General features: G+C 40.1%; 2 protein-coding genes and 1 long non-coding RNA gene across 6 annotated transcripts; 1 reads left to right on the top strand and 2 right to left on the bottom strand.

Moving 5' to 3' along the window:
• Window positions 1-3,555: 3,555 nt before the first annotated feature.
• LOC131221636 (trans-ocimene synthase, chloroplastic-like) lies at window positions 3,556-10,140 on the bottom strand. The gene is made up of 7 exons (XM_058216927.1): window positions 9,881-10,140; window positions 9,560-9,809; window positions 8,214-8,580; window positions 7,758-7,976; window positions 6,111-6,249; window positions 4,839-5,087; window positions 3,556-4,044 (listed from the first exon to the last, which is right to left on the bottom strand). Exons 1-7 carry the CDS (start codon window positions 10,103-10,105, stop codon window positions 3,754-3,756), a joined length of 1,740 nt encoding a protein of 579 aa, XP_058072910.1. The 5' UTR covers window positions 10,106-10,140; the 3' UTR covers window positions 3,556-3,753.
• An 18,716-nt stretch (window positions 10,141-28,856) lies between these two features.
• Window positions 28,857-54,269, bottom strand: LOC131221632 (4-hydroxy-tetrahydrodipicolinate reductase 2, chloroplastic-like). Of its 4 annotated transcripts, none has more exons than XM_058216922.1 (9): window positions 53,793-54,267; window positions 51,246-51,449; window positions 38,863-39,100; window positions 36,157-36,290; window positions 35,594-35,668; window positions 32,158-32,259; window positions 29,574-29,683; window positions 29,374-29,461; window positions 28,857-29,239 (listed from the first exon to the last, which is right to left on the bottom strand). In XM_058216922.1, the coding sequence occupies exons 2-9, from the start codon at window positions 51,444-51,446 to the stop codon at window positions 29,171-29,173; spliced, it is 1,017 nt and encodes a 338-aa protein (XP_058072905.1). In that variant the 5' UTR covers window positions 51,447-51,449; window positions 53,793-54,267; the 3' UTR covers window positions 28,857-29,170. The 4 variants fall into 4 exon arrangements, with proteins under 4 accessions (XP_058072905.1, XP_058072906.1, XP_058072907.1 ...); XM_058216923.1 differs by having other exon boundaries at window positions 53,859-54,267; XM_058216924.1 differs by having other exon boundaries at window positions 53,928-54,267.
• Window positions 31,769-36,448, top strand: LOC131221634 (uncharacterized). The gene is made up of 2 exons (XR_009159507.1): window positions 31,769-32,052; window positions 36,114-36,448. It is a non-coding gene; the product is annotated as an uncharacterized LOC131221634 (long non-coding RNA).
• Window positions 54,270-72,089: the final 17,820 nt, after the last annotated feature.

Genomic DNA, 72,089 nt, shown 5'->3' with positions numbered 1-72,089 from the left:
TCAACACACCACCAACGTTGGCACACCATGCAATCCACTTCCATTTGTGTCTTACCGTTGATCTGATGTTTGGTTGAATCTGTCGACAATAGCAATTTAATTCCCTTCTGATCGGGGCAGTGCAGAAAATTAGGAATAGGCTTAGGGAGTGGCCTCATCAGTGCTGAGCTCCCTAACGCTCCGTGTTGGAAAATGTCTGTGAGCTCCACCATGATGTATGTTTCTTATCCACAGCATCCATTAATTTCTTGAGCTAATTTTATGGAATGAACCCAAATATGAGAAATATCCGATTCTCAATGAAAATGCTTGGCACATCACTATAGCAGACGTGTCGTGGAGCTCCATCAGACCCTGAAGGACTCCAGATGTTCGGATGGGTCAGTAGTTACTGAGAAGAGAGTGATTTGTAGCATACGGAACCTATCGGGCAGTTGCACCTGCATAATGTTGGCAGTGAACGGAGGCTCGGTTTCCTCTACTATTGTTTCCATTGGGATCGGAGCATTTGTACAGTAGGCTTGTCGCATGTCCTCAATCTAACCTCACAAGTCCTTAAGCTCAGCTTCCCACGATTTGCCGCTCTCGGTCATAGTTTCGACCGGAGCTTTGCCGCGCTTCTTTCTGTCCAGCTCATGGCGTAGGTCGAAAGCGGGTAAAGCTGCAGTCCTAGAAACGTAAAAAGGGGCCAGCCTTATCGATCTGGGCTGTCGGCTCCTCTGAGAGGCGGAAGGCGTGTTAAAAGGCTAAGGAGGAATGTGGACCACTTGCTCAGCTTCCTGGGTGGTCCTCTGTACTTGTTAGGGCTGTAATTGTACCAACTACTATCTCATAGAGTTCATGTTATTATTCAGCATTTCAACCTTTTGCTCAAGGGAATTCAGCCACCCTCCTCTATTGTGAGATTGTTGAGCTTACCTTGTGGGACCGGAGTCAGCTTGCTATTGGGAGGTGGAATCTCGATGACTGTCGAGCTGCTCCAGTGGCGTAAGATCAGGCGCAATAAGGGAGGCTCGGACTTTCTTTTTCCCTTTAGCCATCACAGTTATTTAGTAAATCAGTAAACGACTTTAATGTCTTTCCCACAGACGGCGGTAAACTGTTGATGTGATTTTCGGGTAGACCCTTCTTTGACCCTCGGGTGCCTACACATAAAACAAACAAAGAAGACCCTGACCAATGCAGGAGACCCTCTGACGCCAAAGTCAGGGATCTAGGCCTTTATAGAAACGGTCTAAGAGGAAAGGGGTTATCAGTGTGTAAAAGTTGTGTGTACCTTTCACCATCGGAGGCCCTCTCTATTCATAATAGAGGGAATATCAGGTACTCGAATTACAACTCCTATCATATTAGAGATATTCCCAAGATCCTTGATCCCGAAGATCTATGGAATTCTACTTCAGGTAGTTTCCTTGGATAAGATTGAAGGTCAATTGGAATTCGATAAACCTGTCCGACCCGTAAATAAGGTCGGTTGATAGAGGTAGCGGCGCCTAAGAGGTGATCAAGGTCAAGCTATGGGGAGGTTGGTGTCGTTCCGATGATAATACCGACCAAGCAAGCTTGTGATGTCCTTGTGATCATTAACTTCAGTAACCCTTAGCTTCATCGCCAAGTTTGACGACCCTATTAAGCTGTTCTTCTGGAAAGCTCAATGAAGGTCATGCCGACCTATAGTCGTGTCAACCTGTGGTTATCCCAGCTCTGACCTTGATTATATTCTGAGTAGTTTGGCCCATTGGTTCGTACTAGTTGCTGGTCTGACCTTCTCTCATGGATCAACCCATTCTTCCCATAACACTTGTGATTATACTAGGAATCCTCTAATAAGATTTATTTGAACTTTCTAGCTATTTCTTGCAATTTAAGCTTTAGGAGAATTTTGTTAAAATTATGATATTAAGCTTTAAAAGAATTTTTATATTTTGAGTAATTTTAACTAAGGACTTTTCATTTTCTTTACTGGTAGTGTAATCAAGAAATCATACATACATTGTTCAATAAAATACTCAAATGTTCTCTTATTTTCTTATGGACACAAAAGTTCTCCTTTTGATTTCAAGGTTTTAATAACTTGACAAAGATATTGATATTTCTCTTATTATTTCAGTCTTCCCTGCGTCATACTTAAAATCTAAGTACCTGTAGTAGAATTAAACCTAACAGTGCATTGGGTTTGGTCTTATTTGCGTTCGCCCAAACCTAACCCATTTAATAGATGGGCTAAGAAATCTGGCCCTAACCTAACCAATTAAACCTTATGTCCTAATCCAATCCACTTAAAAGCTCTTGAGACTGACCATAAATTTGATTTGTGTTTTAGATCGGGTCTCGGTTTCGGTATCGTACAATTCGAATTAAAGGCAAATCCCTTTGCATGCCTGGAGAGGTTTTATCTATAACTTTCCTTGCACCATTCTGTAATATATATATATATATATATATATATATATATATATATGGGAAAAGATTCTATGCGGTCGAGCTCATGGGAACTTCCCATGAGGTTGAGCTGTGTGGGCTCCACCATAATGCATGTCTAACATCTACCCCATCAGTCAGATGCACCATTCCATTTTGGGCCTAGGGCTTAAAAATCAAGTCAATCTGTGACTTGTGTGGGCCACACCACATACAGAAGCTGAGAGGGGCTACCCTCCATTAAAACATTCATAATCATTTGTTAGGCCCACCGATATATGGTTCACAAATCTAGACCATCCATTATGTGTGTCCCACTTGTATGAGCGGTCAAACCAAGTTTCAGATGAATCCTAATTTTAAGTGGGCCCCACCAAGTGCTTTTATATGTTTTATGCATGTCTTCACATGATTTTAGATGGTATGGCCCACCTGAGTTCAGCTGATTTTTGGGATATCCCATAATTTAAAGGAGACCCATCAAATGCACGATGTTGATGTTCGACACACATCACGGTGGAGCCCACAGAGCTCAACCTCATGGGGAGTTCCCACGAGCTCGACAGCATAGAATCTTTTCCATGTGTGTGTGTGTGTGTGTGTGTGTGTGTGTGTGTGTGTGTGTGTGTGTGTGTGTGTGTATAACGGGATTAAAAATCAAGTCAATATTTGATTTGGGTGGGCCACACCACATACAACAGTTGAGAAGGATCGCCCTCCCATTAAAATATTCATAATCATTTATTGGGCCCACTGAGATGTGGTTCACAAATCTAGCCCATCTATTGTGTGTGTCTCACTTGGATGAAGGGTCAGACCAAGTTTCAGCCTCATCCAAAACTCATGTGGGCCCAACCAAGTGCTTTTATATGTTTTAGGCATGTCTTCACATGGTTTTAGATGGTATGGCCCACTTGAGTTCCGTATATGGCTAATTTTTGGGATATCCCAAAAAGTTAAGGGAACCCATGAAATGCACGGTGTTGATGTTCGACACACATAATGGTGGGGCCCACACGGCTTCACCTCATGGGAAGTTCCCATGAGGTGGACCTCATGGTGCCATTTCCCATATACACACAACAAGGATCTATATTATATAGGGAAATAGAAATTAGCTGAAAACAACATTGGCCCACGAACAGATAAATGGGTCTGGTCTGGATCATCTTAGCTCACACTCAATCAGACCTAACCCAAGCTTATCTGAATTGGGCCTGCACCTGACCCATTTTCCAACAACGTGACTGTTATGATCATCTGATCAAAAGGCCTTGGTGACCCAAAACAGCCCACCTCTATTCCACGTGCTTGCCAAACCAATGAAGATAATCAAATTGAAATTGGTTCCTTGAATAATGTGATGATCCGGTCCCTGGTCACACCCTTTGCAGTTCCTATGCCATCTCCATGCTGGAAGATGCATTGAGCCGTACGTGCCATGTTCAAGACCATCTCTACGAATGTTTTGGGAAGAGAGCTTCTCAAACACTCCTTATTCAATCTCTTCCATGCATCACTCATCAAGCCCTTGATGTGTCCTCGCGCACTCTTTTGGGGTCCACCAGTTTCATTCATGCGGCATTGGATCGCCTTTGGTACATCCCCTCTCTTCATCTCAGCCTTCAATTTCAAAAAACATGACTAATGAACCCAGTCTATCAGACCACCTCCTGGATGGGCCACAACTTAAAAAGTGCACCATCGAAATGATCTATGAGCATCTGAGCCGTAGCCTGGTTTTGGATAGTAATCAAAAGTTACAGGCAACCATAGAAAGATGGTCCATTGGTTGGATGGTAAAGATCATTCAATAAATGCTGTTTTTGAGTTGTGATCCATCTAATTCCACACACGTGTAGATCCCTACAAATTCACACGTGGGGTCAATTGCAAATATGAAACACGTGAATGAGATCTGAGCTTTCCATAGGTTGGAAATGATGCTTACATCTTCGGACTAGAAAATACTACGATTTCAATCTTTAGGTGGGTCACAGCACAGAAAATAAATTTACGGTTATAAATTTTTCCCCCAGCCATTCATTTGTTTTGGTATGCTGTGGCCCACCTAAGCTGTGATGGCCTTATAGTTCTACTAGAAGATTTAATCAGTGGATCTCACATGATATAAAGATCAGATATCACACACGTACGTGCTACCTCGTCACACATGTATTAGATCTGGACCATTTATAATTGGATGGTTGGAGAAAAGGTTCAATCAACCAAGGACAACATCTAACGGGTAGATGCCTCCAGACAGAGCGTAGTATATCATCCACCCATTGTATTTCTGGTACATGGGCTTAAACAGATAAAAGTCAGATCTTACACATCTGTGCCATATTCCTTCCCACGTGCACATATACATATATGTATGTATCCAAGCCGCTGTGTAAATACAAGCCACGTACCTCAGAAGTTCCCAGGTCATCGCTAAGCCGAGTTATTACTGATGACCAATAAATTAGATCTGAGCCGTCCATAAACTGATCAATCAACTCTTTGGTGATTGGGCATCCTTGAAGAAAATAGGCATGAACCATGGCCACTGGGCCACCCACAGATATCCAACCGTTCATCAAGTATTCATCAAGGGTTGGCGTGTACCCATTACTAAACCACTTTGCTTCCACTAAGTATGCTTTACATAAATTTTGCCACTGGATTAAACAAGATTAGAAGATGATTAGTTAGATAAATAAAATTAACAAGAAAATGTTTGAAAATTGAGAAACGTAACATGCTCTCATAGCACTGTGTAAGTGCGAATTGGTGGAGTTGGCCAGGCAGTTAATGAGTCCAGACCCAAAATTAGACCCATGGGTGGGTCTGGATCCGAAAGTCCGGACCCAAAATTAGACCCAAGTTGTGTTCTCCCCAATCCAACTTGGCCCACCTGGATCCAGTTTTTAAATGGAGGCTGATTGCATGTGCCTCGGGTACCCGAAGTTCCTGTACTTGGAAGCTGTGTGTGGCCCACAGAGATGCCCGTGACAAATCTACTCCGTTCATCAGTTTTTCAATTACAATAGGACAAGGTTCTCAAAATCAGGCAGATCCAAAACTTATAAGTACCACGCCACACCAAAAGGTTAGAAAAGAAACATCCACCGTTAAAACCTTACTTGAGCTGAACGTGATGTTTATTTGCTATCCAAACTGTTCATGGCATTATTACCACTCAGATAAACTTTAGGCATAAATATCATCCATAAACAAACTTTTGCAGCCTCTATAGTTTTCAATGGTGAGCATTTAATCCATAAACAAACCTTAGGCACAAATATAGTGTGGCTAACAAGAATTTTGGACCACCTGATTTTCATATCATATTGTATCATTGTCTTCCAAAACTGATGGACGGAGTGGATTTGTCATTAGCATCTTTATAGCACCATACACCTTCCAATCACATAAACTTCTGGTGCGCTTAATCCTTTTTAAATGAGTCGGATTTGAATCATATTCAAATCAAGCTTGCTGGTAATGAGATATATTCGTTGACTTTATAAACAAAACCCAGGAAAAAAACATTTAAGTATTTGTATTTTATTTTTTTGCCTCTTGAGCTACACTGCACTAATGGACTGTCCGGAAAAATGGTTTAGATGGTCCAAGTATCCTTATGCAACTAGAGTATTATATAAAAAATGAAAGAAAGGTGAAATGATACATCTGACTACCTCTTTCTTGATGAAAGGTAAGACGTTGCATCCATAATCTTTTAAGGTGTCATAGGTAATTTCGTTTGCAAAGTTGTATAACGCTAGGTAACATATCTTCATATAGTCTGGAAGGACATCCACATCCTTAATGTCCCACCTGAAAAAAAATAATAATAATAAATAAATAAATAATTTGAAAACCATCAGTCGGTTAGGATCATTTAATGAGCTTGATTCTTGGGCAGTGGACCATCTGCTTTAGGGGCCCCAGTTTCCACGGTTAGGATTGAGTATATGGATGAATGAATGTTTAAGTGTGTGATTAACAGTGAAGTGTGAACTGACAGTGGGTGTACTAACAAGCTAACTGAATTTTTATTTTTATTTTTTTTAAAAAAGTGTGTGATTAAAATCAAGTAACGATAGATTCAGATTTTCAATTTGTGGTGATGCTTTCAGGGGCAAGTAGAATTCCATGTGGAAGTGGAGGTATTGGTTTGACGCAGGGATGAACGTGATGAAGATAACTACTCCGAATCCACGGAGCTTCTCTGGACTCCTCACAGAGACTTCTCGAATCCACGAGGAAAGAAAGCAGAAAATAGAAATAAATTCTAATAAATTCGAAATTGATTAATTGATGAATAAAAACGAGTTCACAACCCTTTAAATAGGGGTACCAAGCAATGGGAAAGAAATCAGAATCAAACTACAACTCAAACTCTTAGAATCCGCGACTTACTATAAATAGTAAACTTACTATTTATAGACGGTCGTGATGTCTACTAGTGCGCAAGGTTTTCGGCCAAAAATAGTAAGTGTCCTATTTGGCTTCACCAAACCGTTCTCCTAATTATTCTAAGCTCTTTTCACGTTGGGCGCAACTCCTAAAGCCCGACGGATGAAGAGTTATAATCAAACTAAAACTTACTATTTATAGTAAAAGTGAAATTAAAACGGGGAAACGACCATCGATCCAGGGGTTTTTCGCAATTACGGGCTGCGCAACTCGGTTGGCTAAAGTAGCTCGTTCTACCCCAAAATCATATATTTTACGTCAGATAACTCATTCCGGATTGCAAGATACGCCCGATTTAAAGTTCGATGGTCCGGATCACTTCTGTCGTCGACCGGGCCTTTTCTGATCCATCTTGGCCATGTAACTGTCCGCGACCTGCTCTACATCATGGTTGACTGGGATTGAGGGCCTAAATAGGAGGGGAATCTTTTCATATCTCTGGTACCAAGAGAAGGGAACGGGCCGGCAGATGGCTGGATAGAGTTGGTATGGCTAGTTGGGACAGTTTTATTCAGACATGTAATTAGGAATTTGTATCTGTTAGATAAGGGTGTGAGAGCGATTAGAGAGTCTTGAGCTGACCTCTTGTCGCCGGTTCGAGGGTGGGGCTTATATATGGATATGATGGGCGGCCGGGTGGAAGGAATGTATACCGGAACACAACTAGTGGGACCCAAATTTAAGTGATCAAAACCGTTTCATTTGGTAGGCCCTATTAAAGTGGTGCCCGAAATTATCCTTTTGACCAATCTCAAGTGCATCAACGGACGGTATAGATGCTCGAAACATTGAGTTTCAGTCTATACTCAATGTACGGGGCCTTTCCTACTTAAAAATAAAATAAAATAAAATAAGGATGGTATTACCTCTCAACTGCCTCCGTAAAGAGTTCAAGTTCATCTAGTGATCCATACACATCGTACATATCATCTATCACCGTTAAAATCGAAACGAGTTTGGTGATAGCTATCCTGCACTTTGAAAACTGGGGCTCTGAAGCAATCCCCATCGCCCACACGTAATTCTCCACCAATCGATCCCTTGAAAATGGAAGCTTCTCGGCCAAACCCAACTCTCTCCACCACCTGATGAATCATAAAAATCATACTCTGCAATGTACTGAACCTTTTCTTTTCTTTTTTTCTTTTTTTCTTTTTTTTTTTGTTTAAGCTACTAGAAATGATCCAGTGTAAGCAGGTGCACAAATTGCCAGCGTATACTATTACTAAAGACACTCTATCTAACCGTCCAAATGACTGGATGTAACTAGGATCACTGGATCATGTCCCAATCACTGAAGAGATTTGGGGTGAGAGGGTTACCTTGATAACTCCTTGAGATCATGCTGGTGTTTGGATTGGACAAGGTTGAAATCCAACTTGGCTAGTTCAAGCAAAACCAAACTCTTTCCATTCTCTCTCTCATACACATCTATGTAGTGTTTTGCTTCTAGCCTTGGCATCCTCCAATGCATGGGAATCTCAAATGCATGTTGCACTTGCACCGTTAGATCACTGTCCATGCTTCCCATCAAGCCCTTGAGATGACTTCTACTAAATTCCATGGCTTCATCTAACACTACTTCTCCATGCATTCCAAGGTATGAAGCTTCATATAAACTCAGTAGCCCTTGTGCATCTCGCCTTATGCATGCTTTGAACTTCCCCTCCTTGTATTCGTTAAAAATGTCTGTTTTTTTTTTAAAAAAAAAAACAAACACAAACACAAATCAAAGTTACATGAGAAAAATTTTGATACTTTAGTGTTGTGTGATGGATGATACACAGGCACTTAGAAATTACTCAGAAATTGGACACGTGGATCCAAGTAATTAAAATTTAACAGTCCAAATTATAAGTGCCAGTTTAGATGTAACACCAAAAAAAGAAAACTATGCTTCTATTTTCTTAGTGCCATTTTAGATGTATCACCATCACCAAGTGTTGCAGGAAGATAATTAGCACCATGTAACCGTTCAACATGGTAGTGATGGTGCTTGTAGATGGAGGCCATGGATTACAATCAGGTCCATGTCTGAAAAGAGGAAGGAAAACAATACAGATCGAGTCCAGTACCATGGCTTAGTGGAAGACAGACTCGACTCTGTTTCAACAGTGAGATCATGGAATCAAGTGCACATGTGGTGTAGGTGTGGGTATATGTATAGTGGAGAGAAAGAGGGAGAGAGAGGGAGGGCAAGCTCACCTATGCACATACACACCTTTACACATGTGTCATGTGCCCAAAATCTAAAGGCCCACTTGAAGAGTTCTCAAAAAGTTTAGTGAGGACTAGTGAACAGGTGAGCATTCTTACATGAGCTCACCTCACCTGCGCACTTTTTTACATGAGCACCCGTCTACACCTTTGCACAGGTGTCATGGGCATGAAATCTGAACAGTCCACGTGATGTGGCACCCCTTAAAACTCTATGGCCCCGATTTTCAGCCTATCCAAAACTAGCCTATCCAAAACTCTAATGGCCATAGCAAAGAGAAATGCAAATCAACCTGGATGGTCCTGATTGGCATACGTAAGTGGCACGTGTATATGGCTGCTTTTTTTTCACACACGCACTCACACCCCTACACACACGTGTATATGGCTGCCCGATTTTAATTGATCACGGTAGGATTTTTCCCTGTAAGCAACCAAGCAAAAACCATACCTGAGGTGACTTCATAAGCATGCTGTCGTAGAAGTCTAAATCGTAGGGCAGCCGAGCAAAGATCATAATCGAAGTGGGCCGCATAAACATCATCTAGCCCTTCCTTGATCTCCTTCTCAAAGTGGTATCCAATTCCAAGTCGTTGGATCAAGTCAATGAGCTTTAGTCGATCGGACGGCTCTACAGTCTCTTTAATCAACCGTTTGATTTCAATCTTCAATTCTTCAAGGCGGGCCACAAAGCGTCGGTCCTACAAAAATGCACCATGTTAGTAATGACCCAGCTCAGACCTAGTGAACAAACAAGCTTAACCCAACTTACTGTGTAGGGGCTTGTTAAAGACTCGATTAGCTTGGGACACCAAATCGTAGGGTGATAATTCGCCGATCGGCGCAAGATCTCTTGCGACATGCATGGTTTAGATCCAACCATTGATCGTGCTAGCAGTGTCCATTTGGGTCTCCATCTGATTTGGATCCGTTGGAGCTGGAGAGGCTTGGGGACAACGATGGAAGAGAACGGTGGGGATTGAACAAGAAAATCCATCTGTGAGGAGACAATGGTAAGAAAGGAAGAGTGCCAATTCTTATATAGAAACAGATTGGCTACTGACCCTGCCACTAGCCAATGGATTGGCTAGTGGCGGTCGATGCTCCGTGGGCCCCACCATGATGTATGTGTTTCATCCATACCGTTCATCCATTCCTAGAGATTATTTTATGTTATGATATCAAAAATGAGGTTGATCCAAATCTCAAGTGGACCACACAGTGTTGATTGAACGCCCACCATTAAAAACTTCTTGGGGTCTACCAAAGCTTGTAGATCAAGGTGCTATATTTTTTCCCTTCATCCAAGTCTTTATGACCTAATCAGCAAGTTAGATGTCAAATAATCATTATAGTGGGCCTCAAGAGGTTTTTAATGGTAGACCTGCAATCACTACTTTTTTAGTGGTCCACCTGAGATTTATATATACCTCAGTTTTGGAATCAAACTCTAAAATTATCTTCCAAAATGTATGGACCGCGTGGAGAAAACATTATACATCATGTTAGGGTCCACATGGCACCAACCACTAGTCACCTGAGATTTATATATACCTCAGTTTCTAAAATTATCTTTCAAAATGTATGGACCGCGTGGAGAAAACATTATACATCATGGTGGGTTCCACATAGCACTGATCACTGGCCACCTGGCCGGTGGTCACTACTTTTTCAGTGGTCCACCTAAGATTTATATATAGCTCAGCGTCACTAACCAAACAGCATCCGCTTGTATAGTGTGCATGATTTCGTTAGTACGCATCCTCCTTGTCCTCACATTTATTATTTTACTTTGCTACTCGGGACTTTGTACGCCCATACGCGTATACAAGGCACCTCATCTACACGTCACCAGATGTACTAGATTAACGTATAAACACCATATCCAAGCCCTCCATCAGATGTAAGATGGAAGATTTGGGTAAGCTTTTTAAGCTGTCCTTCTATTTCTAACATAGAGGAGCATCTGACGGCAGAACGGACCTGATTTCTATAACAGGAGATATTCATGGTGAGGCCCAAGTGATGGACGGCTTGGATCTCATGCCTCTGTACTACAATGGCACTTGTGGCGGTCTGGACGTTAACTCTCTTGTACGCGAAAGGCCTTTGCAAACCTTTTGCTACTCTCACACCAAACGATTCACGTGTTTCCCGCGTTTCGAAATTGCAGGGTTTTTGTTTTACACTCATGTGTTGTTACTATCATGCAGACCACACGGAATCATCTCTCAGGACGCGGATTGCGTCCTACCCCCACACGAACGGTAATCCGTCCGGGCAGGGCTCTGCGGGGCCCACAGTGATGTAAGTGTTTTATCTACGCCATTAATCGCTTTTATCAGACCATTTTCTAATATCGTCCTAAAAATGAGGGAGGTCCACAGCTCTAGTGGACCACACCAAAGGAAGTTACAGTGATAATGACAACCACCGTTGAAACCTTTCTAATGGCCACTGTAGACGTGGATGAAGCGAAAACGCAAATATAAGCTTGATCCGAAACTTCTCCAGCTCCCAAGAACTTTTTACAGTGCAACGTTACTTATCTTATTTTTGTATTTTAGCTTATGAGTAATATAGTTCAACGTGTTTACGTTGCTACATTGGATCGACTGACTTTATCATAGGAGTTGTGTAATCCCATCCATCTTTGGGGATATTTTGGATCGACCTAGCTTAGGAGTAGTTTAATTTCTTTCCATCTGTGACGGGCACTGAATTGCAACGATTTTTTTTTGCCCTTTTAGTAGTCAGAATCCCTTCGATCTATGCCAAGGCCATAAGGCTAAGGAAGACTACTTAGCTATGTGACCTCATCATCTATGCCATTGAAGCTAGATCACGGAGGATTATCTTTATAAGTTTCATTTATTTTTCATTTCATTAATACAATTTAGTTCATCCTACTCTGGCATTACACAAATTGAATTATCTCTGCTATTATAGTTAGAAAAACTCATTTCAATTGAAGGGCAAACTCTTTCCTTCGCAAATTACATGATTTCATTTGCAAGTGGCTGAATAAATAGCCGACCTACTTCCGTTGTTGGTCATAGATGACTACTCACAATCTCTTTGCCTATCTTGATAATTTGGGTTATAGGTGTTCGGTTCAGATTGAGTTGTACTAAGCCCTGACACACACAACACAATACAATGTACCAATTATTGAATTTCAATCTAAATGGTACCAAAAACGATATATATATATATATATATATATATATATAGAATGTTGAGACTAAAGCCTTCACATTTTTCATATGACAACAAGAATGATGACTAGGATGGCCCACCTAATGGGCCTTGCCATTGATTGCTCATTTTTCAAGAACCATATTGATTGGACCAAACAAACGTGAACCACTAACTTTTCATCGTCTGTTGAAAGGTTTTCAATGGGATGTCTATGGTCATGTAATCCATGTGATTTTTTAATCATTAGTCATCCATTGCATAAATCATTTAGTGGATGGTCTTAATGGATTGTTCTATGTTTATATCTTATATCTAGATGCGGGCCATCTTATACATTTTGAAATAAGGTATTGTTCATCTTGTGAAGATTTGAGATGATGTCACTACATTTTTCAAGCCCTTGTAGAATAAATTATTCTATAAGTCTACATGTGGGACCTATCTTGGCATTTGTATGACATCCAACATGTCCTATAGAGTCACTAAACCATGAAAGTTGGATGTTGTGAAGGCCCGCCCACATGCGTTTACACATGGCGGAATGAAGCCCTCACTTTCTTGGTGTTTTTCATCTATTGATTTTGGTTTTGATTTAATATAAATATAAGCTTGACAAAAATATATAAAAGTATGTTTGACTCGGAGTTGCCATTAATAAAAAAAAAGCTTAGAATCTACGAATGGCTAGAAACCGTATGATTACTTAAGGGTCAAGGAATCATAAGCTGATTACTCAACTCAAGTGACTCCTACAATTGATCCGCAACCGTAGATTCTAAGTAAGGACCCTAATTACAAGAAAGGAAAGGCTAGTTAGGCACTTTCTTCTGCCCACACCAAGTGTGGTCTCTACTGTAAGAGATGTACGACTATTAAGAGACTGTGGTTCCTACAAATATGCTAATCATGTAGCCATGCTTTGTGTAATCCCACGAGAGGGTCGAGGACGCAAAAAGAATAATACAAAGATCCTAACATTGCTTTGCAAAGTTGAAAAGACAATGGGCAGGCAAATAGAATAAAATAAAGATAATAGAATATACATAAATGCAAAAAGGAGCAATAAATAAAGTTAGATGTGATGAAATGTGTGGAATAGAATGAGATGTGAGAAAGTAAAAAGGAGGTCAAACACTCTTTTTTAAGTCAAAAGGGATAGTCCAACATCCTAAATCCTAACTCTACACTTGAGTTGAATGGTTTGCTTTATTGGACAGAATTTCCAATAATGGGTAGAATCTAGACTTTTGAGGGTAGCAAGGCTCTCTCTTAAGAATAAACTAGACGTGTCGGAGTCCTATGCCACCCCTTAATTAAACTCTCTACTCTTGGCCTTCTATCTTTGTTCATTCCGAGACAAAAGTCTGAGGCTGAACTTACAGGCAAAAACTGTTGGCCAGTGCTTCGCCAACGGTGGACACTTATCAAGAATAAGACATGCAAGATGCCAAGTTGCCGTCGGCTCTGCTTAGGTGGGGTGTTCACAGATGTCCTAAAATTCAGGAGGATCCAACCCACCATGTGGGCCACATGTTTACACCTGACTTAATACCATCAAGTCCAATGGTTAGAAAGTAGCCACGTGGCTGCACCACCATATTAAGATAACCAAAATATGATTGAAGAGAAGAGAAGAGAAATCTCTCTCAAGAAAACAAGTGTTATACGTTCAAAAAGCAAAAGCACACCATTGTCACCATAGACATGTAGCAGTGTCATATTGGCCATAACTTGTGTAAAGGCCTAAAGAAGCGCACACAATACTAGGCAGTAATTTTCTCTTAAACTTACGGCAAATCATAATTGGTAATATGAAGATTAGCAACCAGAAGATTATACAAGAATCTACAAATGACCCAAAGATTTAAAACAAAAAAACAAAACAAAACCCCTGATCGGCTATGCTTTTTTAGCAATTGGCTGATTTAGTAAGGAATAGGAAAATCCTTTCTAAGGAACATGGATGATCAAGGGTCCTGATCAGATAATAAAACCCTTGATCATCCATGTTCCGCTGACTTTCACACAAGATTGTTGAAGATTCATCTACACATGACTGTCTCGCTTAACGAGACTCAAACGGCTGGATGAACATTCAATCGTTTTGCAATGATCGTCTCGTCCATGAATCTGGCAGAGAGATGAATCAGACGACCCTGCTCATTGATTGTTTTAATTCTAGATGAGTTTTCGAGCCGAGTCTTTCAGAAACTCTATGACGAGCTTGACTCTACCATAACTCGACAAAAAGAATTTTTAAAAAAAAAAAAAAAAACCGAGTTAAATTGATACTGCTCATCCTTATTTTAGAATCATCATATTTTTATGGTGGAAGAACTTTACTGGACAGACTAGATGTCAAACAATCTTGTCACAAAGTTTTGTGGGTCCCACCAGCCATTTCATGGGGCATGTTTTTTTTTTTTTTTTTTTTTTTTTCTATCACTGAATTTACATGTTTCATTAATGGGCACAACCTTGTCACAAAGTGGATTGGATGGTGTGGATACCCGTCGTGGGAAGTATCTAATCCGCACCAGCCTGTCTTCGTACAACGTGTATCTACACCAGCCAATCTGCTTCCGTGGATTTAACTCATTCGGACCCTGCGAAAGCCTTTAGCAGGAAGTTTTTGCCCAAGGATGATAGGTGGGGCCCACCGACATGTTTTTGATAAATCCAATCCGTCCATCCGTTTTTCGAGATCATTTGAGGACTTGAGATCAAAAATTAGGTGTATATAGAACTACAGTGGGACACACGAGAGGAAACAGTGATCATTCAGTGAGCACCGTTGAAGCATTCTTATGCTCAAAAAATTATTGTATCAGTCTATATTTTTTGTTTTTGTCACTTCATCCCATTGACAATGACCTTATAAACGGTTTAGATAACATATAAACATCAAGGTGGAGACTGGGAAGATTTCAACGGTGGAAATTTCTTTCCCTAATTTTCCCTCTCGTGTGACCCACTTGAGTTTTTTATCCGCCTCATTTTTTATCTTACGCTCTAAAATGAGATCTCAAAACAAATGGACGGAATGGATTTCTCACATACATTGTAGTGGGCCCCACCCAAATCCTTGCGCGCAGGAACTCCCAGCGAAAGGCTTTCGCAGGAAATCCGCGTCCGAATATTGTCCTACAATTATCTATCCAAATGTATGAAAGGCGTTGATACATACATTTATGGTGGGGCCCATGGAACTGGTGACGTCACTTCATTACATGGGACGTCACTTCATTAGACCTTATCTGATCCGCAACCCGGTCTTCGCACGACGCGTATCTCCACCAGCCAATCCGCTTCCGTATTTAGCAATTGGAGATAAATCCGGAGATGCAGATTAGATTCTGACAGGTCGCGGATTAGATACTTACAGGTTTGAACAGCGATCCGCTATTAAAGCGGCGTCACTAGGTTCTCAGGCCCTACTATGGTGTATTTGTTGTATCCACACTGCCGGAACATTTTGAGATATTATTTTAGGACATGAGCCAAAGAATGAGACAGATAAAAATCGGTAGTGAACCCCACTATAAAAAACCACGGGAAGAGTAATTCCCACCATTGAAACTATCCTAAGGCCCACCATAATGTTTTAGAGGACCCGCCAACTATTTCATCCGTCTTATTTTTATCAATGAATTTGCATATTTTATTGATGAGCACGACCTGGTCACAAAGTTTCGTAGGTCCCACTAGTCGATTCATATAACATGTGTCCTTTTTTTACCAATGAATTAATTTAGGTGTTTTATTAATGGAAATTGTTTGATACGGTGAGTAAGAGGATTTTTGTTTGCCATTTAAAAATTCTTATTTAGATAATCCATATCATCCATATGCATAATGTTTTTATCTAAGATTTGAATGTTTTGATGTCTCGGGAATGAAGGCATATAATGTGTGCTGAAAGGAAATTGGATTACGCTTTTATCATACTGAGTAAACTTAGTTAGGCTCACTTTGAATTTTTGTGGTTTTTCCAGGCCGTTCATCTATTGTTACAGCTCATTTTACTGGTTGAGAAAAACATTTAAGCATATGCAAAGCTCTAAGTGGACCACACCACAAGAAACAGTGGGAATATGACTTCCACAGTTGAAATCTTGCTAGGGCCGGCAGTAATGTTTATTTACCATCTAACATGATCATGAGATTACACATACATTGATGAAGGGAAAACACAAATAACAGCTTGATCCAAAACTTTTGTGGCTCTCAAAGTTTTTCAACAGTAGAGTTTAATTAACATTATTTCTCATGATGAGGTCTACTTGAGCTTTGGATATACTTTATTTTTGGGCTCAAGCACTAAATTTATCCATTAAAATGTATCGAGGGAGTGGATAGAATATATAAATCATGGTGGAACCCACAGAGTTTACTCCACTAGCTATATAGCTAATGTATTGACGTCATGAGCAAGTTCTATGGGTCCCATCATGAGGTATGCATTATATCCAAACCGTCCATCCATTTGGCGAGGTCATCGTAAGCTTGAGCCAAAAAGTAAGATAGATCTAAAGATAAAGTGGACCACAATGCAAATAGCAGTGGGGGATTGAACTTCTACCAGTGAATTTGGATCAGTATGTAACTTGCTTTTCCACTTCATACAGGTATTTTTGACCTTATGAATAGATTAGATGGAAAATAAACGTTATGGTGGGCCCTGCGGAATTTTCAAAGGTGAAAATCATTATCCCCGCTGTTATTTTTGGTGCAGTCAATTCGAGTTTTGGATCCGATTCATTTTAATTCTCTAAAATGATCTCTAAAGTTTGGTGAACGGTGTGGATATAGTAAATATATCATCGTGGGGCCAATGTAACTTTGATCTCCTTCGAGCTGTTTGTACAACTCGAGCTCGAGGAGCGTCTGGCTCTCGTCCTTGCACGACACTTACGATTCCAGTGCCATGCATTAGCATTATTATTGGCCCACGTCACAGGAGCATACGTTAGCTGACGTCAGTTGTAAAAAATTTAAAAATTAAAAGAAAATACATACGTACAAAAATATACATCTTCCCTCGTGGTGTAGTGTACACCGAATTTCTCTACGCCGAATCGTCTCACACAAGCAGCAAATCTTGTGAGGCTTGGATATTTTGTCCACCCCACCACGATGTATGTCAGATCCACACCGTCCACCGGTTTTTCCAGATCGGTCCAGGGCATGAGCCCAAAAACCAGGCAGATCCCGAGCCAGTGGACCACACTACATAAAGCAGTGGGGATTGAACGCCTACTGTTGAATACGTCCTAGACCCCACGGCAGTTTTTTGCCATCCAACATATTCATATGATCACAGAGACCTGGATGAAGGGAAAACATAAATATAAGGTTACACGTACAATTACCACTTTTTCCTCTTATCTTTGATCTGTCTCATTTTTAGGATCATAAAATAAAATGATTTTGAAACATAGATGGACGGTGTAGATCTAACACATACATTGTGATAGGCCACAGGTCTACGAAAGCCTTTCCAAAGAAATTCCATCAACATGAAGTTAGGTGGGGTCTACTGTAAAAACCTGTTGATTAGGTCATATGTACCTGGATGAAGGGAAAACACAAATATCAGCTTCATCTGCTTCGGCTCACCATGCATGGCACGCTATCAAACGCTTCCAACCACCCACGCAATTCTCTCCACTCGTACCTCTCACAGCCATTGGCGCTTGAATGGCTCGCTGTTGTGGGCCTTAGATAGGCCTTCAATTGGCCAATGATAAATCGATTCTAGACCCATAGGTATGATTTTTAGCACCATAGGCTCTCTTTACTATCAACTGACCAGTCTAAGGCCGGTTGTAGAATTGGCTTTTTTCATGTACATCAGCTAACATGGTCCTAAGGCTTACAAGAGGTGTCAGCTCAACTTTCGGGGTTTTCTGGTATCATTGGAGTCTAAAAAATGTATCTCGTTTGATCCATAACTCTTGGACACATTGGATGATTGACCCATGTCTAATATAAATGGGTTGCGAGCCTACGAACCCGATATGTTGATCATCTTGGGGCCTTTCCTAGGATCTTCATTACCCGGCCAATCCGAGATTTCATGGCCTTTCGGGCTAGCCAGAGGTGGATTCATCATGATGGAGTGTGTTTTGTGTTCTTGAAAGACCCCGGCGATTTGGTCTGAATCGGATTAGTCGGCCCTTCAATTGATCAATCTGACCCATCAGTTATACCCAAGGCCTGCCCACCCTAGCTGTATGGATGCTTTCGATTGAAGTTTAACTGAAGTCAAAGAATAATTTTAATCTCATCTCTAATTGAAGTGTCTATAGTATATATTTTTTTTTCTATAATTTGGCTACCTAATGATTGGATTTACATAATCTTTTGGTGTATAATAATCATGTGGCGTCCACATAATCAAGGTGCAAGGGACATGGTGTATGATTTAGGTTGACCCAAACCCATGGTGCGGCCTTATTGGCATGTTTGGGTTAGAGGAATCTGGTGTAATGGTTATTTGCCATGGTACAATGAAAATATGGATTCCATTTTAGGAGACTTATTGAGATTGCAAGTAAAAATCTTTCCATGCTACTTCTAATATATAGTTATCTCATATCTTCTACTTCAAGATCCATATTACAAAAATAACAATTAATTGTTTGGTTGGAATTTACTATTTTTTCTGTTATCCAAACAACACAAAAGGTCACATCGGCTAAAGAAATTTCTATTTCCAAAAAATTCCTTTATTTTTCATGCATTCAGGCATCTTCTTCTCTTCTTTTATTAGACCTTGCGTATCCTTTTCTGACCAGGAAAATTACGAAATATATCAAAAACCCAAGTCAGCATGGAAATTCATGGAAGAAAATAACCTAAACCTCATCAGTGTTGTTCCTGTTCTCATCACTGGGCCCCATGGAGCATGTGCTTGGTTCTATCATCTTGAGTAGGTGAGATTGAGAACACCATATGTGCATTATGTCACGTGCTATTTGTCCATTCATGCCATCAAATGGGAATCGAATTCCCCATACACATCAAGGGTGGCCCCACAAAGCTTAGAAAGTATGATATTTGGATTCGGTAGTGACCCCTCCAGTACCGAGGTTGGTGATGGAAAGCTCTATAAGCCTCACCATGATGTTATCCATGCGGTCCATCCATTTTACCCGCTCATTTTAGCATGAGTATATATATATATATATATATATATATATATATATATATATATATATATATATATATATATATATATATAAAATAAATCTCAAGTGGACCACACTATAGAAAACAGTGGTGATTAAATGCCCACCATTAAAAATACCCTTCGGGCTGCAAAAATTTTGGACCAAGCTGATATTTGTGTTTTCCCGTCGTCCTAGTATGTTTGACCTAATCAACAGTTTGGATAGCAAATAAACATTAGTGTCCTTGGAAAGTTTTTAAAACTAGTAGAAACTTTATAAGGCCCACTGTAATGTTTATTTGTCATCCAATCTGTTAATTATATATATATATATATATATATATATATATATATCAGCTTGATCCAAAAGTTTATGGCCCTGAAAAAGTTTTTAATGGTGGGTGTTAAATAACCACTGTTTCCTGTGATGTGGTCCACCTGACATTTGGATCCATTTCATTTTTAGGCACATGATATAAAATGATCTGAAAAAATAGATGCACGGTGTGGATAAGACACATACATCATGGTGGGTGCGCAGAGCTTGTTTGGGAGTCAGTTTTTAAATTGACATGAGGCAGAACTTGTAAGTAGGGTGACTTGTATTTTCACTTGGGCATGAAATCATAATCGGTTCCATTCATTTTTCAATTGAAAATCATGACTTTTCTGATTAATTTTCAACCCCAGAATATCGGTCCCATAGGAAACAAGTGGAATTTTAATTGGGGAGAATGATAATATAACCTTTCATTTTGATATACATACAATGACTTTCATTTTGAATGCTCTTTGATATTACAAAGTGCAGCAGGGTCCAATAGTGGGTCCCACGGGATGTTCTCATTTCCTAACCATGAGAGCCCGAATGTGGTGACACAAGGGAGGGTGATGTATTGATCGGAGCCATCCATCTAGTGGGCCCAATCGTGGATGGCTCATGTTAAGGGGCAAGGCTTCGGTGGATTCTTGATTGTGAGGCCCACCATGATGTATATGCCTTACATCCATGCCGTCCATCTATTTTGACAGATCATTTTAGTGCATGATCTCAAAATTAAAGCAAATCCAATGGACCGTTATAAGGCGTTACTGGCTTCTTCTTTTTTTTCGTAACACCTGAATTATTAGAAAGTGGGAGACATGGGTGCACCAATCCTTCATGTACACAGTGCGCACACCAACTTTTCCTAATTGGCCTTCTAGAACCCGATCTACGGACCGGATTAGGTGAGACCCCGGATCCACTGAGGTGGGTGGGACCCTTGACTGTGGGGCCCACGAAATCGGATTGTGTACTGAGTTACTCAGTACGCTCTTATCGTACTGAGCAAACTCAGTTGGTCCCACTGCGAATGCATGTTGTTTATCCACACCGTCCATTCGATTTTCTAGATCATTTTATGGTTTCAACCCAAAATTGATGCATATACAAAGCTCAAGTGGGCCATACCACTGGAAAAAGTGGAACTATTGATTTCAACGGTTGAAAATTTTCTAAGGCCCCCAATGATGTTTATTTGTCATCCAACCTGTTAATAAGATCAGAAACACATGGATGAAAGGAAAACACAAATATGAGCTTGATCTAAAACCTCTGTTATCCCCTAGAAATTTTCAATGCTAAATGTTCAATTCACACAGTTTCTGGTGGTGTGGTCCATTTGAGGTTTGGATATATTCCATTTTTTGAATAAAGCCCTAAAATTATGTGTTAAAAGATATGGATGGAACGGATATAATGCATGAATGACACAGGGGCCCACGGAGTTTACTCAGTACGCAATCTGCTTCCGGGGCCCACTGTAATGGAAATCGGATTGCGTACTGAGTTACTCAGTATACGCTCTTATCGTACTGAGTAAACTAAGCTGGGCCCACGTTGAATGTGTGTGGTCTATCTACACCGATCCATCCGTTTTTTCATCTAATTTAAGTGGTTGAGCCCAAAATTGAAGTATATCCAAAGATCAAGTGGATCATACAGTGGGGATAATGATTTCCACCGTTGAAACCTTTCTAGGCCCCACAGTGATGTTTATTTGTCATCCAACCTGTTAATAAGATCATGCAGACATGCATGAAGGGAAAACACAAATATAAGCTTGATCCAAAACTTCTGTGGCCCCCAAGAATTTCTCAACGGTATACATTCAATTCAAATGTTTCATGTGGTGTGGTCCATCTGAATATTATATATGCTTTATTTTTGGGCTGAGTCCCCAAAATTATCTGGTAAAATTGATGGAAGGAGCGGATCAGATACATAAATCATGGTGGACCTCACAAAGTTTACTCAGTACGTACTCACTACGCAATCCGTTCCACTGTAATGTATGTGACTAAATTCACGCTATCCATCCTTATTAAAAGCTCATTTTATGGCATGATCCAAAACAATGAAGCAGGTCTAAATTTCAGGCAAACGTGCTCCAATGACCCTCCTGTATATTTGCCGTAATCATATTGACATTAAAGTTACGTCAGAAATGGATTGATATCAATCAACATCACTACATTGTAAAGAACTTTAGCAACCTATTATTGATATTTTCCAACCATGCAACCTACTATTTATATTATCAACCATGTTCCTGAAGACAGTAATATAAGACACATTGGTAATCAATCATTAAAAACTTCTTGTGGGGGCCAAAAGTTTTGAATCAAGCTGATATTTGTTAGGTATCTTCATCCAGATCTTTGTGACCTTATCAACAAGTTGGATGGCAAATAACATTCCAGTGCCCCCCTTGAAGTTTTTAATGGTAGGGATTCAATCACTACTGCTGTGGTATGGTCCACATAAGATTTGGATCTAATTCATTTTTGGGATCGTGGCCAAAAGTGAGGTTTCAAAACAGTTGGACGGTGTGGATTTAAGGCACATATATCACTGTGAGCCCCACAGTCAGTAGTCCCTCCCACCTCAGTGGATGTGGGTCTCACTGTAATCCACAATTTCTATGCGTCGTGCATACATGGGGTTCGATCAGATGTTCGATGGGTGGACGTAATCTGTCCAATATGTGGGCCCCACCTTATGGATGGCCTGTCCAAAAAATCAGGTTGATTCGCTCATCAAGTGAGCCACAATTTTAGAAATAAATGGACAGCCTAGAGAGGCTTGGCCGAACTTTTTTATCCATCCTTTGTTTCATAAACCTTAGCCCACCCATGTGTTGGGCCCAAGCCCAAGTTTTAGGCCCAATATTAAATTTGAAGGATTCAACACACCAAACCAGCCCTGGCTGACCCATTTTCAAATGAATCCTCTGACCGCAGGATGGATGAAAAAATGACCAAAATGGCTTGACTTTTTTCCCTTTTTTTAAGGGGGAGGATTTTTACAGGTTTTTTTGAGGATGAAATTACAAAGATGACCTTTTTTGTCTTTTAAAAGGTAATGGAACTCAAGATCCGTAGGTATAACATCTCAGCCATTAAACTAATGCACCACATACTACGGTGATAACACGAACAACATATCAGGTTAATCATATCATCAGATGTGATTATACTTGAATTGGGATATTTTGACCGGTGTACATTATTATTATTATTATTATTAATTAGCCCACCTTATATGGTATCCTTGGTATTTTTTGGTTCATCATGGATGGTTCAATATTCATATTTTTTGGTTCATCCCATAAAATTGTTAGATTGGATTTGAGAAACATACCATGTGAGCCCGCAACTCTCAATTTTCCGCTTTGTTGTCAAGAAAAAACAAATGAGCTCCCTAATGCAATTTAGGGGGTGTTTAGATCTTAAGTTACTTAAGAAAAATTACTTATGCCACAAGTAGCTTATCTTATTTTCTACTTATTAAGTTGAAGTGATTAAGTAACTTTAAATATAAAAAAATGACTTATAATTAATCCAAAACCAAACTTATCTCAAATAAGTTATATATCTACTATTGTAAGTGGAAAAAGCAATTTATTTCATGGTACCCAATCAGGCCCTTAGTATATATTAAAAGGCACTGTATATTTTGTTATAAATAAAAAAAATTATTTTTAAAGTGTCATTTGCATATTACATCCAGCCTATCTAAAAGCCACGTGTAGAATTGAAGATTTTTTAGAGGTGGATGCGTGATATGAATTCATATATTATACTAGAGTCATTGGTAAATAAATTTTAGATTTTATAGTCAGCTAAAAAGTGTAAAATTACTCATGAGTTAGGAGATCACTAGATTTCTCTGCCTGCGTGACGCTTGTAGTTGATTTGTATTGTAAATTCTGAATAAGGGCCTCGGTTAGAAGAAAAAATAGATGAGGTACTATTTTCCACCTGCACGTGTGATCGGCTACAAAGATGGCCACACTTTGTAAGGTATCAGGACCTCAAGTAGGCAAAATAAAAATAATAAATAAATAAATAAAAGTGAAAGCCATAGAAGAACAGGAAAGGTACATGTGTGCAAATATTGCGGATGTCATAAGAATGTGAAAAATGGGGAGGATTATTTTGAGATGTGAGAAGAAAAAGGAAAAAATCAAACACCCTTTTTCTGCCGAAAAGAATGGTCATGTCCCCACTTCTAACCCGGTTTGATCATCTTAGGGCCTTGGCCGGCCAATCCGAGCTCTTAACACCTTTTGGGGTGGTTAGAGGTGAATTCATCGTGATGGAATACGTTTTGAGTTTGTAAAGGACCCCGAGGATTTGGCTCGAATTAGATTGGTGTACCCTTCAATCTGTCAATCTGGCCCATCAATTATACCCAGGGCCTGCCTGAGACGTATCCTACCAAATTACACATACAACCACCCCAGCAGTATACATACTTTTAATTGAAGCTTAACTGAAATCAAAAATAATTTAAATTTCTTCTATGAGTATGACTACGTTATGTTATTTTTTTAATGATTTGGCCCACTGGTTATTGGATTTACTCATGGTGGCATCCACATACTCAAGGTGTAAAGGACGGAGTGTACTATTTAAGTTGACCTGAACACAAGGTGCAGCCTCATTGGCATGTTTAGCATTGAGGAGTAAATAACCATTACGCTAAAAGGCACAATACAAATAAGGATTTTAATTTAGAAGTGTAAATAAGATGGCAAGTATGTATATATATATATATATATATATATATATATATATATATATATATATATATATATATATATATATATATATATGTGTGTGTGTGTGTGTGTATGGGAAAAGGTACTATATGCTCCACCATATTATACCTTTCATAAGGTCGAGTGCTAGCGGCATATTATTCGTCGAATGGTGAAAATTTTAAATAAATGAGGAGATTTTACAGGAAAATTGGAGAAACAAAACCGGTGCAACAAGTTATTAAAATAACCCTCCACCTCTCTCGTATGTAATTTATGCGAAAGCCTTACATGTGACCTTGAAACCTTCCTAAGGCCCACTATGATGTTTATTTGAGATCTAACTAATTCATAAATTAAGACATACATTAAAAAAAGGAAAACACAAATTTCAACTATATATATATATATATATATATATATATATATATATATATATATATAAGTAATTTGAGTACAATTTACTAAAATAAAGAAAGAAAATCCCATGCGATCTAATGACTATGGCGTGGATGATGAGGTTTTAAAACTAAGGTTTTTCTTGGTCCAACGACTTGGGCGTAGAAGGAAATTACATTAGATTCTAAGCTAATGTTGGTCCAGGATATAACAACATAAATGGACTGAATTACACTACTCTAATCTAAAGTTTGTCCAGCATAATCGTATAGACAGACTGAATTATACTAAGAGTTAAGCTAAGAGCTAAAATAGAATAAGCATTATTGCTTTATAGAGTTATATTGTGTTGGGTTGGTAAGGGCTTGAGGATTTTCAATCTTCTTCTTATTTACAAAATCAGGAAAAACGAATGGACGGAGTGGATAAACCACACGCATTCTCGGTGGGCCCAACTGAGTTTACTCAGTACGATAAGAGCGTACTGAGTAACTCAGTACGCAATCCAATTCCGTTGAGATATGGATACGGAGGTCGTCGGTGCTGGGAAAGCTTTATGGCCCACCATGACGTTTGTGTTTTATTCACGCCGTCCGTACATTTTAGGCCACGAAAACAAAAAAAGATTATAGGAAACAGTTGTGATTAAACGCCCACCGTTAAAATCATCTGGGAGCCACAAGGGTTTTTTATCAGGTTGCTATTTATGTTTTCCCTCTTCCAGGTCTATGCGACCTAAACATTATTGTGGCCTAGGAAGTTTTTAACAGTGGGCGTTTAATCATCGCTGTTTCTTGTGGTGTAGCCCACCTGAGATTTAGATGTCTCATCAAATACACATGCGAATGCATGAACGATCTAGGCCGTCCATTCACATTGGAGCATTCCAAATTCCTGTCAGAATGATATCCAACGTACAATGTCCTCACTGAGTCCAATCCTTCCAATTTTCGTTCATTTTCTCTACCAATCTATGTTTTAGAAAACATCCATCAATCCACACCTTGCAATATATGACCCACCTATCGAATGGGCCATCAGCCATCAGCCATCCAATGATTCAAATGATATTGCCCACCCAACTTTTGTGCAATCCAATCTCCATGGGTTGGCCCATCTTTTGTAAGGCTCGGATTTGCTACTTTATGTGATCATTTCTCCCCATTTTGGATTCTTCATCATATGCTTGCCCATGGTCGGTCCAGATTCATCACCTGAAATGATTTCTCATCGTGTGATCTATTCCAGTTTTGGCGATTTTCCGGTGAATCCCAAGTTGAGAATCTCCTCAGAGAAGCTGATTAAAGCTGGACTTGGATACAAATATAGGATCGAAGAGATGTACCATGAATCGGTGAAGTACTTGAAGGCTGGCCGTAATCTCTCTCTCCTCACCCAAGACGGTGCGGCCCTTACCGTGGGGCCCACGCCGTCAATCCTTTTTTTCCAAATCATTTTATGGCATGAGCCCAAAAATGAAGAAGATCCAAATCTAGGGTGGACCCTACAATAAGAAAAAGTGTTAATTGCACGTCCTATAAATAAAAACTTTGTAAGGGCCACCATAATGTTCACATGAGACCAAAAATGAAGAAGATCCAAATCTCAGGTGGACCCTACACTAGGAAAATGCCTTGATTGGACATATTATAATTAAAAACTTCCCAAGGGCCCACCATAATGTTCACATGAGGCCAAAAAAAACCTCGGGTGAACCCTACAATAGGAAAAAGTTTTGATTGCATGTTCGCATGAGCCCAAAATTGAAGAAGATCCAAATCTCAAGTGGACCCCACAATAGAAAAAAGTGTTCCTTTCACCTCCTATAATTCAAAACTTCCTAAGGCCCACTATGATGTTTACGCCATGTTTATTTGTCATCCAACTTATTAATAAGGTCACATAAACCGGATGAATGAGACGAACAAAAAAAAAACAAAAAAAACAAAGAAAACAAAAACAAATATCAATTTTTTTTATTTTTTTTATTAGTTTGTTAGTACACCCAGCTGTCAATTCACGCTTCGCTGTTAGCCACCCCCACTAGGGATGATACTAAGACCTCAGTGTTGAAACGAGGTATCTTTTACTCAGTCTACCACTTAGCCACCTCCACTAGGGATCGATACCAAGACCTCAGTGTTGAAACGAGGTATCTTTCACTGAGTCTACCACTTGAGCTATGGATCAGGGTGTAAAAACAAATATTACTTGATTCAAAACTTTTGTAGCCCATTTATTGTTAATCACCACTTTTTCCTATGCTATGGTTAGGGGTCTACATTGAGTCGCCTCAGCCCGACTCGGCTCGAACACTGGCTGACCTCACTAGAACTAAGCTTGGCTTGGTCCTCGAGCCTGACTGGCCAGCTCGGCTCGGTTTGGTCAATAGCTCGGGCCGAGTTCGAGCCAAGATCGAGCTGATTTCGTCATTGAGGCATTTCCACAAACACCTGAACTGCAACTTTACAATCCTACTATTTGTAAAACAGAAGCAATGGTTTTACAAGTGTTTTATCAAACACCTTCTAAGTAACATAAAAACTAAAAAAATAATAATAATAATAATAAGAAAAAAAAAAAAAGGTATTTGTTTAATGTACATTCCTTGCTTGCCACCGGCCAAACCTTCCCTGCCACTAGCCAAACCTTCCTTGCCACCAGCCACATTTGGTTGAATCATTTTATCCAACAGTTGGTGAGCAACATCAATGGCAAAGTAACTGAGTCACCAAACTGGTTCGATCCAAGTTCGATTCGAGCTGAGTCAACTCAATCTGGGGCCTGCTCGAACTCGACTCGAACTCATTTTCGAGCTCAAAAAATCAGCTCGGTTCGGCCCAAACTCAGCTTCGAACTGAGTCGAATCGTGCTTTTTCAAGTCAAGTCGAGCGATCGTGTACACCCCTAGCTATGGTCCACCTGAGAATTGGATCTGCTTCATTTTTTGGGCTCATACCTTAAAATGATCCGGAAAAACGGATGAATAATACCTCAAGGTGGGTCCCACAGTAAGGGCTGCATCATCTTGGGTGAGGTGAGGCTGAGGCACACCTAATCCGCTCTCCACTTGGGTCCCCCATGAACATGCCAAAGTCCTAAAATGAGGCTAGTAAGTACACCATTCCAGTGGGTCCCACATGTGTATGTTGTGCATCATCCATTGATTTTTTAAAATTAATTTTCTGGACATCCAGGTTGTGCTGGACCTTGGCTCGTGCAAACCATGCCGAGCTAAACACCCAAGCACAAGCCTGGTCGAGCCCGCTAGCAGAAGATCCACTGTAAAGTCCAACCTAGCTGATAGACAAGGACTCAGTCAGTAGCGTTGAACCTAGCTCTACTGGGCCCTTGCATATACTGAGAGAGAAATTTCATCAATAACCAACCACCTATTATTTGTCCACCAATCATATAGTTGGCAAAAAAATAATTTTTTTTACCACCCATGGTTTCATTATTCATCTAAATTAGGACCATTGATTTGGACAGTTAAATTTGAGTTATTGGGCCACCATGTGTACAATTTTTCGAATCCAGATCCTCTACTTGTCACAAACAGAAAATTCCTGTTTTCCTGCATCCTGATTGGTCCATGTCATCACTGAAGTTGTCAACACTGCTGCATTAAATGCAGTGTGTGATGATGTGGCCCAATCAGATTGCAACAAACAGCAATCTACTGTTTGAGGCAAGCAAAGGATCTGGATTCATTTCTTATTGCCTGCATATCAATCATCACACTGGTTAGAGCCCAGCTGACCTGACCAAAGAAAAAAACATCAAATTCTGCCAGAGTAAAAGGTTCTTCACTGTAAGAAAATCACAAAGGTCTAAAAGAGCTTCCCTACAATCAGACATTTAAATTAAATAAAAGGTAGTGCAAATTGTGGACCCAAAATGGGTGAATCAGATTCACTTGCAATCTCCGACAAAACGGAAATCAATCATATCGTTTCCGCCGATTCCAGCCATCCATGTAACTTGCTTCCACCAATGGCAGCCGCCACACATGGAAGAAACTAATTCCACACTCCCATAAAGTACCAAAACAGACCTCTTTCCACTGTCTAAAATTGGATGATCTCATTCTACTTCTCCAAAAACTAAGCTTCAAACATCCCGCATAACAAAAGGAATACAACAATTTCCAACAATTGGGAAATATTTTTATAAGTTAAAGAGGGAAAAAAAATGAAAATCACCGCATGTTACCCTCACGCAGAACATCAATCATATTATATATTCGTTTCTCCGCCTTGGATTGAACCTGCATCGATGTGATATTTCATATCATCGTCGCCGTCGTCATAGAGGTGATAATTCAAAATCAGGATATATTGTTTCTCGAAAACAAAAGAAATAAATTCTTGGAATAATAGAAAGTGGGAGAGCAATCAGCACCTTTGTAGAAAGGAAAATGGCAGCATCGACAGTTCCCTCTGCATATATTGACCGGCCACAGACATTATGCTGAAACTCGAACGAAACTCTGGCAGAAAAAGAAGGAAAAAAAAAAAAACATTAAGCATGATTTGGATGTTCGGGGACATGAATATTTGACCAAGATGCTGAGTAAAATTCATATTGAGATGGAAGTTTACGTTTGATCAGGTGATGTGAGATGATACATATGAAATGCATGGCCGGACAGATATTCTTCAGGGACACCCACCATCTCAATTTGTTTTTTAGGATCCCTCACCTGTTGTATCTGTAGACAAGAAGGGAAATTGTTAAAGAATATCAAACAGTGGAGAGTAAGAAAGGGACAGGAATCACCGTGTGAACCTGAAAGGAATCATGAATTGCTTCTTTTTTTCTTTCTTTCTTAAGACATATAACTTTTTATTTTTTAAAAATAAAAATAAAGGTAAAGTACAAAAGGTGGATTGAATGTTTGATCAAGAATTTCTTTGGCCCAACAAACTGTAGATGTGGGACCCAGTACAAATCATCCATATGGCAGGCCTCATGGTGGATATGAGATGCCCCCAATCTCTTCCCCCATCAGATGAACCCAGCTGTCTGGTTGGGGCCCCATTAGATGTCAAAATTTGAGGATAATGTCCATTTTCATCAGGTGGCTAGGATCATCAGGGGTATATATTACACCCTGGCCCATAAGGATTACATCACCCCATGGTGGACCTCACCTGTGCCATTTCTTCGAGAACTGTTTCTTTCGATCGAGCATCATACAAGGGAGAAGAAAGGTAATTCCCTCGCAAGATCGCATCTTTCAGGGTGCTCTGGTGGAGGCCATGTATTGATGTGTCATGTGTGAGAGCTCATTTTCAATGGCTGTTCTTGTGGCAATCTGGACAAGTGTGGCATGTTGGGGTTCTTAGAGACATTGAGGGGACTGTCCATAACCTTATTCAGGACCAGTGGGGATGGCATGATGCTGCAGAGGCTGAGACTTGTGCCTAAAGCTTTTTGATGTTTTCTTTTTATTTTTCTTCTCAAAATTTTCTTATTCTCCTTCTTCTGTTCTTTATTTTATTTTTTATTTTTTTCTAACAGCTTCTTCTCAAACTTTTCTAGTCCCATTATTGTCAAATGCAATTATACAAATGTCGTTTGCCTCATTAGCCATGGCAGCGAAATTGTCTTCAAGGAGATCTGCCACATTGGCTAAACACTTCGTCTGCAAAGGTTAATAGAGGTAAATTTTATTGTAAACAATCTAGCTAGAGACTATAAATCATGATGCCACCCTTCCCTCTTTAAACTCTATTAATAATTCTATCATAAAAGAAAAGGAAGACGGTCGATAGAGCTCCACTGGCTGAAGCCATCCGAACCACCCTGAACTGATGGAAACAACACATTTGCAAGGAATTCAAGTGGGGAAAAAAAAGGAGGGGGGGGGGGGGCTCCATCACTTCATCCAATTGTAATCTCACTACCTTCATATGCTAGCCCATGGACATGTAACCAACTTAGTTAACAATATCCTTAAGACGAAAAACTTAAAAAAGAAAAAGAAAATAGAAAATGCACAATAGAATGTTGAAAACAGAACATGTCTTGTTTTTTGTTTTTTGGCATGTTAAAACAGTAAAGATTGACAAATCAAACCCAGTTACCCAGAGGAGGGCACCAGAAATAAAAGGGAAAAATAAATGTCACACAATATAGGGATGAAAATCAATGCTGTACTCATTAACTTGAAACAAAAGCTTACATAGTTGCATCGATTCTGCTTGGTCGCATTTGACATAATTCCTTACAACTCAAAAGTGGAGAAAATACATCTGAAATATGGACTAAACTACACCTACATGATGATATATCACTGTTTAAAATCAACAGAGAGGAGGCATAATAAACAAAAGAAGAGAAAACACACGTAATGTAGAGTGCGATTAACGGGAGACAAGTTCGGAAAAGAATCGATACCTGTGTATACTTATTCAAAGGAATAGGCTGAGTTTGGATGCACTATATATGCACTATTGAATTGAATTGCAATAAATAGTTCAACAAAGAAGACGAGATCAAGTTGTGACTACCTTACTGTTCGTACTGAGGAAATGGCCCTCAAATCGCAATTACGTTTCTTTCAAGCCCAGCTTGAAAGTAACATAATGCAATTTTCATCCAATCCCCTGATACAAATGACAAGTAAGGTAGCTAAAATACGGTTATTGCCACTTTAACAAATTATTCTAATTCAATTCAATACTATCTAAACACAGCCTTAATGAGATTATGTGTTAAGATAGCTGAAGAAAACAAACTGGTGACACCTAAAAGAACAAGAATGATTCAAAGCCTCAAAGTTGAACATTAAATCATTCTTCCAAATTCCACATTGGACTTGGCCAATGAAAAAAACTTTGATTTTGTTGAGAAGGAAAGAAACAAATCCCATTTTGACAGACTTCTGATTCAACCTCCAAGCTTTTGGTAACCTTTCAAATAAATAAATATATATATATATATATATATATAAAGAATCTCCAGGCATCTGAATGTCGATTCGAAAATGTTCCTTTAAAAACTACAGTTATACTAAGGACGGTGTAAACCAGATATCCCTTCTCATAGGGAACTCCATCCTTGCTTCTTTATGTAGTTTTCTGTTTCTTTTTATCGATAAATTCCTTGCGTCTTCAGAAAAGAAAAAATTAAAAAAAGAACTACAAGATTGCTCAAGTATGATGGTTTAGCCAACATTACCTCATCCAACTCAAATGAGACACCTAGTTTCTGAAAGCACGAGATAACAGCTTTGGCTGTCCCGGATGTGTCCAATTTGCTTGCTTGATGTGACTCCATCACCTAAAAAATTTAAAATGTACCAAACGCATCAAGTTATCCACATTAATTATAAAAACATTTTTCCATAAACTAATAAATGAAAAGAATGGTATGTCTCACATTCACCTAATTTGTTGCACCTAAGCTTGACCTGTGAATCAGTTCAAGCACCAAATTCACAGCTTGAATCATCACAATTCATGATATTCATTGATTACCATTGTTCGATTTGCAAATTGGGAAGAGTTATTTGTTACTGAAAAGTGTGATTGTTGACACATCCACCCAGAAACTGTAGGTGTGTCTAAAAAAAAATAGACGCAATAAAACCATCCAAATTGTAGGCTAGCAAGGTCATAACCCAAAAGTCATATTGATTAAAAGATCCAACCTTCTGATTTGTCATCACCTATATGACCGTTGACTATTCGAACTGTCCAATAAATGTCTACAAATCTGCTAGATACATTATTCAATCAGCGTAATTTTTGGTTAATGACTCATCCTCATTTGTTTAGAAGTGTGGGGCACCACCAAAGGTGGTGGCGTTCGCATGGCTAGTGGGAAGGAAAAAAGTGCTGACATAGATAACCTTCAAAAGAGGAATATGGTAATCCCCAATGTTTGCCATGCATGCATGAGGAATGCAGAGACACTAGATCATCTTTTCATCCCGTATCCCTTTGCTAGAGAAGTGTGGGATAAGTTCATTGTCATCTTTTGAATTTCATGGGTGGTTCCAGGCTCTATAGAAGATATCTTCCAAGCTTGAAGTGGGGTGGGGGGGATAATAAAGGGATGGTGTAGTAGGATTTGTCATTATTTGGGCAATCTGGGGGGAAACGAATAATAGATGCTTCCAAAATCAGAGCGGCTTTGTAGCAGAGGTGGTCAGGCGGCTAAGGTTGATGTTGTAGGATGGGCTTCTGGTATAGATTCTTTCCCCCATGTATTGGGCATCTTTGTTGTAACATATATATATATATATATATATAGGGAAAAGGTACTATGCGCTCGACCTCACAAGACCGTCCCATGAGGTCAAGTTGTGTGGGCCCCACCGTGATGCGTTTCGAAAATCTACCCCATCAGTCAGATGCGCCATTCCATCATGGGCCTAGGTCTCAAAAACCAAGTCAATCCGTGACTTGTGTGGGCCACACCACATACAGAAGTGGGGAGGGGCCATGCACCATTAAAACATTCATAATCATTTTTTGGGCCCACCGAGATGTGGTTTGCAAATCCAGCCCATCCATTATGTGTGTCCCACTTGGATGAGGGTTCAGACCAAGTTTCAGCAGCATTCAAAACTCAGGTGGGCCCCACCAAGTGCTTTTATATGTTTTTGGCATGTCTTCACATGATTTTAGATGGTATGGCCCACCTGAGTTCCGTATACGGCTGATTTTTGGGATATCCCATAATTTAGAGGGGACCCATCAAATGCACAGTGTTGATGGTCGACACGCATCACGGTGGGGCCCACACAGCTCGACCTCATGGGAGCTTATCGTGAGGTCGAGCGCATAGTACCTTTTCCATATATATATACATACATATATATATACACACACACACACACACACACACACGGAAACGCTCACCTGCGAACCAGTTCGTACGTACTACATACGAACTTTTTTGAGAACCCATCATACGTGATGTGGATCCAAAATCTGAACCGTTCATGTGAAGTAGCACCTCGTGAAACCCCCCGGGACCAAGTTTTACTTTGATCTAAAACTTTGATGGGCCATGAAAAATGAAAACAGTTTCCTCCCTTGATTTGCAATTTCTCTTTGCTATGGCCCACCAGAATTTTAGATCAAGGTGAAAATTTGTCACATGTGGTTTCATGGGATTCCGCATCACATGGACCGTTCAGATTAGACACCCATGACACGTGTGCAAAGGTGCGCACATGTGTAGGTGCAGAGGGGAGCATGACTCTATATATATATATATATTTGAGCGGTTCAATTTGAGGTATTTGCATATCATATGCAGAATACCTCAGTGCCTGTGTATCAACTATCATACTTTGCACGAGTATCAAATATTTTTCTTGAAAAAGATTGACAAATAGATGAAGATGGAGAGCATTGTGAAGCCCACATGTGCGCAGTGGAGCCCATCTACATGCCACCTCATTTGCCAAGGCCCAAAGTGGAACCATCCGGCTTCTAAAATAAGGCCCTAGTGAACCCCATAGCCTGCATGTTGGAGGGATGAGGCTATTAAACCTATCCAGAGGCCTAATCAGCTGTTCCGATTACTTTGCAGTTAGATGGCCCAACTAATAGTTAGTCAACCAGTGGTCCCCAAATTATCCACATGTCTGGAATTAATTATAGACCAAACTTTAGGCTTCTAAAGGTCATACAGTTGAATAAAGAGTTACTTTTTTTCTCAAACTTTCAAAAAAAAATTTCTTGTTTCTTTATTTTCCTTGGATAACAAGTGGTTGGAATGGATAGGGCTCTTATCAATAGAAGTCTGCTAAAGTCCTTGTTAGGCTTAGACTTTGATTTATTTTGGATTGTTGCCTAGATATGTGCATTTGTATGGAACAGCAGACATGCTATGATTCCTCATACAGCAAGTTTGCTTTCTAAATTTTTCTGTGACTGGAAACTGTCTGGAAGTGAGATTCCCAAACCCTGTAGTGAACCCCAACACGTATCCTATACTCTATACTCTCAGTTCTCAGCTGGTGGCTGTTATCGTTAAATCACATCTGTTGGAGTTGCTAGACTTGTAAACTTCTTGCAAAGATCTACCTGGAAGCTTAAATATCAGTTTTGAATCCACTAGGCTATTCTACACTCTGCGTGAAAAATTAATCCGGTTTATAACTGCACGACGAGTAAAGCCACAACAGATTTGGGTGCGGGGAAGTATCTATTTCAAAATGTAATCAAGTATAAAAGGCTAGGAAAGGGGAGCATGAGACTGAAGCAGGGAGCACAAGACCGGAGCACAATGCCCTAGTTAGAAGAATCCAGCAACTGAACCAGGTGGTCATTTCAGTTTAAGGTTCTGACAGTTGATGCTTGATGGGCAGCCAAGCATAAGACTTTTTGCTTGTCTAACATTAAAAGTTAATGCAAATTGCTGGGAGAGTCTAAAATAATGACAATGATGAACTTCCATCCATCACTAAGCGGGATTCCCAACATTCAACTTCATATGCTCCTTGTAGTAGATAGCAAACCTGTACTTTTTTTTATCTTGGTAGGACTTCTAGATCTTGTATTAAAAAAAAAAAAAAAAAAATTAAAAAAAAAAGGAGGAGTAACCACAAGATAAGCAGATACTACTCAAAAGAACTGTGAGGAGCTGATAATCTGACCTGAAGAGAATAGCCTGAAAAGGCTCCAGGAAACTGCTCAGCCATAAATTCCATGGCTGCAAGAAATGCGACAACCTAAACAAACAGTGAAAACGTATTGGTTTTCATTCCAAGCAGACCTCTTAAAAGGAAATTCTGCTCACAAAGTGTTAATCTAGCTAAGAATTTTGCTAAATCGACATGCCTCCACCTGCACCTATAAAGACGCAGGGACACGTGCTAATTTAAGGAAACTGTATAGGAAATCCACGCTATGCATCGGATGGGCTCTACAATTTATATGACTTCATTCAAAATTCAGGCTGGTCCACCATCAGTAGCCACTTGGACTGTAGCAATTTTTATTGAACCATCCGCGATTTCCTTACATGTTGGCCAACCTGATAAATTGGCTGGCCTGGTTTGGACCGGATCATTTACACAGGAGGGCCAACATGACAACAGCTCGATGTCCACCACCTGGGCCACAATGGCACACGCAACCACATGTCAAACTGCAAGTGTGAAGATGAGTGTGTAGGTTGCACAAAGCTCCTGAACTATAACAGTGTTGTTTCAAGCACCTGCTTTCCCATCTGTGGAGAAATAACTGCATAAACTTTTGCATCTTCGACCGTCTTATACAACTTCTGCCTATCCCCACCAGTAGTGCCCATGACAAAGGGCACACCAATTTTGCAATACAGCTCTGCATTCGCTGCAGAATAAAGAACAAAACAGAAATTAATAAAGCCACCAAACAAATAGTAGCCACTACTATAAATAGCAGAAACAGCATGAATGGGAAAAATCATAGATACAAAGATCAACCTGAAACTTGTGAAGAGAGATACCAAATAATAATATGCTTGCTTTTTTCTTTTCCTTTTTTTATATTTAACAGCAAAATATGCTTAGATCTGATCAACTTATTTGGAGATATCAAGCAAAATTTATCTAATTAGCAACTAGAAAAAAAAAAATTTAATATTTCTTTTCTTATCAATAAATTAATTTTCCTCTTCATATTCGTGATTTAAATATTTCTTTCAATAAGTAGGAAAAATGGGAACCCAAAAAAAAAAGCATCTAAAAGGCTATAGATGTATTTTCTTATTTCTTTTTCCCTACTTTATGTAGTTCATGTTTTTAATGTAACAAAAGTAAGCATTATGCAGAATTTCACCCAGTAGCAACATGCCAGCTGGTCCCAAGCCAAGGTAAAGAAGGGCTGATGTCAGGTGGGCAGCTGGTCATCAAATTTTTCCCAAGCAAACCATGAAGCCAACCCTGAATAGCTCAGAAAGGCTATGATGATAGTGATGATGGTGATTAATGGAAAGAAACATTAAGGAGTTGTAACGAAAGTGAGCATTAGCTTTTTTTAACCTAACAAGGGTGAACATTATCCAGAACTTTGACAGATAGCGACATGCCAGCTGGTCCCAAGCCGAGGTGGAGGAGAGATTATGTCAGGTGGCAACTGATTATCAAATCTTTCCCAATCAAATCATCTAGTCAACCATGAATAGCTGGAAAAAGGCCATGATGGTGGTGGTGGTGGTGGCGGCGGCGGTGGTGGTGAATAATGAAAAGAAACATTAATGAGTTACTATTAAGGTCCTTTTCTTGATAGCATTGCAAAAGACCTCAATGCATGAGAGAATGAAAAGGAGGAAAAGGTTATAAACTGGGTAAGGTCATTTGAGGGCAGCGATGGAGAAAGATGGAGAGTTTCAAAATTCCATGTCACTGTTGAGAAAGCACTCATGTATTTGGAAGTAAGTATATATTTGTGTAAACTACTAAGGGTTTTTCTTTTTTCTTCTCTGAACCTTTTTTGTTCATCAAGGCTCATTGAGATGTTCAGTTTTTTTTTTCGTTTTTCTTTCTTTTTTTCTTTCTTTCTTTCCTTTTTTAATTTTTTTTTTAGAAGATTTTGCATTTTCAGTCTTCAAAATATGATTTTATATCTTTTTAATTTTTCCAAGTGAGAAATAAACTCCATTTTTCCAGTTCCAAGTTAATAATGTAGAAAAGCTATTTAGAAATCTGTGAAAACAAAAATCTCACATTTCATCTTTCAATCAGATCACAAATTTATTCCAGAGAAAAGAAAAAAAAATAAAAATCCAGACGAAAGAAACTGTCAGTCATCTTCATTGACACTCCAGTTTGAGAGAATGGTTGAGGGTAGAATATACATACGTAAATTTTGTTGTAGATCTGCATACAAGGTATTTTGTCTATATATATCTTTTTACCAAGCAGAACTTGGAAACTTAAGGAAAAGAAGGCTGATCATTTTGAATGGGTGCATCATGTGCCATCGGGATGCAGAAACAGGAGATCATTTGTCGATTCACTGCCCCTTTGCACAAGAGATTTGGTGGAAGCTCTTTCACCTTTTTCAGGTGGAACAGGTTATGCTGCGCCTGCGCTCCATGATGGAATTCTTCAACACGCAGGGGGAAATGGTTGAAAGAAGAGGACGTCAATGCGGGGATTACTGCTGCTCGCAATGTTGTGGCCAATTTGGTTTGAACGTCATCAAACTTTTCAGGAGTCTAGAAAAATCACGCCCACATGAAGTGGAGCTCCTCAAAGCCAAAGGATGAGCAATTGAATGGGCCCGAGCATCAAAAGTTGTACGGACAATCCTAGAGATCTATTAAGGGGACCATGGGGAGTGTCCTCCCCATTGTTTCTAGGATGATTTCTTGTATTGCTCTTCTATAGTTCTTTCCTTTTGAATACATTTCAGAATTCTTCAAAAAAAAAAAAAAAAATTGATAAGAGTTGGGGAGCGGGCTTGGCTTTGTTCCAAAAGACGTTTCTTCACCATATTTTGTTTGTGATCTTGCCTCTGTCGGCCTTTCTTGTTTTCCATCACAAAAATCTTCATTGATCTTCAAAAAATTATAGTAGGAAGAATGGTGTACCAACTTAAGGTAGATGCAAAATGAGGCCCCCTTATTAGGCAACTAGTTCGAAGTTTGGCAGCATTTGGAAATACTGCTGTCATTTGGTTGAATATGTCAAAGACCCAAAGAGTTGCTCTGTTTTGAACTCACCAAGAGTTGATGGAAAATGAAACCCAAATACAGGGGTCCCCATTTTTTTAACCTTTTCATCCCAAAAAATGCAATTTCATTTTTTTTTCAACTAGGAGTTCAAACGAGCAGAATGCCAATTTGGAATTGATACCAACTGCGCCTGACTTCCTACCAAACCATTAAACAAGCACAGAAATAGCATAAACTGAACAGAAGATTTTATAAGTCATTTACCATTCACTGTGCCGGGCACAGTATAGTCCACCACAATAACATTTGGATATTCATCAAAGACAGAAGCGAGAATGCCCTCCCTTTCAATTGGGCCATGTATCTGGATCTCTGTGCCACCTACTTGTACAATTTGACCAGATTCTTCTGAACTGCTGAATGATACAGGGACTAACTGGAGCCCTGCAGAAACTGCTGCTTCAGCAACCGCCCTCCCCATTTTGCCAGTACATCCATTGATCTATAAAGACCAAACCATTCCAAATCATGAGATGCACACAAGTAATTTCGTACAGGTCAACTAACCAGTGAAGCCTTAAGATCCTCCTTCTCAAAGAGCGCCGCTTCCAAAGAGGAAATCTCTCAATAAAGTACATACCCTTTCTTACCATGAGAAAATGCATAGAGGCAACGATGAAATTTGGGGCACAAATAGAGAAAAGGCAATTTCGTCTGGTTGAAAGAAATGTGCTTGAGTAGAAATACTAGCATGTGCATGACGCAGTCCAGGTTCAGGGATTTCTAGCATGCACATGATTTAGCATTCCAAGTTTCCACATCGAAGGATTTTATTCAGTTTAGCAATCAACCAACTATAGCAAGATTAGAATTCATAGGTAACCTTACCTGCAAGACAAAACTCGTTGATTGTAATTGACCTACGTAATGATAGCCTATTAGATAGCTCTTGATTGTAATCACCTATGTAATAAATAGTCTATGACATAACGCTAGGGGGAGACTGGGAGTTTTGTGCTCTCATTGCTGGTCCCAAGCCCAGATAAAGGAGGCAGGTGATGTCAGGTTGGCAGCCAGCATTCTCTATAAGTGATGCGCTGTATTGGAACCAGGTGCAGTGACAAATAGGCAAGGGTTGGCTATGGTGTCCCCCGGAAGCAATGCACCACAACAATGCCTGGTAGCTGTGGCACTTAGATGACCAATGGTCTAACTGAAGTTATGGCCCCTGATAGAGTGGAATGGTGGAACGGTATTCATGTAGCCAACCCCAATTAGTTGGGATAAGGTTTAGATGATGACAATGATGACTTGCATGTATGTGGAATTGGTGCTCTCTTTTCCAGATGGAATATAGGTTCATTACAGGGGAACAAAATGAATCAGATAATGAGATAACAAAACAAAAAGGCAGAACAAAGCATTTCACAAACCAAAAACATCTTGTTTAGATGACAATGTTGTAAATAGAAAAGAGAAGTCCCATATTAGATATAAACTATGCAAGGTACTTATATACACCATCCCCCCCTAATCAGATTTCTCCTTCATTTCATTAGGGCACATCCATATGCCATTAGAAGCCTATGCACCTGACACAAGGAGTTCCAAAAGGACAGCCCAATGGAAAATCCCTACACCTCTAGAAACCAGCCAGGCAATTTAAATTCTGGCCATAAGAATGGTCCAACACAATAGCCATAGGAATGGTCATTAGAAACTATCAAACTAACAAAACAAAACACTAAAATTGATAATGCCAACAGACCATGCATAACACATCGCTACCGCCTCATGCATTCCAATAACTATTTCATCAAAACACGCTGAAAAACAACAGTGTGCTGCCAAAGCGTATGATGTCCCCTAATCTAGCCCATATTCCTAGCTCCATGCATGTCCTCATCAATGTAGACAGTGTCCCACTGTCAACTTTAACATAGTTCACCTACATTAGTGGTTGTTGAAAAGCCCTCCTTCCATTTCTCCATTCTTGTTTATATATATATATATATATATACCATGTACTACGATGCGTAAGTTATCTTTTCTTTTATTGTTCTTTTAATTTCTCATTTTCTTGTTTATATATATATATATATATATATATATATATATATATATATATATATATATATAAAAAAAACTAAGGATAAAACTGTTTTTATTGATGAACTGCAATGAAAAACATCAAAGCAGCAAAGAATAAATCCTAAGAAAAACACCAGATTACAACCTAAATTCATAATCCAAACATAGAAAAATTTCGTGAACATTTACATCAGAAACCCCTGACGTCCCAGAAACTCATTCTACTACATCTCTCTTAGACTGCCATACTCTTTCCCCACGATCGACGTTCGTTGCAAAAGCATCGATTGTTGCGCTCTCTCCAAGTATTCCATAGGATTGCTGGCAAAACGAGATGCCAAGACGATAGCGAGGACTGAGGAATTGGGCTCCCATGCCACACCCAAAACAACTTGTTGACTACTTGAGGCATAGCCCACTGAATACCAAAAGCTTCTAGGAACACATACCATATATGTTGCACGATAGAGCAATGGATAAAAGATGTGATCTACCGATTCTGCATCGTTCATACCAATAGACAAATATTGGGCAGGACCATCGATCTTTCTGAAGATTGTCTATTGTTAAGATTCTCTTCCAACTAACCAACCCAGCGCAAGAAGCCACCTTAGGAGGCAGAGGCACCCCATAGAACCAAAAGGCATGGAAAAGATTTTGTGAACTAGAGGTCGATGAATCTCTAAGCATCCTGTACAAGGATTTGATTGAGAATTTCCATTAGGTGACATCTTCCATACCATGTTATCTTCGAGAGCCAAAGAGGGCTGAATTTTGTGAAACGCTTCAAAAGAAGTGCTAAATCTGTGGCTTCCTCATCTGTTAGTGCTCTTCAACAAGGGGGGCAACACACACCTCCTCCATCCATGTGCAAAGGCAGTCAGTAACTGATATATTCTTCATGGGGGTTAACCTTGCCACAGATGGAAAATCCACACCCAAATGCCTTTCTCCACACCAAGAGTCTTCCCAAAAACATATACATGAGCCATCCTCGAGATAAAAGGCCACTCTGGATCTGAACAAAGGAGCAATTGAATTAATGGCCTTCAAATACCTAAAGCTCGATAAAGAGAAGACTGCTTGAACTCCTGACCCCCCTCTTGGACATCATATTTAGCTAAAAGAACTTCTCCCCACATCTTACCATCTTCAGACGCAAATCTCCATAACCATTTTCCTAGGAGTGCCACATTCACATCTTCCAACACTCAAATTCCTGCACCTCCTTTCAATAATGGTTTACATACCTCCTCCCACTTAAGCAAGTGGAATTTGTGCGTCTCCTCTACCCCTTGCTATAGGAAGTCTCACCTCAGTTTTTCAAGCCTATCCAGAATTGTCTCCAGGCATTTAAATAAAGACATGAAATAGAGTGGAAGTTTGGAAAGTGCCGCCTTAATAAGAGTAATACAAGTATACAACCTGTCAGCGATAAGTGACGACCCTTTCACTTGGATAGCTTTCTTTCAAATCTTTCTATCACCGTACTCTACAAGTGTTTCGCCGGTTTACCTATGCATAACGGAAGCCCCAAGTAAGATAATGGAAAATCCCCTACCCCGCACCTGAAAAAATCCACAAAGACCAACACCTCTTCTTTGGGAATCCCATTGCCTAGTATTTCGCTCTTTTTCACACTGATTTTTAGGCCTGACAACTCTTCAAAATACCCCAAAATTTTTCTTAGGTTATCCACCATTGTTCTATCTGCATCACAAAAAAAGAATATTGTCATCCGCAAATTGAAGGTGAGAGATCCTTCCCCCATCATGAGCTCCTTTGAAACCATCTATAAGGCAAGAAAAGAGAAGAATGAACGCATCCAAAGAATCCATTTGTTTCCACATCCAATTATTTTCAACATGTACTCAAGAAACCCCCAATCCATGATCATATGCCTTCTCTATGTCTAATTTGCATACCACACCCTTTTTCCTTCCTTGTGTCTCGAATCTATGCACTCATGGGCAAGCAAGGCGCTATCTAATATCTATCTGCTTGCCATGAAAGTGATTTGATTCTCCAATATGACCAAAGCTAGCACCAATCTGAATCTAGAAGCAAAGATTTTTTGCCAAGATCTTGCCAATTAAACTAATTGGATGATAATCTTTAAGAGACTCAACTCCTTTCTTGGGAATGATAGCTATGAAAGAGGCCCCCATCCACTTTGTAAGCCTACGCGTTTTGAAGAATTCTTTCAAAATTCCACCACATCCCTCTTAAGAACCTCCCAAAGAACTTCATAAAAGGCCATAGGATACCCATTGAGGCCCAGGGCTTTATCCTTACCCAAAGAATCAATGGCAGAGTTGATTTCTTCTTCTGATACTGGCTTCTCAAGGGAATCCCAATCCACTAAACAATGGAATCGCAAGTTATCGAACAAAGGTCTTCTCCTCCCCTTGCTAGCTAATAACCTTGAATAAAAGCACACAATGGTCAAGCAAATTTGATCCTTCTCTTCAATTCTGTGGCCATCAACCATCAAACTGCTTATCTAATAGTTGCCTGCACTTGCACTAGCAATGTTATGGAAGAATCATGTATTTTTGTCGCCTTCTTTGAGCCAAAGAGCCCTTGATCTCTGTCACCCCACTTGATTTATTCTTCCTTCAAATGCCTGGAGTAAACTACCTGCATAGAAATACGCAACGCCTTTGCCGGTCTTCTTCAAATAGCTCTCCGCTCCTCTTCTCCGCTCCTCTTCCTTGATATCCAGTTGATGAATTTCATTCAAAGCACTTTCCACATCTTCATTTCTTTTGCTTAGGAGCTCCCTCTTCCACTCATTCAACTTGCCCTTAAGAAGTTTCAGTTTTTAAGATAGATGATAACCAGCTGATCATGTGATATTAAAAGATTTCCACCAATTTCTAACAACATTAGCAAAACCTTCAACTTCTAGTCACATAAGTTCGAACCAGAATGGTCTAGGTCCCCAACTATCTTCCATCACCTCCAACAGAATAGGACAGACGTCGGAAATGGACTGGGGAGACCAGATGACAAAAACAGAGGATACTTATCTATCGAATCAATTGATAGCATAAATCTATCCAATCCAAACATGATAGGATCAGCCCTCCCACTGGGATATCAACCATATCGTTCCGACTTACCCATTCCTAGAAACCTTTTGTACTTTTAATGATTTTGCTTCCATTTCATTTCTCGTGTGAAAGTCTTATTACATTGAAGTCACCCCCACCACATCATGGGTGACTAAATTTCGCTCTAACTAGATTCAGCTCTACCCATAGTAAACTTCTGCAAACTAGAAGACAATAGACCATAAACTACAGTGAAGCACCATTTGAAATTTGAACAAACTTCCTTGAGCAGAAAAAATACTAAGAAAGAGTCAAGAAATACATCTTCCAAAACCCACATATCCTTGTTCCGTGCTACTACAATTCCCCCTTGTTCCGGGCTACTACAATTCCCCCAAAAGTACCTTCTGGGTTCAATGCAGCCCAACCTTTATTCCTTATACCCACAAGGAATTAAGAATTTTGTCATCAAAAGCTTCAATCTTGGTTTCTTTAAACCTAAAATTTAAACCTTATATTTTTTATATACCTCACTAACTTGAAACCCATTTTTCCTTGCTTCTAAGCTCCCTGATATGCCAACTGAGCACCTTCATTTGGAAACTGTTATGGAGACCCTTCCCTTCTTCCCTCCACTGAGCTTACTAGTGGAGTCGTAATTGATGGAACATTCTAAACTAAGTTCTCTACATCCCCTAGGGTTCTTGACCTTAGATTTCTATCTCTTTGGTTTATTCAATTTCTAGGTACCTCTTTCCTCAATAAACTGTATCAAGCCTTGGGCATCGTCATCTCTCGCTCCAAAAGATAACCCTGCCAAGCTTCCTATGCGCTCTAACATGTCTTGGTACCATTCCCACTCCTCCATCGTCATTAAGGGAGCCCCCGCCATTGACGTGGCTTGTGTCGGCCAACAAAAAACAGTAAGGAGCTTCACTAATCCCATCTAGGGTTTCCCGCAACACCTATATGGGGTGTAAAATATAGTGCATCGTCGAAATTCTCCACACTAGCTACTTTGTCAGAGGAGAAGAAGAAATCAAAAGCCACAATGGGATCATCTTAGAACATTGAAACATCTTCGACAAAAGGGAACAGCATCCTCCCGTCCTACTCAACCTCAAAATTTGATACTCATGGAGGCTATTTGCGCACCCATCTCATGGTCCTGGCCTTCATTTGCAAATGCACAGTGAAACTCTGCGTAAGGCTCTACTCCGAAAAAAAGGCTTCTCATTCCCCCCCTCTACTCAAAAAGTCCCGGTTAAGTTCCCGTGTGTAGTTTGAAGAGAGTGACTCATGCCGATCTTGGATTTTTAAAAAAAACAAAAAAACAAAAACAAAACAAAAAATTCCTCATATCAAAAGTGGCACGAATGCCAAGTGATCTAGATCCCTCAGTACGTGTGTAGAAGGATGGCCTTTAATATCGAAATCCCAACCCAGCTGACTTGTGGTGAATATGGGAGTTTCGGGATCATCATTAATGCTTTCAATCTTCAACCGAACCTCTGGATGCCCTTCATCCATCGCCCAAACCTCTAGATGTAAACGTGTAGCTCGATAGTTTTTAAATCGTTGAGGAGACGAATCAACCTACAAATGGCTACCTTCATTAACAGCCACCACACGTGTCAGCCTAAGAAGCCAACCTCTCGCATGCGGCCTAATTTGAGGCTCCAAACCTAGTCTAAAGTAGGGATTAGGCCTAACATTCAATACCCGGTCCTCTCTCATCAGCCCATCTGTCCCCCGATCCTTCTCCTAAACCTGAGTAACCTTCCAACCCTCATCCCGAACTTGACCACCCGCCAAACCTCTGGACTTGATATCTCTTCATCCCTAACGAGAAGCACCAAACTAGAATGCGTGGATGGTTGGAATGTCTCCATGTCACCCACCACCCTATCATCTCCACCTACCCCCCCCAACTGGGGCTCTGTTGGAGTAGCAAGAAGGTATTCACTCCCCTACTCTCCAATAGCTAACTCTTCCCGATTTGCCACGCTCACCTCGCTTCAACCACTCCTCACACCATCTACACAACACTCCCCAACTAAGTTCCCTCATCACCCCTACCTCTATCCTCTCCTCCCCAACTCAAATTGCTATTGATTTTAGATCTTCCCAAATTGATCTCCTCTTGATGCAAATCCAGGCCACATTGATCTCCTCCCCATTTTCAGTTGGAGGATCTAGGGGTGTGATCTCCCCCAAACACAAGCCTAGGGCCTTGAAAACGTCTGCCATGGACAATTCCAATAGAACCCCACAAAAGGAACCATATCTCGACTTCCCCAAACTTTCACCTTCCACTTGTGAATCGCCCTTATTGGGCCATCATTGAACAAAAAGCCAGCCAATATGATCTAATCTACATTCACATCCAACATAACAGAAACCCATTATTTTGTAGCTCCCAATTGTTTGAAGATGCAATCAGCCAGTCATCCACCTTAATCTATTCTAGCGAAGAGCCCTCCCTAATGAGGACAAGCAAGGAATACTCAAGGTGAGGAGTCTTCTTTAGAATTTATGGATTAACATTAATCGCCTTAGCACCCTTCTCCTCTACCTTCCATGCCCAATCGTCTAACTTCTCTTGAGATGCTCTTTCCATTAGTAGTTCTTCCTGACTCGCGTTCACTCCAATCCCCTTCCACCCTACTGCATCTACAAAAGATTTTGGCACCCAAACCCCTTTTCTCCACCCCTCACTCCCTTCCCCTTCTCTACCTGCTTTTCCCCGGTGATTTCACTATGCCCTTCAGTAAGCTTATTCTTCACTATCCCACCTGAAACTCCCTCCCCTACTATCTACTTCCCCCTCTCCGAATCCCCCCATCTATCTAAAGCCCCTCACCCATCAGTGAATCTGGCTCATAGTGCACTTTATGCACTAGAAATGCCTAACCCTAGATCAACTAACCATGAACCTCATCCATCGTACTCTTCAGATCCTCCATTGTTTGTAGGCAAACAAAAGCAAACCCTCATTTAGCCATAGTCTTCCTGTCCCACGGGATGACGACGTCCATGACTCACCCACAGTTACCAAAAATAGCACCAAGATGAGTCTTGGACCACTCGGGCAGAAGTGCTCAACATAGAGCGTCGAACAAGCTCTATGGCTTCTACCTCCATCTTTCTTCTTGCCTTGCATCTTCCTAAAAACAGTTACCCACCCTTCCTCGCTGGCAGAGTGAGGCATTCCGATGACCTTTTCCTTATCATCGCCGCATTTTCCTTTACCTTTATCTAACGGCTCCGAATTTTCCTCTTTTTCCTATCATCAATGTATCTTCCAGTCACGCTTGTTGTTGTTGCAACACCTCTCACAAGAGGAAGATTTTTCCCGAATCCGGCGGCTTCCTCTAGTTTGTTGGAACAAGTGGGACGACAGTGGGTGGGAGGAAGAAGCTACTTGGAGGTTTCGAACTTTTTTTCCATCACAATTTGCTTCAAGATTCCACTTCATTCATCATGCAAGAATAAACAAACTTATGGAATGCGCTCAAAACCTATTGTTTTATGTCACTAGCATGGGTAAAAGGTTCCTTATTGTCATGCATTCAAACTCTTATATGATGCCCAAGCAACAACCCTACTAAAAATACCTCCTCTTCTTTTTCTTTTTTTGGCAAAAATTCTCTTTTTTCACTTCTTCCTTTTTCCTAAAATAATAGAAAATGGTTTTAAAAAAACAGTTTCAACTATGCTCACTAAGCTTTTGAGAAAATATCCAAATGACAATTGCTTTCTTTTTTAGAAGATTGAATGACAATTGCTTTCTCCCTTGACTCTTTAAGATTTCGAATTTGTAGTAATTTTATTTTTGTGAATTTCACAATACTTTTATTTTGTATTATATAAATTGCATTTCCCATACGAGAGACATCTAGTCATAAGGCATTTCCCGTCTCCGTTTCATACACATTTACATTTCACATTTTGTAATCTGGCCACCATAGTATTAACCCTGACAACTCTAATATTGAATTTAATTATTAGAACAATGATCCATAGAAATGAAACAGCTACCCATTAACAAAACAAGGACACAAGTTGCCAGCAACCCTTGCCTGCAGGAAGTTCCTTACATCAAAAGCTACATGGGGCCCCCCAAGAAATCTGTGAGAAATCCACCCTATCCATTAGTTTCTCCGGCTCATGTTAGGACTAATCTCAAAAATGAGCCAGATCCAAAACTCAAGTGGACCCAGTGTTCAAAATATCGGTATCGCGCAATGTATCGCGCCCTTGGGATACAGATACGTATCGGTTATCGCACAGGATATATTGTTTGTGTCGCATGATTTATCGCACTTTTCGGGAAACATTGGAAAATTTGATAAATTTTTTAATAGAACTTCAGGGAGTATTAAAAAAGATCCTAATACACACTTTTAAATAACAAAATCTCAAAAAAGAAGTGGACATAATAGGTTTTCTTTGTATAGGGTCCTCAACTACGCGTGGTCCGATTGAACTAAGACAACTATATTCAGTATGCACCCCGTCCATCCATTTTTTCATATCATTTTAGGACATTATCCAAAAAATGAAGCATATCCAATAATCAGGTGGACCATACCATAGGAAACAATCGTGATTGACCATTAATGGGCCACAAAAATTTGGATCAAGCCGATAATTGTTTTTTCTCTTCAATCAAACTTATGTGAAGTTATCAACAAATTAGGTGCCTAATAAAATATAGGGAAAATCAAGGTGCACCCTAAGAAGTTTTTAATGGTACCGTGTTCAACCACCACTGTTTCCTTGAGTAAAGTCCACCTAATAATTGGATCTTCTTAATTCTTGGGATCATGTTGTAAGATGATATGAAAAAACAGATGGACGGAATGGATACAGAATACACACATCAAGTTGGGCCCCATGGTATGGGTTGTACGTTCTTAGGTGAGGCTGGGTCTCACCTAATCTACTCTCGCCACCACACTGGATCTTATCATACTGAGTAAACTCTGTTGAGCCCACCATAAATGTATGTGGTTTATCCACGCCGTCCATTCATTTGTTCAGCTCATTTTAAGGGTTGAGCACAATTTTGAAACATATCCAAAATGGGATGTTTATATGCTATCCAAACCGTTTGTAAGGTCATTACAACTGGGACGAAGTGAAAACACCAAAAAGATAGCCTGATACAAAACTTTTTTGGACATGAGAATGCTTCAATGGTGCTCACTGAATGCCCACTTTTTCCTCTCGTGTGGCCCACTTGAATGTTGCATACACCTCATTTTTTGTCGCACATCCTAAAATGAGCTCGCAAAACAAATGGACGGGGTGGATTTCTCACAAACATCTCAGTGGGCCCCACTTAGCATCCTTGCGCAGGAAGTTCTAGCAAAAGGCTTTCACTGGAAATTGGCGTCCCAACGCTACTCTCGGGCTCTAGTTGTACAAACTATTCAAAGTTATATGGGCCCCACAATAATGTATCTATGATATCCACACCATTCAATCATTTGGAGAGATCATTTTAGACCATGAGCCCAAAAATGAGTCATATCCAAAGCTCAAGCGGACCACACCACTAATAGCAGTGGGACAGTGATTCTCACCGTTAAAACATTCGTAGGGCCCTCCATAACTTTTATTTTCCATCCAATCCATTCATGAGGGAAAAACAATTATCATATTGATCCAAAACTTCCGTAACCTCCAAAGGGTTTCAATGATAGACTTTCAATATCCCACTTCTATTTGCAGTGTCGTCCTCTTGATCTTTGAATCTGTCTTACTTTTCGGCTCAAGCCTTATGACGATCTTGAGAAATGGACAAACAGTTTGGATATAACGCATACCTTATGATGGGACCCACACACCTTGGTGACGTCAACACACCCGTCTGCACGGTGGTGTGCGGTACAACGGCCAACCCAAATTCAGAGGCGGATTGGGTACTGTGTAACTTAATACGCTAAGCATAATGAGTAAACTCTGTGGGGTCCGCTATGATCTATGTATTTTATCCAATCCGTCCATACATTTTACCAGATGATTTTTGGGCCTTATCCCAAAACTGAAGCATATAAAAATCTAAAATGACCACACCACAGGAAACAGTGTGAATTGAATGTCTACCGTTGAAAATTTCTTAGGGGCCATAGAAGTTTTGGATCAAGATTATATTTGTTTTTTCCATTCATCCATGTTTGTGTGATCGTACGAGAAGGTTGGATGACAAACAAACATCACCGTGGGGCCTAGCAAGGTTTCAACGGTGGAAATCATTATTTCCACTGTTTCCTGTGTTATGGTCCACTTGATCTTTGTATAAGCTTCAATTTTGGGCTCAACCCCTAAAATGAGCTGGAAAAAAGGATGGACGGTGTGGATAAACCAAATATATTCACAGTGGGCCCAACAAAGTTTACTCAGTACAGTAAGAGCATACTATGTAACTCAGTACACAATCCGATTTCCCCAAATTTCATTAAAAAGGGCCCGGATGCCATTTTTTTTTTACACAGAGAGGGTTTCGGGCCCGAAACCCTAGAATCTCTCCCAAATTGGTGATTTCTCCGAATCTCGCCAATGATTTCGCCAGATTTTGGAGAGGATTTATCTGGAATTCACCCAAATCCAATCGAAAGCTACTCTCTTAGGCATATTGAACAGTTAAGAGATTTTTTTTTCTATATTTTTGGAATTTCTGGATGAGATGCGGATGAGATGTCGCCAGAAATTCTGCAATATTAGGCATTATCGTGCGATATATCAGCGATATCTCACGATATTTTGTGATATAACGGACGATAAATGGATTTTGGAAATTTTTTAGTATTTTTCTGTATCTATGCAGGGTTTCGTATCGCTGACCGTCGATACCGATATTATCGGCCGATATATCGGCCGATATTATCGATATTATGAACACTAAGTGGACCACACTGTAGGAAGCAATGAGGATGGAAAGCCCACTGTCAAAACCTTTATGGGGACACGAGTTTTGGATCAAGTTAATATTTGTGTTTTCAATTCATCCCAATTAGAATGACCTTATGAAAGGTTTCAATGGCATATAAACATCATGGTGGGCCTCAGGAGAGTTTCAATGATGAGCATTTCCATCCCATTGTTTCTTGTAGTTTGGTCCACTAAAGTTTTGGATATGACTCATTTTTTGCATCATGCCCTAACATGAGCCGGAGAAACTGATGGGTAGGGTGGATTTCTAACGGGCATCTAAGTAGGCCCCACATAGCTTCCAACCGCAAGAACTTCCTGTGGGTGGGGGTCGCAGGCAACTCGCATCTCCAAAACAATCCATTCTTGAACAAATATCCAAGCATATTAGTTATATAAATTTATTTAACATCAATACTAGCCAATTGATTGAATGGTTGCATTTACAACTATATAATCTATGAAAATTCTCAATTATGGTTAAAGAAAAGAATGACCAGAATAAACAATATCTGGGACAGAATGCGTAAAGCTAAAGCGAGCAGTTTATTAACTCCATACCATGAGAGGAAATGTGTGACTTTGAGGTGTGATTGATGATTTCTCAAGATTTGCAGTCATTATGTGGCACGAGATTTTTGGAGTTGACAGTTTCTGCTTTCTGATAATAGCATTCTCCCCACAACTTCGAGAAAATAACTGCCTCTGTTTTGCATTTCCTTGCTGAAAGATAATGGTGGGATTTTGAAGAGTCAAGCCCATCACCTGTGGAAAATTCAAAATATGGACTTGAGTAAGAAGAAAAAGAAAGCAGAATGAATACTGTTTTGAGTCTTAGGTGCCATTTGATAAAACTTATTCTCAACACTTATACAATTTAGACCGTTTGGCAAATCAAGATTATTAAGTTCTTAAATTAATTTTTACTGAAAATATGGGTCTTTTTTCAACTCCCCTCCCTTCACTTAATGCTAAAGGCTGAATGCTGAAAGTGGTGGTGCATTAAAATTTTGTTTCAGTTTTGACTAAAATATCCCTAAACTTATTTCAAAATTACAATTCAGCACTTAACTTTCAGAGCTTATTTTTCAATTTATCAAATGGCACCTTAGTCAGGCTAGGGTGCTCCCTAGCAACAACACACTAAAATCTGTAAACCCAGTGGAAATGGACTGGGGTTCCTGTAATAGACTGGAAGAGTACAGATAAAGAAGCGCATTCAAATGAGAAAAATCCACCACACCACTTGGAATGTGGGAACTTTGTCAAATGAGAGTATGGAATTGGTGGATACAGTGAAAAGGAGTGTTAATATGGCATGCTTGCAGACCATGGTATTCAAAAAGGGTAGTGCAACTGCCATAACAGTAATGATGGGAGCCATTATACAATACAGGGCCATAACAGTCATTCTGAAAAAATTGGTCTGTAACAGCTGTAATGGCCAATACAAGGCTGATACGTTTTCTTCCCTTGGAAAAAAAATGACCATTACAGGACCATAATGGCTGCTATGGCCTGTATCAACGGCCATAATGCCGGCCATTATGACCACCATTACCATTATTGAATACCTTGTAGGAGACGAAGTGGAAATGAGCAGAAACCAAAAGGATGGAGGATAGAATATCAAAGATTAGGAGAACTAGCAATAGACGTGATGATTAAAGCAGTCATGGGCAAAGGTGATAATTCATATCATTAGCACATGCGCACCTCAAGCACAACAAGAAGAAAGTATTAGAAAGCACGTTTTAGAAATATTGGACAAGCTAAAGCAATGATTGTAAAACAGGTTAAGGATACTCATAAGTAGAGACTTAAACGGGCATGTAAAAAAGGATTGTGGTGAGTATGGGAAATTAAAGGGTCGGGTCCAGTCAACTTGAGTTGGGCTGTATATGTATAAATGCCTTTGGGAGGGGGGGCTATCATACTATGTATATTTGGGTCAGGAATTTGAGTAAGTAGTGTTGGGTCATGAATCTACCCGAGCCTCACCCAAATTTAAATCGGATTGAAGAAATCCAACATGGGGATCTTTTGGATGACATGAGATCCAGATCGGACTATTCTTACATAATTTGGGTGTGATTGCTATGCAGGAACAAGGAGGCCCACCAATGACCATGATGGAGTTTAGGACAAGAATCCTCCGTGTATTGCACATGACCTAAAACCCATGTTCACGTAATCACAACCATGCAATTAAGACATGCAAAATGGATGGTCACACGTAAGATATGGGCTACTCGTTGATTGCACCCTGCTTGGATGGGCTACATGCCTAAAATCACACCAATTAGATGATCCAAGCCACCCATTGAAGCACTTTTGCCCATCGAATGTCCACCATTGCTTGCACTTTTTTCCAACCATCCAATTATAAGCCTTAAGAGTCTTGAATCATGGCTAGGATGACCCGACTGGCGAGATTTTTAGGAAGGCTCCATCCATGGTAGCGCCTGATAGACGAAAGGTTCGGAACAGTGTTTTAAATAGCATGTAGCATATAGCCTAGCATTCAGCCCTCTATGGTGTGTAGCATAAGCTACATGATACTTCTATTTTTTTAATTAAAATCATTGGAAAAATACAATAAATTAGGAAAATTAAATACAAAAAAGCAGCAAAAAGCTTTGACGGTGATGATGGGATCGCCAAAAAAAAATCAGGCCTATGCAATCATAAGGTGGGCTGCACCACAGAAACTAATGTACAGCCACTCAAAAAGCCTTTGGCGGTTGGCCCACATGATGGTTGGATCCACCCTGCTGGACTGGACCGTGGGCGCCACCATAGAAAACAATGGCCAGCTGTAAGCCACCTAACGATATCAGGCTTATCCTATCCAACCATGACGTGGGCCACGCCATAGATAACAATGCACAACCACCCAAACACCTCCACTGAAGCATGGTGGGCCACGTGATGGTTGGATGGGCAGAATGCCATGCCATACACACACTACAGCAGGGCCCACAGAAAATTGTTGTAGAAAAATCCTAAAAGGGGAATTTTTTTGAAAAAAATCCCCAAAACAAAAAAGCATAAATCTTCATCCAAATGAAAAACAACTCATAAGAGATGCTAACGGGCAAAACATACCTCTATCAAGCTCGAGAAAATATTCGATCAATCGAAAAACTGAATTTTTGAGCTTCAGAGACGTACGGACGTAAAAAGGGAGAATTAGAATTATTTTTTTCCGCTCCAATGCTCTTGAAAATACAGTAAATGGACCTTCTTGTAGTGCCGATTGATAGATCAAAATCACTTCTTCAACAGCTTCCTGGACTTCAAGAATCGAAATGGGGTTTTCGGGCCTGTTTGGATGCCTGTAAGTTGGGTAAGTGGGAAGTGACTTACAGGCAAATCTACCAAAAAACTGCAGGGGGATGGGGGTGAGAAGTCACTTCCCTGTAAGCCACTTACAAGCTCAACGGTCAGATTTTAAAAAAGTGAGGAAGATGGAGAAACGCACTCTCCCTCTCTCCGATCTCTCTCTCCCTCTCTGCAATCTCTCTCTATCTGCAACGACCGCCCTCCCTCTCTACTCGTCCCCGGTAGGGTTTGATCGCAATGTTCCCGTTTTTTCTGCTTTGAAAGCGGGAGTAGATTAGGAGTTACTCGTACATAGGCATGCTCACCTGTGCACGTGCGCACGTGCGCACCTTTTCACACGTGTCATAGTCCTCTAATCCGAACGGTCCATGTGATGAAACATCCCATTAAACGCTCAGGGACCAATTTTCACCCTTATCTAAAACTCTAGTGGGCCATATCAAAATGAGATGAAAATTAAGGGAGGAAACTTTTTTTTTTTATGCCATGGCTCGTGAAAGTTCTGGATCAATGCAAAAGTTAGGCCTCAAGGTTTCATGGGGTTCTGTATCACGTGGACCATTCAGATTTTTTACTAACATCAAATATCATGAGTAATCAAAAAAGTTCTCACGGGAACTCCTTCCAACAGGTACATAGCTTAGCATTTTGACAAAAGGTGATTGGGTACTGAGTAAAACTCTCTAAGATCCACTGTGATTTGTGTATTTGATCCACCTCATCTATCCATTTTAATAGTTAATTTCATATATTGATCTCAAAAATTAGCTATATCCAACTATCAAGTGGACCACACGACACGGAATGGTGTGAATTGAGTGCATACAGTTGAAAATTTTTGCTAAGTTTTGGAACTGTATTTTCTTTTCCTGTTGTTTTTTTTTTTTTTTCTGTTTTTTTTTTCTCAGAAAATGAGAACTAGGCCCATTATTTTTATTAATTTGAAATATCGATGTACATATCGGACTTTCGGGTGGGCTCCACAAGAACATTGGGCCTCACCTATCATATCCCCTAATTGACAAACGGAAAATAGAAGAAAGAAGAGAATAAACCAGAAGCGACGGCTCTACTGGAAAATTAATCTGGTCCAAATGTCATGTGGACTCCACCACAAGAAACAGCGGTGACTAGTTCAAAGGAGTCATGGGCTATTTGCCTGTATCTAATGGTGTGGTCCACCTAAGATTTGGTTATGCTTGAGTTTTGGGATTTCATCCAAATTTGAGGTGGAAAAACATATGGTTGACCTCTGGATATACCAAAAAAAATATTAAGATGGGCTGCACATGGGTTCTTGAGGTGGGCCACACACGAATTCTTTTTATATGTTTATTTATTAATATATTAAGGTGGGCCGTATAGATCTTATCCTAATATGCTCCCTTGGATTCTTTTAATGCATTTATCTTTTAATTTTTATTTAATTATTTTCATGCATTTAGATTCTAAAATTTGGATGGTAATGATAATTCCAATTTTGTTATATATGGACCATTTATGCTTAGTGGTATATATTTCTTGACTTAATAATTTCTTAAGTTTTAGATCTATTTCACAAATAGATTTGGATTCCGAGATGGATTAATGTTTCTTGACTTATTAATATTTTTAAGTTTCTTCCATGTACTTAAATTAACTTTCACCTATAAGTGGCTTACAGTTAAATCACTTATAACTTAAAAAAACTTACAGGCATCTAAATAGGCTTTAGTGTTTGCAGGTGAAGCGTTAAAAATAGGCTAGGGCCTGATGTTTAAGTGTAGGGCTTTACGGTGGGAAGGACTGGGATTCCCATTGATAATTTTTTGAGAGCGGACTTTATAGAAAGTTTCAAGAATATCATTATCATCGCTGCTTACTGTAGTGTGTTCCACTTAAGCCTCGGATGGCCTCATTTTTGGGCTCATGCCATAAAATGATTTATTTGTGGATGGACGGCCTGAATAAAATGCATTCATCACACGGTGGCCCCACAGAGCCCCTGCATTGGATATGTCTGTGAGTTTGTATACTTGTCACATACTATATACAGGTCCTAGTCTCGATAGCTGTATTTTGGTGCCATATGTGGGGAGGATGAGTCACAGTCACCTCTTAGTAGGCGTTGAACTAACACATATATAAACCAAAATTTTGGAGCTTGTAACTGAAAGTGGATGGCATGCTGAGTAAACTTACGGGCCCAGCGTGGATGTATGTACCTTATCCACCCCATTCCTCCATTTTTCCCTATCATTTTTGGGTATTAGCTAGCCCAAAATTGGAGCATATGCAAAGCTCAAGTAGACTGCATCACAGTAAACAGTGGGTGAAATCCACCAGTTGAAACCTTTCTAGGCCCACCATGATGTTTATTTGTCCAACTGGTTCACAAAGTCGTACAATTTTATTAATATTTTAAAATGAATTATCCATTATAATTGAGAAAGTAATAATCAACCAATAAATAAACGAAAGCAAAACAAAACTAAGATAAAGACCGGATTCATCTATCGGAAGTCGGAACAGACAATCAAGGATGGTGGTCATTAGAATGTGATCAGGCTGGTATGGTCAACTTAACATGATTCTACAACTTAATATTGAGGATATTTACTCATACTCCTAAGATATTATGCAGTAGCTGCCTATGACTAAGCTAAACTAAGAAAATATAAATGAAAGAGTATATAAATGTGTTTGGCATGAGGCTTGAAGTTCTTCTTCGCATTTCCCTTTTATAGCTTGCCGAGGTAGTGAAACCCCTCATTAGGCTTTCTTGTTGTTTATGTATCCTTCGTGCTCATATAGTTATTCTCAATATGAGAATCCCCTTGATTACTCTGAAACTAGCAACTTAGATAGGGAAAAAGCAGTCTAGTTATATTCGGACTCCCTAGCTTCTTGAATTTTCTTATCGTAGTTGATTCATTCCAGAGATGTTTGTGGTCCACTAAAGATCAAGTCTGTATATGTCAAAATTCATCTAATCAAGATAACCAAGTCAAGGGATGAACTTAGCTCAATCTCGGCTACTCACCGTCTCTGTTGATGGCCCGCCTTATCCACTTTGAGGTGTTAGATAGTCTGGTTCAAACATCATCCAACATTTTCACCATTTACTATAGGATGGTTTAGAGTATTGGAGAGAATAGATGGACATGATCTATCACATCCTAATTTCTCAAACTCTTGATCCCAATCAAAGTTCAACCTTGGAGGTTTCTAAGTGATCCATATATCTCTTCTGATCTCCCCAATATTAGATGTAATGGATATTTCCAATACTTTATCATTGAACAAACTTACATTTTCATCAAGCTTTCTCCCAGTCAATGAATGAGTTGGATTTAGTTAGTGAGATTGTCTTTCTCAACTTAGGTTTGAACCCCAACCAAATTAGCTTGGACATAGGTCCGATCTTTTGATTTTTAGAATCTTCTAAAGTGTCACCGACTCTTTAAACATCTCTGAAAAGATCTCTTATTTTGGAAGGATTTTGATAAACGGCATTACCAAGAATATCATTGTTATATCCATGATTAGATTTATTCTCTCGACAGACCTTTTATAGACGTGCCAGGTACATTACCTCATAAATGGATACATTAATCGTGCCCATGTGACATGTAATAATTCGTCCCCCTATAGATATATGCAAGGGTCCGTGCCATCACAGTAATAACGGAATGCATAACACCAAAGGAAAATCAATCGAAATTTTTTTCAGGTGCAAGTATATTTTCCATGTGTGCCAAAGACGTACTATCACCACATGATAATTTTCTATTAAATCATATCAAGGTGCCGAAAATGGGTGAAACAAGTATATCAGTTAATATAGGTGAAAATCACAAACAACCAAGTATAAAAATTAATTTAAAAAGAAAACTACCCATCAATCAAAGGTCGTGGTCATTCAATCGGTTTGTATTTTGACATGATAAGTCATGTACACGGATTCTGAAATTTGGACGGTTTATTTTGAGTTAAAATTTGCCAAGTATAAAAGTCTTGAGTGCCTGCTTATCAACAACCATACTCTGCCAGAGCAAGAAATAACTCTCTGATGGAGGAAGAAGTAGATGCTTGTGACCCCGCACCGGTAAGTAGAGCTGGGCATCGGTCCGGATCGGATCGAATTGGGTCCAACTCGATCTGATCTGAAATCTCAATAGCCTAACCCGAACTCGATCCGATTCGGGACCGAGTCCGGGTCACCTGACTCGAACTGATCCAAAATGTGCATTGCCTGATCCAATCCGAGTCCGACTCGGTCAGGAAAACCAAGTCGGATCGGATTGGGCACGATTCGGTTCGATCCAGATTTAAATTTTACAGTAAAAATCCCTAAAATTTTCATTGTCCTAAAATCGACAAAACAAAATTCTTAAAATCCTCAAAATCATAAACATAAAAACCCTATTTTTGTGGCCCTAAAACTTCTAAAATTGTAACCATAAAAACCCTAAATCTGTGGCCCTAAAACTCCCAAAATTGGAAGGTCTAACTCTCCAATTTTTGCACTTGAGAGAATGAGAGATAGAGAGAGAATGGGAGAGAGATACCTGATGGTGCGTGAGAACTATTGATGGGTGCGTCACCTTCCGATGGGACGACATCCATAATGGCGCGATGAAAGGGAGGGAGCAGAGAGATTCTTCGATGGAGTGTGAGGGTTTGGGAGAGGGAATAGGCGGGGGTTGGAGCTTAGAGATAGAGAGAGAGAGAGAGAGAGAGAGAGAGAGAGGAGGTAGGGGGAGGGTAAGAAAGAAATGGGTAAAAAGTGAAAACGATCGGGTAGTTTTTTAGGTTTACGGTAAAAAACTAAAATGTATATATATACTACCCGACTTCGGATCCGGTCGGATCGGATTGATCCGGATCTATTCGGATCGGATCGGTCTGGATCCACCACGATCCAAACTCGATCCGAAATTCATTCGGATATGAATTACCCAACTCGATCTTGACCGATCCAAGTCGTCGATTTGGTTCAGATCGGGTCGGATCCACCGGATCGGATCTGTTTTGCCCAGCTCTACCGGTAAGAGAGATATACTTGTGACCGGGGCTGTGTCAGTTCCATTAAGATGTTTGTGACGAATCCACTCTGTCCATCTGTTTTGAATCCACTCTGTCCATCTGTTTTGAAAGATCACAGTGGGATAAAATTTTAAAAAACAGGCAGATCCAAAGGTCAAGTTAGAATGTACACCATTGAAACCTTTCTGGAGCTAACCCTATGTTTATCTTCCATCCAAACCATTGATAGTGTTATTACCACTCAGAAAAACTGTAGGCACAAATATCATCCTGATACAAAACTTCTATCACCCCAGGTGTTCAATCCCCTCTGTTTCGTGTGGTACTGCCCACACGAGTTTTGAATCTGTTTGATTTTTAGATCTTGTCCTATTTTGGTCTTGCAAAACAGATGAACGGAGTGGATTTTTCACAGACATCTCTATATGCCCCACACAATCCTGGGCACAGGAATAGGTATAAGGCATTTCTTGTGCCTGGGTCACGGGAAATCCTCGCATAGTTAAAATGTCGATGACTCATAACCTTACAGTTTGCAAAGTTTTATAACAATCCAGACCATTGAAATGTATGATCTAATTGTGGATGGACCACAACACAAAATTTACACACAAAAAATAATTATATTAAGCATATGTTTTGGCCATGTAATTTGGACCTGTCACTATTTTATTTGCAATCATCACTTAGATGGCTATTAATCAGATGGTTAAGTTCATCTAATCAGTGTTATTTTGGATATACAATTAGGGTGTACATTGAGTCCAGCTGGCCTTAGCTCGACTCGGCTCGACCACTAGCTGACCTTAGCTCGAACTTGGCTCAGCTCGGTCCTCAAGCCTGACTGGCTAGTTCGGCTCGATTCGGTCAGCAGCTCGAGCCAATTCGAGCTGAGTTCGTCAAAATTTCACTGTATCTCAGACAACAACAATGGTTTTACAGGTATTTTATCAAACACCTTCTAAGCAATATAAAAATCAAGAAAAAAAGGGTGTTGGTTTCATATACATACCTTCCTTGCCACTAGCCACACTTCTTTGAGGCATTTCATCAAAGGTTTGGTGAGCAACATCAATATCAAAGTAACTAAGTCACTGAACTGGTTCGATCCGACTTCGATTCGAGCTGGGTTCAATTCGAGTCGAGTCAAGTTGGGGCCAACTTGAACTCGGCTCGAACTCATTTTCGAGCTTAAAAAATCAGCTCAACTCGGCTCGAACTCAGCTTCGAACCAAGTCGAATCGAGCTTTTTTGAGTCGAGTCGAGCGAGCTAACTGAGCTAGCTCGGTTCATGTACACCTCTATATACAATCCATCCATAGTGTGCCCCACATTTTGAGTGGCTTGGATGGATGTAAATAGTGTTGTCAATGAGTCGGGCTTGGACCCACTATGATGTGTGGGTTTTATCCATATTATCCATCCATTTTTTCCAAATCACTTTAGGAAAATGAGGCAAATCCAAGGCTCAAGTGGACCACACAGTCAAGATTAAATGTCCACCGTTAAAAACTTTTAGGAGCAGCATAAGTTTTGGATCAAGTTGATGGAAAATAAACAGGTTTGATGGCAAATAAACATCACAATGGCCTCTAGGAAGGTTTCAATCGTGTATGTGTCTGTCATCATCACCACTGCTTCTTATGGTGTGGTCTACTTAAGCTTTGGATCTGCCTCATTTTTTGAGCTCCTATAATTAAATACTCTGAAAAAATGGATGAACGACATGGATAAAAACCATACATTACAGTGGGCCCCACAGAGCCCTACATGGACAAATTATTGTCTAGGCGGGGGCAGGATGTTACGCCTTGGTCCCTGCTTCAATGTGGGCGGGTGCGATGTGGGTGGGGCTGGGTGCTTGGGCGAGCTACCGCACTGGACGAGCTACTGTTGCAAGTGACTATGGACAGAACTTTGTCCCACATCGCTTGGACAGTCGTTCAAAGTCTTGGATATATGTGGAGGCTCTCCCTTAACTATTGTGACGTGTTTTAAAGCCGTGCGGGGGAGACCCCAAAACGAACAATATCACAACGGCGGGGCGGGTTGTCTCATTTAGTATCAGAGCCGAGGACGACTCTGTTCCAACGGTGGGAGATTGTGATGCCTCAGTCCCTACTCCAATGTGAGCGGGTGCGATGTGGGCGGGGTTGAGTGCCTGGGCGAGCTACTATTGCAGGTGACTATGGACGGAACTTTGTCCCACATCGCTTGGACAGTCGTTCGAATCCTGGCTATATGCGGAGGATCTCCCTTAATTGTTGTGACGCGTTTTAAAGCCGTGCGGGGGAGACCCCAAAGTGGACAATATCACAATGGTGGGGTGGGTAGTCTCACAGGATGCACTCCGCTTCCGTTTAAGAGATCATCAGCTCGTACCTAGGGGTGTACATCGAGTTGAACTGAGTCGAGCTGGCCTCAGCTTGACTCGGCTCGGCCACTAGCTGCCCCCAGCTTGAACTCGACTCGACTTGATCCTTGAGCCTGACTGGCCAGCTTGGCTTAATTCGGTCAGTAGCTCGGTAGAGTTCGAGCTGAGTTCGCCTGTACAACATTTTTACAAACACATGGACTACACTTTTAAAATCTCCCCATATGTAAAACAACAGCGGTAGTTTACAGGTATTTTATCAAACACCTTCTAAGCAACATAAAAATCAAGAAAAAAGGGTATTTGTTTCATATACATACCTTCCTTGCCACTAGCCACACTTCATTGAGTCATTTCATCAAACAATTGGTGAGCAACATCAATATCAAAGTAACCGAGTCATCGAACTGGTTTGATCCGAGTTCAATTTGAGTTGGATTCGATCTGAGTCGAGTTGAGCTGGGCCAGCTCGAACTCATTTTCGAGCTAAAAAAATCAGCTCGACTCGGCTCGAACTCAGCTTCGAACCGAGTTGAGTGAGCTAATCAAGCTAGTTTGATTTGTGTACACCCTTACTCGTACCAACTCATTTAAGGCATCAGGGGCATTTTTGTCAATATTGCATGAGAAGCGCCTCCCCAACAAAGGACGGTCGTTGGGCTTGGGCTTGGGCTTCGGCTCAACAGGGCCCAAGCCATGCATAACACCATGGACTGACCTTGGGCTTGTTTGTTTTGGCCAGTCAGGGCCTGGGCTGGACTCATGCTTTGGTTTTACTTTGTGTGTCAACTTGGACTAACCTTGGCCAGGCCCAGTGCACTACATTATTACAAAATGAGGAAACTAAATGTGCCCAGCTTGCCTGGTTCGACCACTAAACATTCTTTAATTTTAACCCGAGCCCAGGCCTTGGGCCTAATATACAGCCCAAGCCTCATCCAAAACAGACTAAATACAAAAATCCTAAATTAATTATTGTGTTGCATGCGAGCTTTGAAACAACTTGAATATGGCCCAATAAATAAATGGGCTTGAATTTCAAACCCAATTGAAGCCCTTTGGCCAGAGACCACTTAATACTTAGCAAGAACACCTCCTCCCAATAACCCCATACAAGAAAATCTAAAATCTATACTGTTCGAGCTAAACCAACCGTTGAAGCAAGCTTTGGAAACACATGAATCACATACCAATCAAACCGAAGCAGCCATGCATGAAGAAAGCCTTTGGATTTGAATTCAGTATAATAGTAGGAATCTAATTTCCACCACCCACTATCAAACTCAGATCACTAAGTGCCTTAATCAACAAAAGCGATTTGAAAGTATCTTTGGAAAATGAGGCTTTTTCTTATTCAAAATGGGTGGGTTTTGACATTTAGAGAGAGATGTTTCTTTAAGAGATAATTTCAAAGACTTAAAAGAAAGAGTAAGGGCTTTAAGGGTTCTCCCTGACATTTTCAGGTACACTGCAATCAATAACAAGCTCTAATTACATCTTCATTTCTTTTTGCGTCGTTACTACATTTTTTTTATTAAATTTTTGCTCCTCAATCACATTAAATGTCGAGTACTCCATGTCCACGATCATGGTTGCAACTGGGTAATTTTACTCTCTCTTTTTTTCTTTTTTCTTTTTTAAAATAATTGAACCAACCCTAAAAAAATCCTTAAATCTCGTAAAGCAAATACTGTCCTTAGTGGAAGAGGAGACTACCCGACCCCTTCTCCATCACCAAACCCCTTTTTTGAGATCCCCGATCATGGACCAACCATAGGAGTGACTCAAGTTGCGGAGTTCATGATTCCTCAACTGGTACTGATTTTACTACATTTAGCTAGCCATAGATTCCAAGCTTTATCAACCAATAGTAACTCTAAATTAACAAAATCTTTTTGATCCAACATTACAAACTCTAGCGCCGACAAACAAGTAGAAAGGGATTCTACAGGCGCATATTACACTCAGCCATTAAAAAATAGAACAATGTGTCCACTCATGTCCAACTAATAATAATAATAATAATAAAATCTTAATTAAAATAGGTTGTCCCATCAGGCCGATGGTGCTATTATGATGATTACTAATTTTCAAAAAAATAAAAAGAATGACCAATAATTTAATTTCAATGGGTGAAAATTACACAACCACAGTCATCCAATCAACATTATCTTTGAGGATTTTGGCCCATCCATGCAGTTTCAAGCGAAATTAGCTCGAAGGCTTTGGATCCTTGAAGTTATGAGGTTTGGTAATTGTCAATCCTCATAAACTCCAAAAAAATGAGCTTCGGAGAATCTCATAATCATTGCTCTTCCAAGAATATCATCGAAGTTATAAGGACTTCGGTAGTTTGCCAATGCTTGGGATGGGAGATATGACCATTCGCTATCCGAGGAGCATGTGGTGGGAAATGTTTAAAGGGAAATTTAATAAAAATCAAATACAGGTTTTAAAAACTAAAATACTTGCGTGACTTGCATGGTCATGTGGGGGCATGACTTTCTATGACATGGATGGAAAAGCCTTTCACGTGGATGAGATCCACCTTATGTGTTTGGACCCAAGGCTCAGAAATCAAATCAATTCAAAATTTAATTATGCTGCAACATGAGCATGGGAGGTGAAACCCGCCACTAAGATCGTCTAATCATTCTTGGGATGAACCTTGGAGTATATATGCATCTAATCTATTCATCCCACATGCCCCACTAGGTTGAAGGGATGGTATGGCCCACCCAAGTCTTGAATTGTAACATTTTTTGGGATCTAAGCAATGCATGATGGACAATATGGATATGATGCATGTTCCTCCCACATTCCGCTCAATTGTGCAGCCTCCCTAAGAGTGCATGGAGCTAGCTGGATGCGGATTAGGTTGCCCCTACTAGAAGAGAAGCCAATACAAGCATGACGTGGTAAAATTTGATTGGCGGTAAGCCATTATCAAAGATGGGTCCACACAAAGCATGTTTATAATTGTTTAGTTGAGTATGTACTCCACTAAGCCTATTGATGTCGACTGTCCACCATGTGGGGCCACCTCAATATGGGCCATCCATCATGTGGAGCCCAACGTGGATTGTCCATCATGTAGGCCTCACCTTTGAAGTGGGTCCTCCATCATACTAGTTTGCTTTAGATGTGAGCTTTTTATCATCACGAGTTGACCTTTGATGTCGACCATCCATACGTGGGCTCACATCAATATAGGGTCATCCATCATATGAGGCCCACCTTTTGTGTGGACCATCTACCGTGCAGGCCTCACTTTTAATGTAGATAGTCCACCATGTGGGGTCTCCATTGATGTGGATCGCGAGAGAGCCTTCTTTGATATGGACACTAAGAGGGAGAAGTAGAAAGGTCATTACTTAAAAAGATTAAAAAAATTACTTTATAAGATAAATAGCTTTTGGCACATAAGTTACTTTTACATTGATACTTACCAACTAACTTAACTGAATATAATAAATTAATTACTTAAATAGGTTAAAAATAACTTATTTGGTGGTATCCAAATGAGCCCTAAGTGTCCCCGGTTGCTTAGTACCTAATGATAGGATGGTTTTAGAAATTCAAATGCCTATAATGATTGCATATTGTGCAGGAAAGAGCTGACCACACTATAGCATGATGTCGGCTATTTAGTGTCCTATGATAGAGGGTTTTAGAAATTCAAAGGTCTAATAATAGCATATCGTGAAGTGAAGAGCTGACCACATGCATGACTATAGCATGATGTCAATTCTACGTGGGGCATGCTGCGATGTATTATTTTATCCACCGTCTATTTATTTTGCCAGCTCATCTCAAAGCTTGGGTTCCAAAATTGAAGCATATGCAAAGTACAAATGGTGCACACCCTAGAAAACAGTCGAATAATGATATGTTTACCTTTGAAACGGGCTTGAGGCAGACAATAATATTATTTATCATATTTAGGTCCTCTACTCGCTACAAATAAAAATATCCTACTTGTTGCAGTCTATTCAAATCACATCATCATATACAACATGTAATGTAGCAGTGTTGACGATATCAGTGATGATGTTGGCTAATCACAATGGGGAAAAGTAGGATATTTCTATGGCTAGTAGAGGATATCTAAATTTTTATTTAAAATTTTTGTGGTCTGGGAAGTTTTCAACAGCAGGCCTTCAATCCCAAAAGTTTACTAAGTTTTCATCAGCAGGCCTTCAATCCCTAACGTTTACTATCATGTGATCCGCTTGGACTTTGGAAAGGCTTTAATTTAGGCTCATTTCTTAAAATGAGATGGAAAAATGATGGATGGTATTGATAAAACACATACATTACGGTGGGCCACATGGAGAATCCACACCACATTATAGCTCGGTGAGCTCCTCATTACACAATCCGCGTCAATATACAATCAAGTTGCGGTTGAGAGCTGCCTCATGATTAGACACATCATTATATTTGTATGGGATGATTTACAAAGTAGGGGCCACCTTGTGAACCTGTCCCACTAACTTGCTGCATTTGCACTGATGATTGTGACAAATCCACTGTTCATATCACAATGGGAGAGGATTTTTAAAATATGGGAGATCAAAAACTCGTGTAAGCCATGCCAAACGAAACCCGAAATGGTGGGGACATGGATTGGGTAGTGACCCTTCCACTAGCTAAAATGGCTAGTGGTTCGAGCTGTACACGAGCAGCAAAAGCTCGGTAACTCACTCGACTTAGCTCAAAAAAGCTCAACTCGACTCGGAACTCGCTCGACACGAGTCGAGTTCTAACTAATTTTTAGAGCTTGAAACCAATTTGAGTTGAGTTCGAGCTTGCCCCTGCTCGACTCGACTCGACTTGAATACTGCTTGAACTCGGCTCGACTTGGCTCGACATGGTAACTCGGTACAGGGTATATATATTCTTTTAAAATTAAAACCCTAGTCTCATTCTGTCATGCCCCAAACCCGGAAATCGGATTCACAGGAATCCCGATCGTCAAATCCGGTACCGACAGCCTCCATAGTACCCCATTCTCGACTCCTAGCATCCATACGCCAGATTTCAATCTTGGGATCTTACAAGGAGGATTTTTTTTCAATGTATATTTAACTCCTACTAAACATAACTACAAGATTACCCAATTCACAAAGGCAAACATCATCATCACATATCCACTAATATAATCATTTGAGTACAATACTGAAAGGAAAAATATATAAATTAAAAATCAAGCTCCAGAAGACCGATGCATACTTCAAGCTCAACACTGCTGCAACCTAACATCACCTGCATGCATTTATTGTACATAAGCTTATAGAAAGCTTAGAGAGTGGTGTAAGTGTGTGCATAAGATAAGAGCTAAATTTTCAATACAATGACATCATCATACAATACCGAAAATGTTGGTAATCCATAAATCACACAATATCGGAATAAGCAGAAATACTGACAAGATCATACGTCATACGATAACAGAGTAAGCAGAAATACGGACAAGTTCATGAGTCAATCAATATCAAAATACACAATATAGAACAACTATGCAAATGAGAAGTTATAAAGAGTCAAATATCAGATGTCGAGGATGCGATGCAATATGCAATTCTTGATGAGTTCACGAATAGCGTCAACCATATCCAGACCATATAAATGCAAAAACAGAGTAACCCAAAATGTCATATGCCGCAGATGTAATACCATATGCGGTGCGAATGGAATGACTATGCTGGAGTGTGAAGTCGGGATGATAGTACGTACTATCGCAAGTTATGAAGTTCATCACAAAGGACTTCTATCCAAACCAGTCCCATACCTAAATTTGGATAGTCAGACTCGAAGTGGTAAACTCCTGATCTCAAGTTAGTTGCGCGCCCCAACCGAAATCCTGGCCATTGCGAAGGTACACCTAACAATTAGTTGCGCACCAGCAGTCCGAGTGGATAGTGAATGAATGAATGAATGAGTATGCAACTCCTGCTCAATAAGTCCACATATCAGTACGGTTCCTCTCTGGGATCATCACTAGGGTTTAGTGCACTCCAAATGGCACTGCCCCTCTTCCAGCGGCACAGTCCAAGTGAGCGTAAGAAACTTCACTATCCACCTGGCCAATAGTCTGCCAATACCTATCCAGCACGTCGATAGCAGATCCATTCACGAGCTGGTCAAACTCAGCCTACCTATGCCCCCTACCCTCGGGCGGATAAGGCCACACTCCCTCCCAACAGACCACGACACGGTGGGAGACGCGGTCTCCTGGTATTCGGCATTCGGGCGCTCATGTATCCACTCGGTCTCGACGTTGGGCGTCTTCTGGTACTAAGAGGGTTTAGAAAATTTCACCCATGGCCATCTATGACAGCCCGATGCTAGAACAAATTTTCGATGTCTCGTCTGGCCTCGTTCGGTCGGTTGTTCCCCTTCAAAAAAAAAAAAAAAAACCTCTCTCTCTAAAAAAAAAAAAAACCTTATTTGATTCTTTGCTCAGATAAGAAACCCACTTCTTTTTCACCATCACAACCTTCATCATTTCCGCAGTTCGATCTTTTTCATAATCCAATCTCCGGACATCTTGATTTTCCAAGGCATAACCTTCTCTAACCTCTACCTTCAATTTCAGTTCTTTCTCTCTGTTTCTTGATTTTGGTTTTCATCTTTTTCTCTGATGTGGGTTTCTACTATCATGGATGCTTCCCTAATAATCTCTACTTCGAATTATTATTTTTTGCCATTGAAAACATATCAATCTCACAAGAAGGAAAAAAAAAAAAACCCACTTCTCTTCTACATTTGATTTTCTTGTTTTTGTGGGTTTTTTTTTCTTGTTCTTCTGAGAGTTTTATAATTATAAAGATCTCGAAATCGGCTCAAAATTAGTTCGAACTCGGCCGAGCCAAGTACGAGCTTGTGCTCCGAGCTTAAAGCCCGAACCGAGCTGAGTATGAGTTGGGACTCGAGCAGACCGAATCAAGCACAAGGTGGACAAAGCTCGGCTCGGCTCGACTCGTGTACACCTCTACTAGTGGTGGGTGTTCTGTGGGCCCTACCATGATGTATGTGTTTCATCCACGCCGTTCATCTATTTTTTCATATCATTTTATTGTCTGATCCCAAAAATGAAGTAGATCTAAGTCTCAAGTGGACCACATCACATAAAACATTATTGATTGAAAAGCCACCATTAAAAGCTTATTTGGGACCTTGAAAGATTTCGATCAAGCTGATATTTGTTTTTTGAGTCGGGATCCTCTGTTATCAGTCATCAGAGCATTCCTGTTACCCTAAGGGCCTGTTTGGCCGGCTGGATTAGACGGGCTTAGGTGGGATGGAATTGCATCTGGTACTGTGGCAATTCCACTCCATGTTTGGGAAGAGTGGAAAAGCTTGGAAGTAGGCTTGATGGAATCGTATCGGTTCCTGTGCTAATATCACTCGATATTTGCAAGTTGTGTAGGTCCCACCATGATGTGTGGGCTATATCCACACCGTCCACCTATTTTTTGAGATCATTTTAGAGCATGGGCCAAAAATCGAGTTAGATTTAAAGCTCAAGTGGACCCCACCATAGAAAGCAATGGGGATTGAATACTTATGGTTGAAAACTTCTTTGGGACCACATAAGTTTTGGATCTGCCTCATTTTTAGGCCCATGCTATAAAATGAGGTTACAAAACAAATGAATGGTTTACATATAACACGTGTGTTATTGTCAATAGTTTCAAATGATGGTGGGTATATTCTTTCAATGTACCACCGTATTGCAAACTAAGAAGGGGATTAAGCTTATCCCACGGTAACAGGAACAGTCCCTGCCATGGATAATAATAATGTTTTTTAAATCCCATCCCACCTAATACCGTGGGATCCGTCCGGCCAAACAGGCCCTAATGGTTTGGCGTCCGAAGCTGTTTTATGTCTTTTTTATTTTTTTAGTGAGTGGTGACGTGGACCAATGAGAATTTGGGTATCAGGAATTCTCTGTTGACCTGATAACAGAGGATCCGGACTCTTGTTTTTTCCCCTCATCAGGTCTGTATGACTCAATCAAGATGTCAATTAAACATTATAATGTTCCCTGAGAGGCTTTTAATGGTGAGCATTCAATCACTACTGTTTTCCAGCATTGTGCTCCACCTGAGATTTAGATCTGACTCATTTTTGGGATCAAGGCCTAAAATGATCTGTAAAAATGAATGGACGGCGTGGATAAAATACATACATACTTGTGGGCCCACATAGCACCGACCACTAGCCAGCAGCGTCATTAGCCAAACGGCGTCTGGGGATTAAACGCCTGGGCTGACAGAAGATTTGTATCACGATTACATTCGTTCTCAAAGTTTAACTGAGTGGTAATAACCCCATGAACCGTTTGGATGACATATAAACATCATGTTCAGCTACGCTAAGGTTTCAACGGTGGATCTTTCTTTCCTACTGTTTGGCTGGTGTTTCCCACCTGAGTTTTTGATCTAAATAATTTTTATAATACTATACTATTTTAATATTTTAAAACAGATGCACGGAATGGATTCCTCACGAACATCTATGTGGGCTCCACACAGCCCTGGGCACACGTATATCTCCGTGCCCGGGGTCACAGGCAATCCGCTTCCCTCGTAAAGACCCGTGTGGCTTGTATCAGTAATTTTCCCGCCGGCGGTAACTCCGACACTGTTCTTCCAAAATCCAAAGTGTAGTGCAATTATTCTGTACGGTGAAATTGAGAATTTTCTTCGCGTCAGAATATTAGATATTACAAATATAGAAATGATCTGAACCATTCATTTGGGAGGTCTAACTTTAAGGGTACTGTATACATAAATCAAACTCAATAAAACAATATATATATCGACTAACACCAGTTGCATATAGACCGTTGATATCTCGAGTGGCCATTTAAGTTCAGAATTCTCGACTGATGACTTGACCCACATGATCTTTCAAGAACATTTCAAGATGGGTCTCACTTGATTATTGGACCTAATATTTTACACTTGTGAAATTAACACGTGTGACGAGAGTAGACTTTTGACGGTTCACATAAACGGGAAACGGATTGGCTACTCCCCCTGACACTAGCCAATGGCTGTTGGTCGGTGCTCTGTGGGCCCCACCATGATGTATGTGTTTCATCCATGCCGTCAATCTATTTTTCTAGATAATTTCATGATATAAGACCAAAAAAAGGTGTATCCCAATATTAAGTGGATCACATTACAGGAAACACTGTTGAATGAGCGTCAACCATTAAAAACTTTTTGGGGGCCATAAAAGTTTTGGATCAAGATGATATTTATTTTTTCCCTTCATCTGGGTCTGTATAGCCTAATCAATATATTGGATGTCAAATAAAAAGTACAGTGGGCCTTGGGAGGATTTTAATGGTGGATATCCAATCACTATTGTTTTCCTGTGGTGTGGTCCACATGAGATTTATATCCCTCTGATTTTTGTTTGAAGGGCTAAAATGATCTGTAAAAATGGATGAACAGAATGGATGAAACACATACATCATGGTGGGGCCCACATAGCACCGACCACCAGCCACCGGGCTGGTGGCAGGGGGAGTAGCCAATCCGTCTTGTTTCTCTCGTCCGAATCCCTCTACAGAAAAGATACGATGAATTCCGTTCTACCATAACATGATAGATATCTCCATTCACTGTCCATTTAACTGAAACTTCCATCGATGGTCTATATGTAAGATAATAAAAAAAAAATATATAGAAAACATGAAATAAATGGTCTCAAATGAACGGTAAGAAGCAAAATTTAAAACGGTCCAAATACAACTGTAGAAAGTATAAGTGAAATTTGTCAAACTGATTTTAATCTATTTATTTTTATATTAATATGACATCGACAGAACATAAATCTATCTGGACGGTTCTGATCTACTTTATTCCACTGAAAAAGTGAACGGTGAGTGGAAGAATCTACCACATTACATAGAGCCGGCTCTATCATATCAGTTTTCCTCCGTCATCGGCCGCGGATTAGGTGTTACACGTGTAACACAATAGTGGGTGTTTCCCTGACCATGGGGCCCACCTTGATGTAGTTTTTGTATATCCACGCCGTCCAAACGTTTTTTCCAGATCATTTTAGCCTAAAATAGAAAAAATTAAAAGGATTAATTTCTGAAGTGGACCACACCACTAAAAATAGTGGTAAATGAATTCCCGCCATTAAAAAATTCCCAGGGCCCACGGTAATGTTTATTTTGGGTCTTTTGATAAGGTCATACAAACCGCGATGAACGGAAAAAAATAAATATCAACTTGATCCAAGCTTTTGAGGCCCCCAAGAATTTTTAATGGTGGATATTCAATCCCTACTGCGTGGTCCACTTGAGAATTTTATATTGTTTATTTTTTGGAAGATACCTTATAATGATATGGAAAAGATGATGGACGGCATGGATATACAAAAAATACATCAATATGGGCCCCACAGTCAGGGAAACACCTACTACGGTGTTACCCGGTAACACCTGATCCGCTTGCGTCGAACTAACTCAATTCCCCAGACTGGTGAAAGGACCACGATCCAACCATCCATTTCGCCCCCATCCAACGGCTAGTATCTCGATCCGCGTACTTTAACGTGATTGGTTCTCTGCAACCCAAAACGACTCCATAAATATAAAATCAAAGACCAACTTTCAGCCCTCA

The sequence above is a fragment of the Magnolia sinica genome, chromosome 12, assembly GCF_029962835.1.
Source record: "Magnolia sinica isolate HGM2019 chromosome 12, MsV1, whole genome shotgun sequence".
NCBI lineage: Eukaryota > Viridiplantae > Streptophyta > Magnoliopsida > Magnoliales > Magnoliaceae > Magnolia > Magnolia sinica.
The sequence above is the reverse complement of the archived record's forward strand: the minus strand, read 5'-3'. Positions and strand labels throughout refer to the sequence as shown.

Bases quoted from the DNA above. Each gene is read 5' to 3' on its own strand.
- LOC131221636 (XM_058216927.1), bottom strand. From the start codon at position 10,105: ATGGATTTTCTTGTTCAATCCCCACCGTTCTCTTCCATCGTTGTCCCC. The intron at 7,977-8,213 runs GTAACCCTCTCA...ATGATTCATCAG, and splicing joins GATCTCAAGGAGTTATCAAG to GTGGTGGAGAGAGTTGGGTT. The intron at 4,045-4,838 runs GTACGTGGCTTG...TTGAAATTGAAG, and splicing joins ATGACCTGGGAACTTCTGAG to GCTGAGATGAAGAGAGGGGA.
- LOC131221632 (XM_058216922.1), bottom strand. From the start codon at position 51,446: ATGGGCTTGACTCTTCAAAATCCCACCATTATCTTTCAGCAAGGAAAT. The intron at 39,101-51,245 runs GTATGGAGTTAA...TGGTCTTTATAG, and splicing joins GTCACACATTTCCTCTCATG to ATCAATGGATGTACTGGCAA. The intron at 29,462-29,573 runs GTAAACTTCCAT...TTTTTCTGCCAG, and splicing joins CTCACATCACCTGATCAAAC to AGTTTCGTTCGAGTTTCAGC.